Here is a 72089-nt window from a genome sequence, read left to right on the forward strand (position 1 = left end):
AGCCAGTGCAAGAAGCAGAGATCATTCTGAACGCACCCAGTCCCACAGTTTTTCTCCTTTCCACATGTCCATCAATGTCAGATCTTTGTGCTAACAAAGCAGTACACAAGTTTAGTCTTGTTTAAGCATGGCCACATAAATGACATGCCTAATAATTGCCAAATTCTGCCAAATAAGCCAGCTCACAAAATATACAGCTTATATCAGCTTTATACTGGATTTGAACTGACTGAATAAAGCAGATGGTGCCAGTCTGGTGGGAGACAGGAGTGGCACAGGCAAGGCTGATCTGCCATAAAGTCTCCAGGTTCACCTGCCAATGTTTTCTAAATGCACTTGAACCAGAAGAGGGAGGCAGATTGGGACTCTGTACCACAGGACCATAGTGTTTTTCATCTAGGGCTAGGATCTGCAAGGGCAGATTTACGTTATCATGCAACCACAACTTTAGCTAAAATCTCTGCTGCCTTCATTCTAAAGTGATGTATTGATAAGAAAAACAGCTGTTAGAGAGGAGAAGATTACAGAACAATCCATCAGGGAGGATTCAGCACACAAGACGACAGAGGCTTGAATTGAAATACATAGTGTCTTATAGCTGGAGCAATAGAGTCTATTTTTCTTGCTTTCTCTTCTTTTCCTCTACTGTACCAAACACTGTATTTCTTCTCTGCCTTTGGCACCTTCCATAAATGTAAACCATCCTCTCTCTGTTCCTGCAATGGTACTTTAAAAGAGATAAAATGAAGAAATATGAAATTAAATTTCCACAGAAAGCTATTAAAATGTCTTTGTACCACTTAAGCATCTCTGCCTTAACATCCTGTTTGAGTAGTACATAAACTATGTAACGTATTGGCAGGAACATGGGAGAGAGTGGTGTCATTTTATTCTCAAGGCATTATTTGTCCTTTCTATTTATGTTCAATTTATTACCATCCTTCCAGCAACCCACTTTTTTAAAGAGGACACCACCCTTCTGAGTCGTTCAAGATGGGTGACCTTGGCACTGCTGCAAAGCAGTTAGATGACAAGTGGCTGTTCATTCACCCTAAAACCAAGTTCATGAGGGTTAACACACTCCCCTCAGCTAAAATTCCTGGTGACATTGCCCAGAGCTAACAAAACCTCCATTTCTTCTTGCTGGTAGGACTGGCCTTCTGACTGAGCCAGGCTACAAAATTAAAGCTTAGGAATGGGAAGAGGGGATGGAAAAAGATAATGGAATGGGATGGCAAAACCTATAATCATCCTTTAAGCATGGGCCAATGGCCAAAATCCCCAGAGATCAAAGCCATTGGGGCTGAGCTTCTCTGACTCCTTTTGACTTCACTGAAAGCTGAAATGCACTTAGCATCTGGCAAAACTAGGTCCCAAGCTTTTTTCCCCCATGATCTGGGATGTCTCTAAACCAAATGAGCACCTTTAATCTTTTATTCTGTTGTTGATTTCTGGGACGTCTGCCACAGATATATCTGTACCATCCTTTTTTCTTTAGTGTCAGAAAATGCATTTTTATTTAGTGGCAGGGAAGAAACAAGATAAAAAAAAAAAAGTATTTAAAATGTTTTCTAAAGTTTCAATGTCAGATAGCAGTTAATGGATAAAGTATTATCTCCCCCCCAAACAGTAAGCTCAGCAGAATTGCTGTAGACAACTGCCTGCAGATCAGGAGACATGATATTGCTTAATTAGCATGGGTTATGCGTTACCTTAAAGTAGATAAATTTGCCTGGCTAAAACGTTAAAAATCAGCTTTGTCTCCAGTCATGAGAGCACATAATTCCCAAGCCCTTCAGAAATGCTCACTAGTACCCATCCATCCAACCATGTATCTCTTTGTCAGGCCATCTGGACCAAAGGAAACCCTGGAGCTGCCCAGTCCTAGCTTCCTCCCAAGCATTTTTAAAAATTACTTCAGAATTTGAAGACAGAGATTTGATTTCTTCTTCCTTGTTTTTACAGAGCAATGTTCTGGAAGGCTGGTGCTGTTGCTCTGACAGCAAGCAGAAAGCTTCATTTCTGTTGCTTGTATTTCATCTGAGGGTGTCACTTGTCCTGATCATGGTACTACTAAGTTATCCCTGTCAGCAAGCACTTGTCTTTGAGGTTACAGTTTTTTGAAGTTACAGCTTTTTCTGAAAAGCAATTCTTTGTCTTTGAAAATGACAGGGTAGCATCACATGATGGTTATGAGAGAGGGTAAGAAGCTGTAGCCATGTGAGTCAGCAATTTCCCTTTCCTTCTACTGACCAAACAAGAACCCTTTGAAAAGATAATCCAAAGGAAAATAAACTTCGGAAACCAAAATAGTCAACAAAAAGGATTTTCGTTCAAAATGTTAGAAACCACTCGCTGACTTATTACCCGCTCAGCTCTTAGCAGCAGACACTGGATGACAGGAGACCTGGATCCTAACAGTGCCAAGCAGAAGGAAACCCCGCAGCCTTTCTGCCCAGAGGCGAGGATGCCGGCCCCCTGCCTGAGCCTGCTCATTTTCTGCACATCACAGAGACCTTTCTGTCTAAAGCCTGAATGCCCTTTCACAAGCAGTAAAGCATCAAGTGCAATTACACCACTTCTTTTTTTTTTTTTTTTTTTTTTGCACAGGGCTGCACTAAGACAACATAAAGGGAGATGAATGAGGCCTGAACCCAAGAGATATTTCAGTATCCGTGTGACATCAGAGCAGTATTTGCTTATAACCCCGAAGGAAGGATTCAGTCTCCTAAGGCACAACGTGATGTACTCTCTTTGAAATTCACTAGCTAGATACAAGCACTGGTGAATTATGAAGTATTCAACAAGCCAAAAACTTATACCATGGTGTTGTGTATTACCGGTCCTGAGGCCATGATATATTAATGTACGCAAACTGACAACAATAGCTCAGGGAAAGCTTGAGTGCATACAGCCTGAGATAAAGAAACAAATTGCAGAGCTCAGATTAATAACCACAGTGGGTGGCAGCCAGCCACTATAGTCCATATGAAATCTTCAGAATAACTTCTGTCAGACTGGAATTAGTATTAACTCCAGCCCAGGTACAGGGTAACACAAAGGATCTCTTCACCCAGTGGTTTCACTCCATCAACATTTCTTTCAAGGATATCAATACTACAAGCAGACCAGTAGAGTTAATCTTTTATGCTGAGGCTGATCCCAAAAGAACAAGCTACCTTTTTTAACTTGCCTCTCCTGTTTTCTTATTCCTTTATCTTGGACTGTGATCTTGCAAGATTTCACAAGCTAACTGAGGTTAGCTTGGGTCATTGGTTAGATGTGAGATCCAAGCCACTACAGTCAGGCTCCTTCCCTTGAGTTGCTATTAAAGGTAGGTCTGCAACAAAGTCATTCAGCTGAGGTCTGAACTTCGAAGAGCTTGGGAGTGTTGTGATTGAGGGCTTTGGTGTGGACTCATTACTAGGTCAGAGCTGAACTGTTATTAGGGCATGAGGTTAAGGACATAGTGATACTGAAAGGTCTCAGCTACTCGGACTCATTAAAATTCTCACGACACTGCTAGAAGGGCATTTTTTCCATTAATACGCAAAATCCAATCATACGCAATGCTACGGAAGTCATTAAAGTTCTCTATTACTTCCCAAAAGTGAGTGATGAACATTATAATCCTATTCTCTAATTTATGTATATTATTACCTTAAAAGTTCCTTCAAGATCATTCTTGGTGAGTATTTCTAGACAAGTATAAAATATTGCTATTTTCAAAAAGCCCAAGTTTCTGACTGGTCCTCACCAAAAAGAAAAAAGTGATTTGTTGTTCAAAAACACCATTGGAATTGTTTTTAAATCTTATAGTTTTAAAGTGACCCTGCTGGCTTTAATTCTAGCAAAATAATAATGCAATGAAGTATAGAAATAATATCCGGGTTGTTCAAGGGCTTGAATGAAACAATTAATGAGATTGATTGCAACTTATTTTATAGCATCAGAAGAAGTTTAGCTATTTTCTATTTCAGATGAAGTAGAAATATTTATATTCTGTACTAAAAATAAAGCAAGGTTGCAAATACAAAGAGAATGCCTAAGGGCTAATTATTCAGAAGCACGTATCGAGTCTAACCAATATATTTAGCACTTTTAAATAAAGTCTATAATTGAAACTCATTTACTTTTTAGAGATTATTTGCCTAAAATTAGAATCAATGTTAAAAATCAGTCATCAAGAAACTGATTCTGCATTAGAAAATGGAAACTATTTGTCTGAAATAAAGTTTTCCCATTCTTATAGACTTATTGAAACAGGCTCAGTCTGATAGTATAAGAGAGAAAACCAAAGGTTGAAACAGTGTGATAGATCCCTTGTGGTTTCTGGAAAAAAAAAAAAAACAGAAGCTGAGATTCTGCTGTCCATGACTTATCTGCCTTTTGGATGTCAGAAAGTTCAAAGGGTGAGAAAAGTTTCTCTTAAACACTAGAGAATGCCACTGTCTTGGAAGTTTGGATTTAGTAGTCTGGTTCAAATAAATAGGAAAGATATTTCAGATTCTTCTAGGCTGTGAAAGAGCTGCTTTCCCCAAAGGTTTTTATCTTGTCCGTGTTATCTCATTGAAGAAAACATGAAATAACCATAACTGGCTGTAAGTTATGGACTGGTCTGTCCTTTAATTGAGTATCCTACATGTGCCAAAAATTAGTTCATGACACAAGATACATTCAAACAAGCAATCTGACTGAAGGGCCTTCCTCAGACATGCAATTTTAAATACATGAAGGGCCCACCAGAGAAAATAGGTATATTTTCCTTCCTGACAATGTATTGCATTTTGGGAAGTAAGGCCAAAAGGCAGAAGATACCAAGGGAAGGGCCACCGTGGCTTTCCAGCCATGTTCCTGTTCATTTGCCCTCCATGCCAGGTGTAACAGGATAGCACATGAAGTATGTAAAACTGACAGGCTTAGGAATCACAGAGTGCAGTTGAAGACATCTCTGTGCTTGAAACAAAACAGAAACTCTAGCATCTCCTCAGGTTTGACGTCTTCATTGCAACTGAATCCAAGTAACGGAGCTTACAGCTGAAGCCAAGATAAAGCTGAGGAAAGGCCCTTGCATAGCTAGTGAAAGTGGATAAAAAAGACTATCGAGCCTGATGACAGACTCCACCAAGTCTTGAATTTTCTTATTTACAAATTACCTGAAGGGGAGGCCACTACACTCCTGAAGTGGATGGGATTTTTATTGACTTCAAAATAATGCAGATTCTCATCCATTTGGCATGTGTCTGTGCTGTCACTGACCTAAAACTGACATGTTTTATTTGAATCTACTGAAGCTCCAGAGTTTAACATCTGCCAAATCCTGTAGCACAAACAAAACACTGGAGTGGATTTTTAAAAATTATAAGAGATAAGTACTGTATTTTTAGAAACAGTTATTTCTGTCTGCCACCTTATAAATACATTGCTAGTTCCCAGAATAGGGAATTCCTTATCTCATTACCATAACATTGCTCTTTTAACCCTACTTAATATGCAGAGAGAGGAAGCAATTGGTTAATATTACTTTCTTGACACAATACTGCATCAGAGCAGGTGCAATTGCAGAAGAGTTATGAATACAAAGTAGAACAGCAGTAAGTCAGTAGGGACATGTCATTTAAGGCTGTCTTTTTTAATTCAACTGCATTACTGAGAACAGGAGAGGAAAATACATGTTACTAGTCTGGTTAATATTTATATCCTACTATACGGTCCATTGGCATGAAGGGATCTCTGTATTCAAAATACCAGATGTTATGGGAGCAGCGCTAGAAGGTAAACAAATTGACTCAGAGATCATATCATATACATACTCAGACACACGAAGCTTGGAAAAGTAGAAAATTTAATATGTTTCTATCCTAGATGAAACACTTATTATCATCTTTCTTTTGTACATCTCTGAGCCTGTTTGGAGATGGGGTCCAATTACCACGTGATAGGAAGGAAGGCTGATGTGCTATTTTCTGCTATGCTGTAGCCAGAAGAGCTGATTTAGTGAAGTCAGTGCCATGTTCTTATGTAGACAAGGCCTTTTCTCTCCTATAAAGAAATCTTTACATTTCACAGGCTGCCACTGAAATCTTCAAAATCAGTTGTGACTAATATAATGCTTGCAGCAGAAAACCTAAACCAGCAACTATGAGTGCTTGTCTGTTTCTCTGGTGCATTAACTTGCATAACCACAGATGATGGATTAAATATTAGCATTGTTAACTGCTTCGCTGACAGAAAAGGAGGACTGGCAAAACTGCAGTGGTACGTCCTGTGGAGGTACCTCATTTTATGAATAACAGTGCTATGTTTCCTTCCCACTCTTCAGGCTGGAGCTCTGAATGACAAGGTTTTGCTAACTTGACCTCTCTTCTGTGTTAAGAGTACTGCAGGAGCTGCTGGTTTTTTCTGCTTATCTTGACGGGTAATTTAGGAAGTCCCATTTTCTCTTGTTTTGTGCCTCAGGATTGTTCAATCCCAGGAAATGTTACACATTTTGTGTCAGGAATAGTGCAAGAGAGGAGTAGGGGAAAACAAAAACATTAGAAACTACTCTATAGCATCCTACCAGTGCCTTCAGGAAAAGAGAGGTAACCCAGATGACTCTGTCTGCCCATCCACCCATTCTACACAAAAGTGATTATTTTTAATGTTTTGCACTTGGAAAATTTCTATTAATAGTATTTTTCTTTAGAGAAAAGACCACTTGATCAAAATCTGATAGATAACATAGCAAAAACACTGTGAATTATCTTGCCCATGGTCACTGAAACATCTAGGGAGAGATTCCAAGTCTCGCAGAGCTCCAGCAACAACCAAGAGCCCAAGGTTGCTAGTATACTTCATTCCTCTTTTCTACCCCAATCATTTCCAGAGATTTTACTCTTTATACTTCCTTGTACGCAATATCCTCTAGTCATTTCCAAAGTCAAAAAAAGTAAATCCATCCATTCCAGATGCAAAGACTCAGCACTTTATCCTATAATCTGACACGTTATTTCAGAGGCCTAATGAATCGGTACTGTAAGTTCATACTGTCATTTTACAGGACATTTTCTTTAGAGAATATTTGAAAGCAAAAAAGGGAAGGAGGGGTTATTCTTCAATTAGCTTCAAAAAGTATGTCAAATCCAAAAGAGCACTCTGAACCAAAAGTCATTGATAAAATAAAATCTCACTAAAAAAAAAAAAAGAACAAAGATAAAAAAGACATCAGCACAATAAATTGTGATAAATGGCTTACTGAAACTATGGCATCATTTTTTATGATGTCTAAAGGCTCTGTTTTTAAAATTTACCTTAAAAACAAGTTTAAGGAGAATGAATAGTCATGGCTTTTAAGGGGCATGTGAACCTTTCCTCTCTAAATTGCTGCATTATTGGTTTTAATTCAGCTCAGGTTGGTAAAGACTAAAAGTCATTACCAGTGGAATACCCTCGGTAGATAGCTGTGAACCTTTTTTAATGAACCTGAAATTCAGTCAAGGTTCAGCACCTTCCCAGACAAACTAATAATGAGCTTGCTTAAGTTCTAGTGAAGGATATATTGCTTTCACTCAATCCTATGTGAAATTTGACAATTTTGCTTTGATTATGAGGTCCTCTGGAGATAAAAATAGTCAAAACAGAACAACAGAAGTTAGAGAGAAAAATAAATCTTCTTATACCTAATGTTGGTGTCATTCATATGCACTCAACAAAAAAAAAAAAGAGACCATAGTTTTATATTTTCCAGAGACCAGATAACTTGAATTGGTAGTCAACTTTCTGTTGTCAACAGGTGACAAGACCACAATGTATGTACTCAGAACTAGCACAGACTGACAATCTGAAGGAAGAAAATCAACGTCACAGTAAGCAGGGAGGTCCAAAAACTTGCTCAGGCCCTTAAGAAGTGACCATCCATCTTTAACTACCAATCTCCAGTCCAAACTAAATCTTTCATCCACATTTAAAATCTTTAGATGGGAGGCTAACAACAAAAGCAGTGACAGGCTCATAACTGCAATGATACTACTGGATATAGGATAACAACTGTGTTGACTAATCCATCCTAATACCTTTAGGTAAATCATTTTTTTGGCTAAGTACACACAAATATCCTGAGTTGAAGCTAGCAACTAATAATAAAACTATTTTTTTATTCTACTTTCATCACCTTTGGCTTTTATCACCTTTGGCTACCCAAAAACTGTGCGGTGCAAACCCTAGCAAATCAAGGTCATTCAATGTACCAGTTTCATGAAAAATTTTAGAAATTTGACTACCATTACATGTCACAAGGCTGGAGGCTGATCTATGGTCATTAGAAAAGGGTGATAAAAGAATTTCTTGGGACACACTACACACATCTGATTCATCTTACGTTAGATCAGTCGCTCTCAGTGTATACTCCGCAGACCTGGAGGACCTCTGTCCACTTCTATGGAGTCAGTGAAAGACAACCAAGAAAAGGAAAATTGTTGTCACTAGAACTGAATTCTCTGTATAAGAGCTGACACCTGCTTCAGAAAATGCTTAAAGGTCTGCAGGTGAAAAGAGACTGACAACAAATGTATTAGAGTAATATTAATATACGTTTTGGAGTCTCATAAATCTTGACACCAGTGTCTCATCTCCACAGACTTCTGCTGCTGAAATGCTGCCCAGCTGGTGACTCTTTTCAAACCTGCTAGTCAGTTGAAATCAACTGGCTTTCAATAATATCCTTGCAGAGAAGATGGAAAGGGTATTCACTTTTCTTCATTACACAGAAGAAAAATGAAAGCATTCTTTACATTTCCAGTTTTCCTAGATTCCTAGATCTTGGCAGCTGTGAGTTTCCAAATCTGTTTAGAAATTTAAAAACAACAGAAAAAATTGCATCCAAAAATTTCTGTTTTTATTTGGAACACATTGATTTCAGCAACATGTTGCTGAATCCACAGCGTGGTTCTGAAGGAACCGTGCTTGGGGTCCTGCTGAACTCCTGTATGGACCAATGGCTCCTGCCATCCTGGTACAAGGACAATATTTCCATCAGGTCTGTTCAGAATTAGAGACATGGATGGCTTCCGCATCTCCTCACTGCCATTAACATCCTACTCAACTTCACTACCACTCTCAGTTTTGAAAGTGACAAGAATATCATTTTTCCTCAGCAGATGCAGCGATCTTATAGTCTGTGGGAAATTTTATGTTTGTAAGTGTGTGTGTGTATAATATATACTGTATTATACATGTGTTTTAATATAATAAATATGAGATATATGTCTGGGTGTATGTATATATCTTTTTCAAATTAAATACAAAAAACAAACAAAAACCCAAACAAGTAAAAGGAAAAACCCTAACAGGGGAAGAGGAGGGAAACTGTTTCTTTTCTTGACATCAACTCTGTAATATTACTGCTTCGACTGCTAAACATTTTGATCATTTCCCAGGGGCATAGCACCTTCCATTTCTTTAAGCAGCTCCATTTCTGTCTCACGTCCTAAGTCAGAAGTTCAGTGTAGGTCATTCTTCTAGTCATCACCCTTCTATGACTTCCCATCACCTTCTGCATCAAGTTCACAGTCCTCATCCCCGGGGCACAAGCTACAACCTGCTAACATCCAAATTCTCATTCCCACTTTCTCTGTGTAGTTTACCTTCCTTCCACAAAAAACAGTTCTCCTTTACCATTTTGCCTGGTAATTTTCTTTTTTTATGCCAATAACTTTCTTCTTTCTGTACCATCCTCAAGGCATTTTTCATTGAACCTTCCAGCAATGTATCTGTAGTGGCATTTTACCTGGCCTCATTGCAGGACACTACCACAAGTGCTGGGCACACTTCACCACAGCTGGCTAGAAGTACTCCATAGAAACACAGACTACACACTCTATGGCATGTGATAGGGTCTTAAATAGACATGCTTGTAGTTTTAGTAATGCAGGATTCCTGTGCCAGAAATAGGAGGTACAGTGACTCTTAACACTGGTCCTCAGGATTTATAACAAAAAAAATTGTACCCTGTGGTCTCAGCTCATTCCCTCTCTTTGCAGCATCATGCAGATAATGGACTCCTCTCTGGCAGAGCAATGAAGTAGGCAGCCACATGCCCCATCAACAAGCTCAAGTGAAGGAAAATATGCACAACAGACACAGCAGGTTATTTACAAGAATCCCACAATGCTTTGAGCATATCCTGGTTATCAGGGATAGATTGTGCAACAGCAGCTGTGCTGCACCATCCCTCCAGTTCGGGTTGTAAACAACTGGGGACATTCAACAAAGTAGGACCCCTGTGTGAGTCTGCATATATATGTGGCATGGCTGTGGGCAAGCCTGTAAAAAAACTGCTGGGTTTTAAGCATCACCCTCAGTTCTTTTAGGAAACTGCTGCCAAATGGGATGCGTGCTGCTCTACGACTTCCCGGGTTGATTATTTGCTGCAAGGAATAGATGGACAGGCATGTTAACCATTTGTTGCCGTATGCATTATGTAGGTAGTTATACCGATGCGTCATCCTTTCATTACAAAGTGCTACAATAACTGCACTTTCCGTTCTAAACATTCAACACAACTATTTCCATGCAGGCCCCAAGTAATGCTCCATCTAATCCTATATCCACTCTCCTGCAAAAGTCATTCCTTCCCTGTTTTGCTCAGACAGGTGTTTGACACATTAAGTGATTATGATGGACTCTTCATTACTGACAATTTGTGGGGTTTAGCTGTTCATGGTTGAAGTCTGCATCTTAGATGTTAGGGCCAGCAGATGGGCTGCAGATGGTAGATCTGCTGCCCTGAATTTAATAGTTGCTGTAGAAGAAACTGTCATGCTAGCTTGCAGCATGGTGGGAGTTTTGACTGTGATATCTAAAGCATCAGGAAGCAACCTAACAAAAAAAGCTGCTGTGACGCAGAAACTTAAAGAAGCTGTGTTTCAGTAAAATTTTAGATTGTTTTAAAGTGGGAGACTCTCTCAGAATATCTTGTCACTGTTGCTTAAATAAAACTGCATATGATCTATTATATATAATGTATACTACCTATCAAAGACAGTATGCTTATAAAGACTAGATCTCACACTTCAGGTATTGATGCTTGCTCTTCCCATAAACCAACAGACAACATGGAGAGACAGCCAGCTGAAAGACCAAAGCAAACTTCTGGGAGGTGAGTAAAGAAAGATAGGAAGGATGAAAAACATTGTCAATTTCTGTTTGGAAATTGCATTTCTCCAAAGTGAATGTTACCCCAAAAAACTCCTGTAAGTCAGAACCATGATAAATTGGGAGAGAAATGAAAAATGAAAAAAAAGCACTGTTTCAGCTGTGTTGTGAAAGAGCTGCATCAGGAATCCTGATCCACTTTCAGAAATAAAGGAAAGCTTTTTCTCAAGAGGGCACTCCTGGTGCCTGCTCTAAACTATTTGTTACGAACAGTCAGAATTTCCCCCTTCTGTTTCCAGAGTGGTGAACTCACCTTCTCATCCACACAAATGCTTGAGGGATCTCAGCTTCAGCATGGAAAGAGGTTATATATTCTTCCCTTTAGGGGTGATCATTCCCTAGTGGCAAAGCCCTGGCTTTGCCACAATTCACTTTATGCCATGTCAAGCTTTATCACACCAGGATTCCTTCTAAAGCAGGAGGAGGGAGGTAAGCCCACAAGAGGTCCAAATAAAATTCACACTGCCAGTGAAATCAAGACCTCCCACATGCCTGCTGAACCCCCTTCTGCACAAAGGCAACCCTTCTTTCCCATCCCTTGGAGCATGTTTCACGTTGTATTTTCCATTTCCAACCTCTCTCCAATCAGCAATTCCCATCCACCTGTTAATTCTCTTTAACATGGATTTCCACGTATCATAAAAACCTCCTGGAAACAATAAAAATTCCTAGACATGCTGAAAACAATTAGGCCACCCCTACCAGATGCATGAGTGCATGGTGAAAAGAATGTGCTTCTGGGTACAGACCCACAACCAGTTCAGGCTTCTAGCTGTGCACATTTGAGGTACGCAGGTGGTGTGCAGATGTAACTCCTCTGCAGTGGAATTGCTGGAAGGGTGTAACATTGCCACATAAAAAGTGTTTCTCCCGCACAGGAGCTTTCCCCTGGTTCAGGAGGGCAGTTGTGCTCTACCACCTTAATTATGTCACTGAATCTTCCCACCCCTGCTCTCCCGTTGTGTCACGCAGTCCTCGGAAACAGAATCTTAGACAAAGTAATATTTACATCACCTATACCTCTTCCTCTACAGATGTCAAGCCATGAAATCCACTTTAGAAACAAAGAAGGAAAAAGACACAAAAAATTTGTTTTATGAGTCTCATGAATAAATTCTGCCCCTTCTACCATATTGAATAAACTCTGGGCAACCCTCACATAAAGGAGAAACACAGCACTATGAAAAAGCTATCTAGCACCATATTTCCAAGATCAGAACACTATTCCCAATGGCAGCACACTGAACAATTAAGAGCTATAGCTGTCAGCCTCACATTTCACTTGCAAATGTTCTGATAGGAGTGCACGAGGCCTTTGGTAAAAGCACGGTTGTTTGCATTTACCTCTCCTAGGAAAATTCCATTCAGAGACAGCATCTGGTATCTAACCAGGTCTTGTCTTTCATCCAGTTTTCCTTTTGGACCAGGCAAGGGGCAGGGAGATTTAACTAGCTGCCTGTGGTCACAGAGGCGCCCGTAGCTCCGTCGGGCTAGAAGCCAGAACCCCTGCTCACCTCCGACTTCCACAGGGCTCTGCAAACCTTGACATGCCAGACCCTCTGTGCTAAAACACTTACTCATCTGGCTCACAGGCTGGATACAACTTTTTCTTCTCTCTCTCTTCGTTCTGAATCTGTGGCAGACTTGAGTCTCTGTTTCAACCAGGTTATTTTAATAAAGAGAACAATGGTCTTTCCAAGGCCATATATTGAAAGCTTGGGAAAACCCACATCAAAGCCAATTAGGGGCCAGATGTTGCTGATACAGATTGCCAGCAAAACCAACCAGAGGTGAGAGTGCTGAACGGTTTCCTAGAACCATGCGCTTGAATGTTAAATCTATAGCTTCATGCTCTCTGTGACCTGGCAAAACAAAAGCGTGAGGGTGAGATCTCTAGTACCATTAATATATTTTGTCCAAGGCATACTTCTTGTGTGTCCAACAGTTAGGTCCATACATGTGCAACACGTACCTACATGTATTTTATGTAAGTACATCTAAACTAGATTCCAGAATACAACTATGTGAATGGAAAAAGAAAGCAAAGCTCTCATATCATGAAATGCAGCAATTTTACCCTCCAATATGGCCTCTGTTTATTAAATCATTAGGCAGTAACCTTATAGGGGAACGCATTACATAAATGCACATACAGTCTTCAAGTTTAAAAGGATCATTATGTTTTAATGGGAGCTAAAGGGACCATAGCTAGGAAATTTTGAGTCTTATAAAGGAGTAGCAAGGACCTGTTGCTATGAAATTCATATTTCTTTTATTTTCAGTCTTCCCTAACTATACCACAGGATTTTTGTGTAAACACATGGATTTACAGAAGACCTTCAGTAAACTTTAAAATCTCTATGTACCATTATAACATGGTAAGCTCAAAAACAAAGTGTCAAACAGAATGAAACAAAACTTGGTTTTCTATGACACCTTTCGTACTCCAAGTATCCTAGAGCACTTTAAAACAAATGACTTGGAAAGTGCTAGTGCAGTCATGCAGCAGTTGTTAGTTCAAACTCAGGCCTGGATGTCAGAACTTATTTTGGTAAAAGGAGGAAAGTACTAGCCAAAACCAGAAATTTCCTCCTCGTTCGTTCCACAGTGTCCATTAGCTCTTTAAATCTCACCTGGTGTAAGCAGAAGAGTTCAGCCTGGTATCTCATGTTGCCAGTTATTCACCGCTAGTTTAAAAACTCCTTTAAACCATGTGCACAGAGATGCTCACAGACACTTCTACACACACCAATGTTTAAAAAGCAAATTGGTGCAAACATTTCCACACCTTAATTTCCACTACAAGACCAGACAATTCGCTGTCCTTGTCAACAGCATAATGCTCACTTAGGGAACAAGATTACAAGAATCTGTCCCCAGGAGACTTTAAACCCTCTGCATGTCCAGCTAGTGGCAATCCCATTTCACATCAAAAATCACCAAACTTTGGGTCGGTCTCTTGGGCTTCTTCCTGCCCGCTGTATTAGCCTAGATTAAGAAATACTAATTCCTTGGGCACTTTTGCATGCAGGAACTATTTTCAACTCCCAGTAACTTCCACAGGAGTTACACCTGTGTACATAAAACAAGTTCTGGACTCTGGCTGTTTTGCTAAATAGTTTCCTCTAGCTGTGCAAAATCTAGTGCTTTTATTTGTAGGTCAGTGTTCTCAGTCTGTCTAAATATCCATTTCCAAACAACTGTTACAGAAAAGAGAGCAGGAGCAGCAAACACTAAACCTAGATATATTTCAGAAAGTGGCAAGTTTTCCCAGGAATAATTTCCAGAAGCTGAAGGGCAAGACAAAAGCACGGTAGAGTTTCCTCTTCACCTGCCTCCACAACATACAATTGCATCTACATCAGGGTTCATATGGCTTCTCTGTTTTTTCCCATTCATTCAGAATTAATATCCTTTATTATACTAACTAACACTCTGCTAAAAAAGAAAGATGAATTTAAAAATCCATCTCCTGGGGGCCATCTCTTGGGGCCAAAATACCAGGACAACTGTCAAACCATACAGTGGACTGTAATAGAAATCCTGACATCAGACCAGCAGCAGGCAGATGGTGAAAAATAAAAATGGTGGAGGACACACTGCAGAAAAAGGAATGAGGGAAATGAGAATCTTTTTTAATCAGTGTAAAATCACTGACTTTGAACCAAAAGTTCCAAGGTAACATCAAGGTAAATGGGAGGGAATAACCAGGGAGACAGTCAGATGACATGAGGAATATCAGAGGACTGGAGAAGTAGGCTGAGTTTATCTTTCCTCTTATCACAGTGGTAAAGGCCACTGGGCTGTCTAGGGAGTTGTAGAAGGTAAGAAAGATTTTTCAGCAAGGCCACCAACACCAGCAGAGGAGCAAGCACAGCACTTGACCACACCACATACTAGGAAGATGTTACTCATTTGTCTACAAGTCATGTTCTGCTGCAATTCAGACAAGAAATAGGAGCAATCAGGTAAGCAGTTAAACGATGGCCACTAGTATGCAGGCAGAAGAACCAAGCACTAAGGAGCTGGAAGAATGGAGGATGTACTGTCTGCCTCTCTCTTCACCCATCCACCTGCCTTTTCCTTCTGCTGTGGGGCTGCTGTAGCCAGCACTATGTTGACTCTTGTGCGACCCTCTGCAAAGCAGCACCTTGAAGAATTCAGAATGATCAATGAAAAAACCCGACCCTTTCTTCCAGTCTTTATTTTTAGCCATGCTTGTGCCCTTCACCCAACCACTGTGTGAATAACAACAGCTGAAGAGTCACACTAAATGGCAGGTTGCTATCTATCTGAAATGTGGCAGAACTGTTCATCACCTTGCCAAAAGGAAAAGAAAAAATTTTTGAATAATTCATTGAAGTGTTTGACCAACTGATCAGTGTCCCTGCTCTCTCTTGTCCCCTGCCCACATCTGAGTAAGGAAAGAGAGTCCTCTGTGCGATTTCTTCTCACACCCTGCCAGCAGCAAGCCCTGCTTGCAAGCCGAATTGACTTGACTGTAGTAATATTGTTCTGCTGAGACAAGAATGATGATCAGCACAACAGCACTGTTAAAAATGTTATAGGCTTCATAAAAACAATCACATCAGCTATAAAACGGTAGGTGATCACGACTGCTGCACCGCTCTCATCATAACTTAGCTTGACTTGTCTGGATGGAGAAACAAATTATAGACAATCCCCTTTCCTTTCCCCCATTACTGTGCAAAGTGATACAATGTCCCTATTCCTTGCTAGACCTCTGTCGCTATAAAGATAGAACAATGATTTTTAAAAGATAGAAGATGGGATTTGGGGCTGAAAACTGTCTGCATAGTGTTACAAGGTCTGTTAAAAAGCAGAACTAAGTAATACCCAGCAAATTGTTAAGGTTCATAAGAACCAGCAATGGCACTCCATATAGCTCAGCTGTAAGTGGGGAATGGATTGAGCAGCTCCATTTAAGACTCAACATCTGCATTTCTTGTCTAGGTAAGATTCCCTCTTTAAAATCACTGATAGTTCAGGATCAGGTCCTGAACATATGTTGTCTAAAAGGCTTACGCTGATATATAAACATCATTTTAATTCTCTCTCATGCCATGCACTTGTTTGCACTGCATAAGGCAAATACAGTACTGAGAAGATCAGTCATTCAAGGAAGACTCTGCTTGACTTAGGTCAGAAATTGGAGTGATAGTGTCACTCAGACAACTGAGACAGCTTTCAGTTCAGAGCGATGCAGGACTCTTCAGCAAGGTCTGTTCAGGAGAGAGGATTTGTCTGCCACTGTGAGGGCTGTGTGAATAACTGATTTCCCAGAGGGCTATCCAACTGCAAAAGAGAGACAACCAAGCAACGTGCTTTAGTCTTTATCAAATTAGATTTCTTTTGTTTGCATTTCTGTTTTCCTTGCTGAAATTAAAAGCCCAGAAAAAAAGATCAGTATATTAAATGAAACAGTCAAAGAGGTCCAAAACTAAATGTGCTGGTTTGGATGAACTGTGTAAAAGGCAAAGGAAGTGCACAGCGATATTTACAAAGCAAGAACAAGAAAATGCCTTTCCCTTCATCCACAGTGAAGGAGGATTTGGCTTAGTTTTTTCTTCTGCCTGAACAGACTTGAGTGAAAGCTCCTGCTGATGCAAACGTGGGTTAGCCACCAGGCTACAGCACAGGGTGGGAAAGGGGAAGCAAGGAAGGGAAGTGAGCCTTGATCCTCTCTTCTTACAAAGTTCTACTTCGTGTAAATAATTTAATAATGATTGGAGTAGTAACAGCTACTCGGTGTCCCCAATCCCACTCACCCTCAGCTTGGCCTCCCTCTTAATTAAAGCAACTTTACAATGAATGTGCTTTTCCCCCTAAACTATCGAGAACATTCGCGCAGTTTTTCCATTTCCTACACTTGGTCTTGTGATTTTTGAGTTACCTCAAACCCTAAATATTAAAGCTTTATTAATCTAACAACAACATGTGAAGCATACCGAATTCACAAGAAGCCAGTTAAAGAGTTGACATATTATGAGAAAAAGACAAAATTATCCAGAAATGGAAAATTTATATGTAAATATCATCTGTGGCAGAGGGAGAAACACAACCTAAGTACAAGATACCATTCAAAATAGCTGTGTGTCTTACAGAAAGACTAGGGTCTTTTTTCTCCTTGAATTCTCAATGTGTAAACTCAAGCGCTATTACTATAGTAAGAGATAATCATAAAAGCCTCAGATGGAGGGAAACAACAATTAATAAGTTTTAGAGCTTTCTATATTCCACATGCAATAATTCAGGTATGCTATGATTCCCATTTCCTGAATATAGGGACTTCGAAACCAAAGCCTTATCTTGTTGGGAAACAGTGAGTCATGACTTTTGAATGACAGCAAGCTGCAGTGTCTAGCTCTGATGGTTCACAAGACGGTAAATCTCAGACCTGTCACTGATCCAGATGCAAATGTTTTCACTTCTGGGCCTTTAGGAGGGAAAACTGGACATGCTGACATCACTATGAATGATGCTATAGAAGAAACCACGTAAAACTGAAATTCCACACTTGGACGAGCACGAGAAATATTTTTTTGTGGTCTGGTGTTTTAACCATGATTTATTGCAATGATGCCTATTTGAGAGAGACACATCTCTGATGGAGATGTATTAGTAAAGAGGTTTATAAGCTTAATTGGATGGCATAGGTATCACAAAGACACGTATGACTGGCTATTATGCCATATGCTGTTGTAACAGTGATTTTTCAAAAGCATATTATCTTTGTGCTGAGAAACATTAAAATAAAAAATATTTTGTAAAGTAACCACGAGAGTTTAGGAAACTGGGCTCAGCACTGTTTATCATTCATTACTGCATACAGCCTTACAGTTTACAGCCTTAGAGTCTGGTGTAAAATGTTACAATGTGATTTGAAACATTACCCCACTTGCAAAACTGAGGTGGCTGAGCCCTCTCAAGAGGAGATGTTTTAACATGATTTGCTGTATTCTTTTACAGAATGAGTCCTTTGTAATAGTGATTTCACAGTTTGCTGCCCCTGCATTGATCCTGCCTAAACTCATCCCGATTGTCTCAATGTAAAAATCTGCTACACCGTGCCACAGCCTTTTTGTCAGTGGTACACAATATACAGATAGGCTTTGCAAAAGACACAATAGCACAGGGCAAACTGGGGGGTAGGGGAGTAGACTGAAGCAATTAAAAGTGTTCAGAGCTACAAGGTCTGCCCTCAGCAAGCTCAGCACACCCCAGACCTCTGGAGTACAGACTACTGCTACATGACTGTGAACTTCAAAAACAAAAGAAAAGTAACTAAAAAGCACAACCTATCTTGCAGTGTGCCCTTACCACAAAGAAGGCGAATGGTATCCTGGGCTGCATTAGGCAAAGCAATGCCAGCAGGTCAAGGGTGGTGATCCTTCCCCTCTGCTCAGCACTGGTGAGGCCACACCTCGAGTCCTGTGTTCAGTTCTGGGCTCCTCAGTACAAGAGAGGCATGGACATACTGGAGAGAGTCCAACAAAGGGCCACTAAGATGATGAAGGGACTGGAGCATATCTCCTATGAGGAAAGGCTGGGGGTGACCGAGCACTGGCACAGGTTGCCCAGAGAAGTTGCAGAGTCTTCATCTTTGGAGATATTCAAAAGCCTTCTGGACGTGGTCCTGGGCAACTGGCTGTAGGTGGCCCTGCTTGAGCAGGGGGAGTTGGACCAGATGACCTCCAGAGGCCCTTCCAACATCAACCATTCTGTGATTCTGTTATTCTGTGAATTGGAAGAATGTTTCTCAAGGCCAAGTGCCCCCTCTCTTTCAGATATTTTGAAAAGTTCCATTTTTATTCTGCATTAGACTAAAATTATGTTGCAAAAACTTGGGTGTTTTGTGTTGGGTTTTTCTTTTTTTTCCCTCAAAATCTAGAAGCACATGTTTCCAGCTAACTCTCTTATTAATGCCTCCAAACTGGGAAGAGCAGAGATTTGAACCTTTGCCTCTCATCACATTTTCTTTTAAATCAAACACACCTTTGTGAAACATCATGGCTGAACAAAAAAGGGTTCAGGCCTAGGACATCCGTAGTGACTGTGGAAGCTTTTCTTTCTAAGCCCAGCTTAGCAATAAAACAGTAGCAGATGAGGTGAGTTAGTGCCAAATACAAATTACAGTCCTGTCAGAGTGAAATTCATCTGACTATTTTTTTAAAAAACTTTCATCACTGAAAATATCAAGGACTGGGGTGCTCTCCTACCCATACATCCTGAGCACTCGCTCCACCACCCCACAAAACAACATGACACACACATCCCCACCCCTCTGCTGCAAATGTGCTCGTGCTGGGTCTGGAAATGGGCTATGTACAACTGTACCTGGCACTGCTAGAGCTCACTCGAGACCTCTGCAAACTGCAGACAAGTACTTAAAGCCAGGTGACAGATCTCCCGCATCCTGCTGTTACACAGAAAGACAATTGAAGTCTCTGGGGTTAACAAAGTAAGCACTTTTTTTAGTTGACCTAAAATCTGTGCAGTTTTTATCTAAAAATTCAGCTCTGATTAAGAATTTCCTTCTCCCCCTTTCCCCCCATCTGGCTCTTTATTGCTGACTCTCCTTCCAGCTGAGAACAGTAACTGGCACATCACCACCCACAGAGACTCTCTAATGATCCAGGGGAAAGTTAATCACACCGTACCATCACATAAATCACAGCAGTTGGTCTGTGACTTACTCAGCCCTAGTGAGGGCCAGATCTTGAGTTCCCAAATCAGCCTTTTTTTTTTTTTTTCTTTTTTGGCAATAGGACTATTTTCATTCTTTCGTTTCACCTATTGAATCAGTCTGAGGCATCATAATGGCCCATAAAACTACCATCTGGGGCATAAAATCTCAGGTTTCTGCACAGGAACTAGCTCTGCTGCCTCTTCTAGCCTCCCCTGCTATGATGTGCTCTGCTTAGCCCAGGGCGTTTCAGAGGGAGATTGCATATGTAGACAGGCTACTCTATCACAGCAACATAGCACCTTAGAGGGTTAAAGCTTTTGCTTTTTCCCTGCCAATATTTTAGCTTAATGTAAATTAATTTATTTCTGGGAAAAATTCCTATTCAATGCACGCACAAGGACATGCAAACACACACAAAAAATTCCTACTCATATCCGCTCTGCTTATGTATCTATGTCTGAAATGTTGTGGTGTGGTGATGTACAACAAATACAAAAGGAAATCAGACGCTCGAACAGCACCAGCTAAGCAGAAGGGCTATTTTTCCTTTTCCCAGGAGGCTATTGTTGACACCAAGCTGTGCTGAATCAGGAGAGTAAGGGCACCCAGAAGCCTATAGATGCTGCACCTCAAAAGCGCCCATCCTTCTGAGCACCCACAACATCCCTTAACTATACTGAGAACTGAGGATTGAGTTCCACTCACGATAAGGGAATGAACTCATTAACCCAACAGAAAGAAAACGTACAGTATGGAATGACAGAAAAGAAAAACTCTCCCATAGAAATCTTTTTGTGGCATCAGACACTACATGACGTTTATGGTATTTACCCAATAATAAAAGAAAAAATAACTTCACATAGCTTGCTGTGGCTCAACTCCTCCCTTTCCTCCTAGTTTTCATTTTAGCCAAATGGTTGAAAACCTTAGGGGATAAATTTAACCAATTCTGACTTACCATCTCTACTTATAGCAGTTACCCCATCTGAAAAATAAAATCCTTCTTAAAATTGGTTATCAGTTATGTAATCAATATTTAAAGTATTCCTAGAATCTTTATTTATCAAAATGTCATAAACATGAGTTCAATAACCATGTTAAAATATTTAAAAGATGTACTAAAACAAATATTTGACAATTTTAGCCCCTGACCAGAGGACACAGCAAACAGCATATCAACTTGTGTGAGGTTATAACATTGGCTTCTACAAGATCAGTGTCTTCCAGATTTCAATAGATTTTAGGTCTAATATTTGCAGATTTGGCAGGCTAAGTTACAATGGGTCCTTCAGAGAAAGCTACTTTTTCTTTTCATGTAAAATGAAATCCCAGTACGACTTCCCACTAGGACAGCCATCTGAAGGAAAGAAATAATACAGAAAATAAGTTTTTGCACTAAATATACCCATTGAGGCATCACTTAGTTTTGCTTGTGATCTTGATTTATATATAGCTTTCTTGGTTGGATGGCTGAGGTACGAAAGGGTAAAGTGATGTCTCTCAAGATCACCAAGTAGAACCTGAAAACTCTGTCTTTCCTTAGCTCCAACACGGACTGTATGACTCTGAGCTGGGACACGTCTCATCAGAGTTCAGTTCTAAATATGTGTGAGAATATCAATTCCAAACCCAAAAGTCTGAGACCAATAAATACAAAGCATTAAAATTTCCCCTCATAAGAAATTACTGCAATAATAAAGTAATCTGATATTAGGACTTTAAAACAAAAAAATTAGTTATGAATTACCAACTATAATTGAACAAGATCTAGTTAATATCTCTCTCTCTTTCATTTTTTCCTTTAAGAGAAAGAAGAAAATTCTAATTTAGTGCCTGGTGCAGCATTTCATGGATCACTGCTGAATTTTAAGACATGAAATGGGTCAGTACTGCCCTTAAGAGGAAGCCGACATCAGTAAGGCACTATTGTAACTGAGATGGTCAAAGGACACAGAGGCAAAGCACGCAGAGTTAGGCAGCATATCTGGTGAGAACAGTCGATATGCTCAGAAAAAAAATACAAATGCATTTTTGGGCTCAGAGTGCCATAAGCAAGTGTTAGCATAGTGTGTAAGAAATAAGCAAGTGCAGGTGAAGCTGGCAGGAAAGAAGATTCCCCTGTAAGAACATGAAAAGCATACAGAGCCTCCCGCTACAGACGAGCACCGAATCTGGTCCTGGCACAATAGCCTCTGAACAGGCTTGGCACACAGCCGCCGCGTGCGTGTTTCACACCGGGGGGTCTGGCGCAGGTACGATGTCAGGTACAGCTCACCAACGGGATCTCAAGGGACGAGCACAGTCAGGAGCCGCCGGTGTTCACCCTGCTGAGATGCCGTGACATTTCGGTGTCTGCTCTCAATTGTCCGTGCTTAGCCAGGGGAACCACTGGTCTGGGTCTGCTGAGGTAACTCCTTCCAAAACTTGGCGAAGAGTAAAAGCATCTCTGTATCTTTTTGGTGCTTGATGGAGAACAGGCCACTTGTCCTTGTGCGGGTGAGGCAGCCGGGGTTGCCAAAACACAGCCCACAGGAGGGATGTTTTGTGCAGATTTACTGCTTTCAGGGAGTAGAGCAGCCCAGGTTTCCACCTCCTCATAGGCTTAAAGATGAACCAAAGCTATGATTTCTGTATCATGCTTTTATGCATTTTGGAACGCATGGGGCACAAGAAAGTGAACTACAGAGCACAATTCTAGCCTAAATTAAAAAAACAGGTAGTTTTATTGCAGGTCAACACCTAACACACATCCTGGATGCTAGAGCTGGAGATTTAACATTCACACCAAAATCCTATTTTCACAATCCTGGATGTAACGTTGGCCTTAAAACGCCCTCTCCCTCTGTGAGCCAATAGAGTATAGATATCCCAAGTCTGGATGTGGGTTTTTTTTTTTGTTTTGGCATTTTTTTTCCAATACAGATGCAGCCTGAATGACTTGCAACTTCATTAGCTCCAGGCATACAGACACAAATGTTCTCAATGGTTTCTTCTGGAGACAATGTTTGGGAAACTTAAAGTGATTTCCTATCCCTAATCACCCCTGCTCTGTCAGGATTGAGGGAGGTAAGTCACCTCATAACAGCAAGGTGATATTGGAGCTGAAGACTATTTCCCCTTCATTGTTATTCAGCCTGCTGGCTGTTTTACTGCTACCCAGCATGAACTGGTCCCCTTACACTGGGCTCTTAAAAATTAAACAAGATATCAATAATACAAACACTATGTGAATGTACGATTTCTAGTATTTTACCTGACTTCTAGTGGGACTGCAATCTGTTCATCATTAACACTGATGACAGTAGCGAGATGCTCTGCTTCAACATACCTATGAAAGGACATATTCCTTCCTTACTTTCCCCCAGCGCATGAGATAAAGATATGTTACAACGTTCTGCTATGCTGTGAAGCTGTGGATTGTCAGTCATTAGAGGTCCTTAAGAACAGGCTGAAGAAACATTTGTTAGGAATGATATGGAGACAGAAAGATTCAGCCTTGCAGAAAGGTTTTGGATTTGCTTTTGCTGGCCATGGCCTATGAAGTCAGTGTCACATAAACTGTAATGTCTTTCTTCTTTAACAGTTGTAATATTAATCAGGACAAAATCTAATTCACAAGCTGGAGCTGAATGGAGGAATTAGCTAATAATGTATGATTAAACAATAGTAAGCAAGGTCACTGCTTGACTAAATATTCAGTAATCAGTGATTAGATTTTGTTGGTTGATCTCTTTAAAGGACCTGATTGGAGATGACCTCTTTCTTTTAGATTAAATGTCTGCTCAGGCTGAGTTATTATTGATCAAGAAGCTGACCTTACTGCCAACACTGGCATTCCCACATTACTAGTCTCTTTGCATACGGTGTGCACATAGTCACTGGAAAACTTTAAAGAGATTCAATCAAGTTGACGATTGCTTGGTTAATTAACAAGGTGCCTTTTTTTGGTATTCCAGACAGGTTGCTCTCTGCATTCTTAGAGAAATCACTCTTAGCATTCAATTAAAAAAAGCAGGCAGAGAAAAAAAGACTCCATAAAGCTTTCCTTCTATGGGGTAAATCTTGCCCTCTTTTCCCAGACAAGGGGAATGAAGGGGTTTTTCCCATCCCGTAAGCGGAGGAAGGGTGTAATGAAGAAGAGGGCACTTTTGCCTCGTTGCATCCTGCAAGGTGGGCTTAAGACATAGAGTGGGAGAAGGTGCATTGCAAAGTGTCAAGCACAAGAATGACATCGGGGAGGCTTTTAGCTATCTCAGAGCTCCAACTGCTTGTCTCCAGATAGTTCATATGACCAAGTGATAATGGGCAAGAATTTGTCTTTAGGACTTAAGGTCATATATTCATCTTATATCTACTAATTTTCCAGCAGTTATACTCCTCTTAGGCTGCATGTTACCATAAAAGCAGTTAATATTAGTCTTCATCCTCATCCTACAAAATTTTGCTGTAACTCTTTCTCTAGAAGGTAAAACAGCAATTTTTTGCTGTTTGTGGAGAAAATGTCCAGCCATGCACCAGGCACATAGTCCTCAGATTGTATCATCTTCAGAAGAATGTGGTCTTGTCTTCATGTCAAATGTCATGTTCTCACGAATGAATTCTTTTCTTGGTCTGTCTTTGAGTGGTAGGAAACTCTGTTTTCAAAAGCCAACAGGGTTAAGTTAGTCAGGGTTTAAGGTACACTTGGAAAAAAAACCCAAACCACAGGGCTATACACAATCTCAGCCAATTCTACAAATGCATGCAGCTGCAGTAAGAAACAACTTAAACCACCACAGAAGTCTGTTTAGTCTGAGAAATTTCACAAATCGTGTACAAACTCTGCCACTGAGTTTGCTCTCATTTATTGGGGTACTTAAGGAGTAATGCCAATTGTAACAACTCAGCTGTGACAATATAAAATTTGCACAATGGGATTTAGTTCCTTTATCTGTCTGGGATTTTTATACTGACTTCATTCACAATATATGAGTATCTCTCTTGGCAATCTGCTCTCTGGCCTTTTCTAGATTCAAACTTACAGCATTTGCAGCAAATGTCTGGTGCACAACATGGATCCAGGCAGATAAAAACACTTCAAATGTCATAGTAAGTAACCAGTTAGATTAGTCTCCTCTTTGGGTTACCAGAACATTTGAGCCTGAGTGGTGCCGTCTGAAGCAAATTTGTGAAGATGCAGCATGGCTGAAATGTCTCAGCTAGTCTTTCTAGTCTACCTGAAAGCATAGAGTAAACATACCATCACTCAGAAGCAGTCTTTTCTGCTTTCCTTCACAGAGTTGTCCTCTTTTTTCCACCGCTTTCTTCAAATCATGTTCCAAACTTCCTATCTGTGATAATCATATAATAATATTCAAGGCCAGACTTGGATAAATGCAGAGCTCCGAGCACGATTTAGAGGTCAGTACTTACAAAAAAAAAAAAAAAAAAAAAAAAAAAGAAACACCACACACAACAAAAAACCCTCCTCTTGTCTAAATGGTACATATGGTGTTTGGGTATGGTTATTCTTTTTAAGCAACCTTAAATACAAGAAAAAAGAAAGTATTTAGGAAAGTTGCAATCTTGAGAAGCAGAGTACTTCAGCTCACATTCAGTTTCACACTCAGGCTCGGAATTAGCTGGCTGACTGCTGCTGTTTTGTGTATTTCAAGATTTAGTCTTTAAAAGAATTACAAAGAGAGGAGCTTACGTGCATCAAGCAGTCATAAAAATGTGTTTCACTTTGAGATCAAAAGAACAACAGCAACAAGTTTGGAATTAATTTTTCAGAACTGAAATGACTGATACTCATGGCATGTATAAGATAAAAATCAGATGGATATTTGCTGATGTCAATATAAAACATTCAGGGTGAGTAACGTGGGGATCAAAATGAAGAAAGAAAAGACAGATTAGGCCCTTTTTAAAAAATAGTATTTCTCAGGTTACTGTAGCTACTGGCTTTGTTGACAGCTAATTCTAACAGCAGCATTTAGGGAGAGTAGCACAGCTCTCCAGGTCATGGCAACCTCTGCTTCAACAGTACGCATGTATGGGTATAACGTACTACTTGCAGAAGGTTGAAAATGATAATAGTTTGTCTTTAATGGGGCCAGTTTCTCTGAGATTAGCATCTCAACGCAAAGACACTCCCAGATATCTCCCTTTTAGGTATAGATTTATTAAGAGACCAATAGGGACTGTGGCCCACCTGTTAGCTTTGCCTACTGCAGTGCATGCTCCCACTGGAAATGTGTGAAGACATCTCCAGAGCACCTCCTCTGCGCTTCTTCTATGCGGAGGTCTTGGCTGTACCCACCCCACCTCTCGTCACGAGCCAGCATTGCTTCCCGGGGATTCTGCGAGACATACTAGAGATGAGCATGGCATGGCACAGCATGTTTTTCTCCAGGCAATGCCAGACGTGGTGATGATGTCATTAACTGTTGCTTCTCAATTATTTAGTTGCAATAATTTCTAAACCAAAGCATGTGCCTCATTACAAATGAGGATGGAAACTGTGAAAGGAAGTTGCACTTTTCCTGGCCAAAGCAGCATGGTTTGCAAGTGCATACATTACATGCTGCATGATCTTTGGAAGGAAATTATCATGAAAAATAATACAGATATAGTAATATAGTCCAGGGAAGGCATTTATCTGAATTCTATCACCACACAATGGGACGTGTGTTTACATCTGTAGAAATATTTACTCTTGTTAAACAAAGAAAGACAGAGTTTGCAAGTGCAATAAACAAAGCTGTTAATTCAATAGACTGCTCTGAAAATCAAGACCCTAATTCTTTAGCACTCTTTATCTAGCACTCATCTAGTTACCTAGATGACACACTTATATATTAGCCCTAATTCCAAGTGACGGTACCAATAAATATTGTTCAGCACTAGACTCTTCCTGTGCCTTAAAACAAATAAAAGTTTTCTTTAACCAAAATTTAGGATCCCTCTATGTCTTGCTGTTGCATTTGCTCTCATAAAATAAGGAATGTTTAATTTTTTTTTTTAAATTGAAACAAATTTCCAAATAATCATCAATTTCAAATTTCTAAATAAATTTTCAAATTCATAAATTTACAAATAAAATTTGAATTTCTCTCATGGAAAGTGTTCTCAGATATTCACAAAGGACTTAAATGTGCATTTTGGACAATCACTCTACAGAAGCACTAGAAGGAATAAAAGCTGGTTCCTCTTAATTTACAAGTTTGTTGTGTATTAAAAGACCCGTTGTAGGTCAATTCTTAAAATTAGAGAAATGTAGGGTTTGGGGGTTTTGTTCATAAGTCCTTCTTAAATTGTTAGGAAGAGGAGAATAACATTTTTTGGGGGGTAACAAGAGGTGTTTAATTTAATTCCAATGTTTATATTACTTTGTTTAAAAAAATAAGCAAATTCCTAACTGACGCACTGTTTAAAAAAACAAAATTCATAGAAAAAAGTTAAAATTAGATATTTACATCATCCCTTTTTCTGGAAGATAAATCAGTAACCCCTTCACTGAAATCTTTGATAAATGCAGATTTGTTCTTCAGTGGGAAAAAACGTTTTGGCTGAAAAATACCACCTGCATCTGCAGTTCTACCTCTACTATATCTGTCCTCACTCCTGAGCACACAACAGAAGTGTAAGAACCTATGCACCGTGCATAAAGTGGCTTTGTCAGGTCTGTTCAGACAAAGAGGGACCAAGGGGAAGAAGTTACAGAGAATTCCCATTGCAGGGCTCGTGCGTGCATTTGCACTGAGAACTGGCTGCTGCCTCCTCCTCCTCCTGAAGACACTGGCCGTGGCGACATAGTGCATGAACCCTACAGCTCACAAGGATCCCCTGAGACCCAGCACCTCGGCTACATCTCTCTTACCACTTTCCCCTCCATTTAGCACCACAGGAAACCAAGGAGGCCAGGGAATGGTTTTTACTTACAGCCTAAATACAGACAGCAGGTACTCAGAGCTAGGTGCACCTTAGAATAAGGTTGCCTGAAGTCTGCCCCACTCCCACCCACAAGTCACTCTGTGGAGACAAAAGTACATGCCAAACAACAGGAGAGCCTTATTAAAAGACTATGTTCAAATAGGAAGTAAAACCAAAACTTTCTGCCCTGCAAAAAAATTGGGAGGTAAAACTGTTAGGCAACTTTCTGTTGAACTTCTGTTTATTACCTAAGACACAGCTCTGGCTGGTAATTGCTGCTAGATACACATTTTTTAAACAATAAAAAGCTGCTTAAAAATAAGAAAGCTGGCCTGGAGAGAAGTATTGATTTGATTATTTTATTCCTTTGAGAGCAACCTGGGTTTAATCTACCAGTGCTCTGGTATAGATATTTTTAATGCATTTATTTTTAGATATGTCAACACAGAACATACTGTTTTTAAAGTTATACCTCTATGGGAACTACAAGATGTCTAACAGAAAAGAAAACAACTATATAACATTCCCTTGAATAATTTTCAACCCTGTGAGGTAGAAATCTTCCTCCAAATTCAATGTCATAAGCAGACTGCAGAGGACACTTAACAGTGAATTATCTCTAAGCCTAGAAGCAAAGGTCTACCCAAAGTAAGGGGTTAAATGTGAGAAGTCTGAAGAGACAGATGCTTATCTGAAAAACTCACTGAATAAATATGAGGCAAGCTGTGGCTTTCTGCTGACCTCCTAAGTGGTGGGGATTGGGAAAGAAAACAACAGGAAGAAATTCAAACAAAATTAACTCCTATAAAATAGTAAAATTATTCAGAAGGTGTGAAGGAATGCTAATGCTTTCGAATGCATCCACCTTTCACGCTACCCTTGAACAACTAAGGAAAGGTCATGCACCATACAGGCAAGCATCTGGAGTCTGCTTCTCTGAACAGCCCCTGTCTACTTGTCCCATACTAGCTGGAATCAATTCTCATGATCTTCTTGTTTGCAGTAAAGTGCTAATACCAAAAGCACCAAGTGACCTAAAAGGCAGGGCAGTCCCATCTCTAGTATGCCCCCAGGAATGAGACAGAGTCCTGGAGAGGAGACCCTCCAAAGCTACACGCGACCCTAGAAAAAAAGGGAGGGAAGCAACCCGAACGGTAAATTAGAAAAGCTCTGTAGATCAGAGCACTGGGAAATTCATCTGCCTTTCTGTGCTAACCAAGAGGAAAAATACCACAGAGGCTCAGCCCTCCTGAGCTCTGGGGAATCAGCCCAATTTCAGCAAATTGTTCTAATCCCAGATTTGGGATCCTTCTTGAGAGTCACCGGTTGCATCTCACATTTCTAAGCCTGGACACCCTCAGGCATTGCGTAAAGGATGTTTTCTGTCCCACATAGATTGAATGGCAGCTCAGGGCAGCAAGCACTTAACGTGGAAGGATCAGGAGAAGGTATTAGCCTGCTGAGCAACTGTACAATACTTTAACAGCCTTTGTGGCAAAGGCACCTGGTCAGGCGAAAGTATCCCACAGACTGGATTTGAATCACAGGGCCAGCTGAAGTACACTGTGTGGTCAGGCATACACGTGTCTATAGGGACAGATAATATGAAGGAGTAGGGGGAAAAAAAGCTAATTTATAGCCACCTTCTCTGAATGTTGTACAAAGGGCTCCACAACATCTTCCCATGAAGGGATGGGTAGAGAAATTTCTTTTCAAGAATTTCACAAAGATGCCTGTAAGTGCTATAGTTAACTCACAGCCATCCCGATATTAATTCCACACGTGGGATGAAGACGACTAGGCTTACCTTCACCTCCCCTTTTATGTTTTTTTTGTTTTGGTTTTTTTTTTTTTTAAATAGGCTCTTACTGAAACATGCATTCACTGTGGGAGGAGAAGCAGGGAAACTACAGCTGAATGGCAGATTGATTTATTTTCTTTGGGGGTTAGAAGTTCATCATGGCCCATCATTAAAGGTGTTTTCCGGTCATGCTAACCTTCAGTTTCTGATATCATCCAAGACCCTGTCAGCATCTTAAGGGATGCTCTTAGCTAGATGTCTGATTGCTCTCTCCTTTCATTTTCCGTCAGCTTTTCTTTTAGTTCTGCAAGAAAGTGATGCCTCTATTGGCCTATGATAGAAGGAAAGCTTTTAGCTCTTTTCCTTATGAATTCCATTCTCAATTCCCATTTAAATAAGCTAAACTAAGTCAGCAAAGTGGTCAAGTGTTGCTTAAGAAGCTGTATTTTATGAGCAAGGAATACAGCTAAGACAGACCTAGGCAAGAATAGATACGGATCTATAAAAACTAGGTTCCACTAACAGGATGCATTACAAGAAATAAGCACGTTTCTAGCAGAAACTGAAGCAAATAGTGGGAGGGAGAAGCGCCGGGGATAACATCAAGATGTCCAAAGAGGCTGCACATCCTGACTTAGGCTGGAAGCGAAAAAATAGCCAGCGCCCTTCCGTGTTAATGAACGTTTTGCAAGAGGACAAAGCCACGCCGTCAGGGCACTGCAAGCAGAAGGCTCCGACTGACAGCCCAGCTGAGCAAGCACCGGGCTGGGCACCCGGAGCTGCCTGCTGCAACCCGCAACCCCCGTCCCCGGCCGGCGGGGTCTGCCCCCAGAGCCGCCCGCCCCGCCGGTGCCGCGGGGGTACGGCCACCTCCTGGCTGCACGCCCGCACTGCGCCCCGGCACCGGCCCGGCACCAAGGAGAAACGCAGCAACACACAGACATTTAAAAAAAAAAAAAAAAAAAAAATCTCGTGACCCTGAATATTTTGCGGTTATGTCAGAAACTAGTTAGTCTGTAGCTTCGAATCTTAATTTTGGCTACATTCCGCTCTGGCCAGGCTGATAACAGCAGTCCCTTTCCAAAGAGTGAGCCTTTTAATAAAATTAGGAGGCAGCTCATTGTGTTCTGGCTTTTTGTAAAACTTCCCTGGTGTGTGTGTATATATATTTAAGTCCTTGACAAATTTGGACTCCACTGGGGCAGTAAGAAAGCTAAAGTCAAATTAATCAGAGTAGATTCCCTGGATAAGACAGTCATTGCTGCTGAGCAAACCTGTAGGGAGAAAAGTTGTCCTTGAAAAATATTTGATGAAGCTGCTGCACTACGAAAGGGGCTAAATCTATGAATAAAACAGCCACAGAGAGCTCCAGGGGCCCCATAGGCTCAGTTTGTTAAACAGAGAGAGGCAGGGGAGAAAAGGGAGAAAGAAAGAAGAGAATTTCATTATATACAGCAACCCAAAACACCTACAAACCCAGAGAAATCTAGAGGTCTGTCCCATCAAGTCCAAGAATCAGAAACAATGCTTTGCCCCAAGGTATCCCTTGAGCTAGTCAAAGCATCTGGATCCCTTGGGTAGGTGGCAAGGAAACAGAAGGCAAGTTTCTTTGTAATTATTCTGAAACACTGGTTTATCTGGGGGTGCTGCCTCTATTCCACAGCCAGAAATAGCAGCAGAGGTGCTTTCCAGGTCAGAATCCAGCCTGGGGACACCCACTCCTCCCACTCTGACCGTGACTTTTGCTCAAAGGCAGTTTAGTGTGGGAGGACTCTTGTGCCATCCATAATTCACATCAGATTCAGCTCACCTGCACTGAAGGCAGCACAAGGGGCCATGATGCAGTTAGACCAGGACATCAAGAATCCCCCATCTTTCAATCTCCCTCTGTGAAGCACACAAACAAATAATTTTTGGGGTTTTTTTGCTTTACTTTTAACATTTCCAGAAAGCTCAAGTCCTTCACTTCTTCATACAACATGCACCTGCAAATTTGACAGGCTGGAATGATTTGTCTGGGCAACTTGAAATCCAGTAAGTGAAAAACAATGCACTTGGCCACACCAAAGGTCCAGCTGGTCCAGTAACCTGTCCCCAGCTGACCAGCAGCAAAGTCAAGGGAAGAGGACAAGAACAGTGCAAGTTTGTAGTGACAGCCCTTCAGACTGCTCCCTCACCCCCCAGTGATTTGTAGCTCGGGGACCTCATGAACCAAAGGCAGCATATCTGTGTATAGGGAGACCTATTTTTTTGTTTTCTTACTCCCATGAGCTTGCTCATTTACTTTAGGGACCCATATGAATTTTCAGTTTATGCAACACCCTGTGGCAAGGAGCTCCACTACTTTATTCTCTATTTTTCTCTGTGCCACTTACAATTTTATAGATGTGTATCTTCTCCCTTATCAGCCATCACTTTTCCAGACTGAAGTCTTCCCCTTTTACACGTTCCTCATTTTCAATCATCCAGCCAAGTAACTGAAACAATCCCACACAATTCGAGGAACTAAACACACACCTCTGCTAACAAATATTTAGTTGAAGGCAGGGCTGGGGGGGGGGGGGGGGGGGGGGAAGCTTTCCTGGTGTTTCTTAAGTGAAATATGGTTTAAGTAAAGCAGTGCTGAATAACTATAGATTACAGGCATTTGTTTCTTCTTTGAGCAAATTAGTCACAAGAACTAAACACCTTATTACAAAGAGTTCCCCTGGTCCTAGAAGTAAAATATAAAGTACTAGGAAAAAAGAAAGCACTTTATGACCGGGTGAAGGTTTGAGGTAACCTGTCATTTAAGCAGTCAGTTTGTTCTCAGCCTGTTATTACAACATTTTGCACTTTAACAGTAACAATAATAGGCTTTATCATGGGCATTTGTCAGCCCTGCTCTCACGTAAGACAAATTATGTCCTCAGGGGAATATTATTTTTATACCATCGCTATGGGCATTAATAATTCCATTTTCTTCAGGATCAGCCCTTAAAGTTAGCTCTACCATCTACACAGTTCTTCAGCGCATAGTTCCCTGCAGAAATGTTGGTCCTCACCTTTATGAGTGCCATGACAAAGATGGCAGTGATTAATAATCACTGCTTGGGTGGCCCGTACAGCACTAAGCGTAGATGAGGGTGAGCACCACCAACTCCTGCTGAAGCCAGTCAGACACTGTCACAGATATCCTTGAGGACAGTGGGAGAAGCACCCTTCAGAGATGATTAGGATGTTCAAAAAGAGCTGTACTACCACTAGCGTCACTGGGTGCTATAGGGTACGGGCCTCTTTCTGACTCAAGCCATATATTAACACTCTGCCTGCTCCCTAATAAGAATTATATGTCCAGTGCTTAGGAAAAACAAACCTAATGGCATATTTGGTAGGCTACATTCATCTCTAAATTAAATTTTTCCTATGACTCAGTGGGGGGGGGGGGGGGGGGAAGTGTAACCTCACGCTTACCTTGGAAAGCGCTGGGACAAGTTGAGATCACAGAAAGCCTCTCTGTCACTGTATCCTTTGCTCTCTCACCGCTATGCACTTCCAAAGGACAGTCTAGGGATGTGTAGAACTTACTTCTCAGTAACTGAAGTGATTAATTTAGTCATGAGAACAACACACATATTTTTATCTTATTAAGTCAAGCCCACTTAACTGAATTTTCTCCATTTATTCTAAATCTTCTGGTAGGTATTACTTTCATCTCATTCTGTGCTAATAAAGTACCTTCATCATTGAAGCAAGTAGAATATGTAAAACTATACAAGTTTGGTTGTGGGTTTTTTTTTGGAGGAGAAGGCACTATGTAACCAAAAAACTGCATGCTAATATTGTCAGATTGAAGCAGGGACGGGTTCACCTGATATTTGGACAGGAATATTACCACATATAGTTTACTACCAAGTATCTAACCCAAATATATATACTGATTCTGGATAGTGTGAACAATTAAGTATACGGATCTGTTCACCCTGAGCCAGTACAATAATGTGTTGCACTGTGAGAGGTGTCATCCTGCAGAATCAGCAGAAAAACAAAGCCCTGATTACTAGTGATCTTAAAATTTTATTACAACTCTTTTTGTAGGGATAGTGTTCTCTCAAAGTCCATTCAAGCCAAATTTTCTCCTATGCAATTTAACTCTTTTCCCTTCGACTGCCAGTTTTGTCTGGTAAGAAACAGCACCTTCCCAATGCCTTTCTCTATGAGCTGCGTAGCAGTGCTGGATGGTATGCCGCCCCTCAGCTATCCCACAGGCTGTGGGGCTTCAAAGGGGATTTTTAACTGTTATTTCAGTGAAGTTATTCCCACATATGGTTTATAAAGCACCGTGAGATCCTAAGGGATGAAAGGTGCTATATAAATGCAAATTGTTGCTGTTGTTATGCATGAACCACAGCCAGGTTTTAAACTAGACTGACTATGAAAAATGTCATTCCTCCTGACCTTTCCTGATGAGAACCACTGCGATTAGAAAATCTCTAAACTGTTCAGACAAAAAGACAAGCTCCAGTTCAAATTCTCTGGAAGGTAATAGCTATACTCAAAGTGAGCAGATGAGTTAAGGGAATTAAAAAAAAACCAAAACAAAAAACCACTACTCCCTGACTTAAGGCAACACTGATAAGACACCAGCCTCCAGACCAAGGAATATGGGCTCTTATTTTGACCCTGTACCAGACTCTAGGACAACTGGGAGGAAATCTGTTCACTGTTCTGTGCTTCTGTTCCTAACTATCCTCCTCCCTCACCCACCATCTGTTTTGTCTATCCATATGGTATATGTCTATCTACATTGCAAATTGTCTCTAGCTCACTGCTTGTATAGTGCTTACCCAAACCTCATCCTCACAGTTTCCAAGTGAACAAAGCTGCTAAGCAGCTGCAACCCCATCAGGTGCCCAGGCAAACGTATATAAATTGGATGGTGCTAATGGGAGAAGAAAAGTGGAAAGTGGGGCCATGGCCCTTCAGTCTACCAGCTTCTTCCTCCCAAGTAAATATTCAGATGCTTTACAGTGCTATTTTGAGAAACCTAAGCTAGCTCAGAGTTAATTAGCTGGGGCAGAGCATTGCGTTAATATAGCTGTATTGCCTCAGGTGTAAGCTAGATTGTACAGAACCAGCCTGGGAATCATGGCATGACTGCACTGGGCTTTGAAGAGTTATCTTCAGTACTCACTAAGAAAAAAAATTATACCGAACAAAGAAACTCAGGAAGAAGCTCAATATCTGCCTTCACTTATGATCTTGGAAGGGTCTTCTCTTCAGTCAGTCCTAAAAGTTTACAGCCTTTAACATGTCCTCTCCACTGGATGCTTATTGTTCTCCTGCTCTATTATCCAGGCAAATATGGAGTAGCCTGTGGATCTGATTGCCATTGGAGGAAGTTGAATACAGTCATCAAGAGACACCAGAGTAATTGCGCCATACCTGTTTGCCGACTATTGCCTGGTCTCTCACCATGATCAATCTTCTCACAGAAATCACAGCTTTAGCCAGGTGTGATAGCTGTAAAAACCAGGGCAAAATGATGGCAGTCTTTTGGACTGGAACATAGATGTCTTTTATGCAGTTTTACTATTGAAAGTACTTTTTTCCTGTATTAGTGCACAAGGTACTACCAGGTTTTTTTAGTAGACATTTTCTTTTGAAATAAGGTGATGACTGAGCAGTTAATGCCAGGAGTTAAGAAGATGGACTTCTGCCCATTTTTTAAAATATGGGAAGGTGCAAACCTTCTAAACAGAAACCCCATAAGGGCCAGCTTCAGCCCAATCTAATTTCATGGGGAGTTACACACGCCGTTGTAGAAGTCAGCAAGACTACAGCAAAGCAGATGTCGGTTCATTTTGGTTCAGAATAAGAACAGAGTTCCTATTCAGCCTAACAGCCTATTCCCACTGCATTGATTCAACCTTTGCTGGACAACCCTTCCACAAGAAATTATGAAGTATGAAATCAATCTTGGAAAGACTGTAGAAACTAGTCACTCCATACTAGGCATAAATCCCTTTCATTCACAGATCTGGCTGGACGGTCACACTCAAAGAGTTGTGGTCAACAGCTTGATGTCCAGGTGGAGACCTGTGATGAGTGGCGTTCCTCAGGGGTTGGTATTGGGACTGGCGCTGTTTAACATCTTTTCTGGCAACATGGACAGTGGGATTGAGTGCATCCTCAGCAAGTTTGCCGACGACACCAATCTGTGTGGTGCAGTCAACATGCTGGAGGGAAGGGATGCCATCCAGAGGGACCTTGACAGGCTTGAGAGGTGGGCCTGTGCGAACCTCATGAAGTTCAACAAGGCCAAGTGCAAGGTCCTGCACATGGGTCGGGGCAATCCCAAGCACAAATACAGGCTGGGTGATGAGTGGATTGAGAGCAGCCCTGCAGAGGAGTTGGGGGTGTTGGTTGACAAGAAGCTCAACGTGACCCAGCAATGTGCGTTTGCAGCCCAGAAAGCCAATCCTGGGCTGCATCAAAAGAAGCATAACCAGCAGGTCGACGGAGGTGATTCTCCTGCTCTATTTCACTCTCTTGAGACCCCACCTGGAGTACTGCATTCAGCTCTGGGGCCCCCACCATAAGAAAGACATGGACCTGTTGGAGTGAGTCCAGAGGAGGGCCACGAAGACAATCAGAGGGCTGGAGCACCTCTCCTATGAAGATAGGCTGACAGAGTTGGGGTTGTTCAGCCTGGAGAAGAGAAGGCTCCAGGGAGACCTTATAGCAGCCTTCCAGTACCTAAAGGGGGCCTACAAGAAAGCTGGAGAGGGACTTTTTACAAGGGCATGTAATGATAGGACAAGGGGTAATGGCTTTAAACTGAAAGAGGGTAGATTTAGATTAGATGTAAGGAAGTTCTTCACTGTGAAGGTGGTGAGGCACTGGAACAGGTTGCTCAGAGAGGCTGTGGATGCCCCATCCCTGGAAGTGTTCAAGGCCAGGTTGGATGGGGCTTTGAGCAAGCTGGTCTAGTGGAAGTTGTCCTACCCATGGCAGGGGGGTTGGAACTAGATGATCTTTAAGGTCCCTTCCAACCCAAACCATTCTATGGTTCTATGGATCTGCTTTTTTGTATTGGCACAAAGTGTCTCTCAGCGTCCCAGACTTGCACAAAAATTGCAAGTCAGACACTGAGACGACCAAACGTATTGTGATCTTGTGATGCACCCAGTTTAAAATTAGGCCAAGATTTTTTTAATTTTCTTTTTCCCCAGAAAAACAGTCACTTACCTCTTTGGGCAGTCCATAAGTGCTACCTCACATACAGTGGTGATTAGTCTCTGACTAACTGTAAGAACTATTTGCAAGCCTACTTCTAGCATGAAACATTGTCTGGTAAAATGATTTTCACTGGAAACTCAGAGGCATCAGGAAAAATACTGTGAAAATATGCACATCATTTTAATCAGAAAGCACATCTTTTTGGAAAGTAACACAGAAAAGATACTACTTCTGGACTGCAACCCTACAGATAGCCACCTACTCAGTCAGTCTTCCAGTGAGGTCACGCTTTTACTAAAGAAAAAAAAAGGAAAGAAGCATCTGGGGCCCAACTGCTATCTGGAAAATCAGATCCACCTGACTTAAAAAGAAAGTAACTACAGAAGGTAGTTCTGGTAGAGTCCAAACTAGGATTAAAAGATTAAATTTGCTTTAATATTCAACTGGATAATAGTTAGAACATTCTCGTTTACAGAAGTGACAAACAACACAATTTCACACTGTTTTTACAAGCCTTTATCTAATTTCAAAGCAAGTCCAGTGACATTTGAGATTAACACTATTTTCAAATTAACATGCATGTAAAAAAAAAAAAAAAAAAATCAACTCTACTCCAAAATGAAACATTGCAAGATATCTCAAAAATAAATTTGCAGCTTGTTTAGCTTCTGAATAACTCTCAGGTGATCAAGAAATTTTCCCACCCGTTACAGGTTTATGTATATTACCCACAGATACAGGCAAAAGACTAGAATAAACTATTAAGACACTCTGAGAAGAAAAAAAAATAGCCTCATCACCAAATCAGTTTCTTGCCTTTGTCCATCATGAAAAAAAAGAAAAGAAAAAAAAAAATCAGGTTTCTACCTGAAGACATGTCCTACACTTACTGGAAAGCATCTAAGCTACTCTCCTAACAGCACCTGAGAAAGTATACACAACTCAGTCTCGTGATTTTTTTTTCCAAACATTGTCCCCTGAACGGTGTGCAGTCAAATGTCACTATATACCACGGTGATGCACTTCAACAGAATCAATGACGATATGAAACTAACTCTGTTAAGTTTCCTGCAATGTCTTACTACATCAACAGGTACATACCAGCATCTCACCAGAAAACAACAAGTTGCTTTACTCTTTTTTAAGAGGTTGAACACACACAGTTCTGTTGAGAATGTAGTTCATGTAGCCATGAAGTGCACACAGCTGAGCCAGAAACAATTTTTTCTCTAGGAATTTTCAAAACTAAGCATTTCCCTGATATATCATGTTTCTTTTTTCCTGTTTTGCTCTTTTCAATGTTATTTCATGTCATTAAAAGAAAAAAAGAAAGGTATAAATCGGAAAAGATGAGCAAAACAGAGAATTGTGAGGACACTTGGATTTCAAATGGTCAGCCCATCTGTAGGCCCTTAGTTTTCAAAGTGAAGAATTAGTGTCTTGCCTTCCTGCATGTGACATAAAAGGTGTATTAATCACAGCTTATTGCTGGCCTGATTCTGAAGACATAAGCACAGTTTATATTGCCTTAAGTGGCATATGCAGAAGTTATTGTCAGAAGTAAACCACTGAATACCTTCTGTTTCCCTATCTGTTTCCATAAGAGCATTATTTTTCTTTAGGTTGATATTAGAAAAAAATGTATTTGTCTAGTCTAGGTCAAAATTGCTTCTTTTATTCTTCCACAGAATGTGTTCTTCATTTTCTTTACTGGCATGATATGGAAGACACTCTTGTTCAATACATACATTTATAGCCAATGCTTCCATGTGCTGACTGTAGCATGCACCAAAGCTAGAGCTTAGCAAAAACTTTCCTGATGGACAGGTTATTAATTTAAAACACAGTTTCAATCTGAGAGTCTCCAGTTCTGAATTCTAACCTAAAGAAAGGAGGGTATTTTTACACTTCTTTGTTGTTTCAACTTTTATTAAGTTAAATATTTCTACTGTTTTTAATTGATTTGGTGGCTCAAGATCATACATAACTCCATTGTATTGTTAGAAAGAATCCTAAAAGCCAAAAGAAGGATTTACCTCTCCAGTGTCAAGAGCCAACTGCATACATGTGACTAGCTACTGAAACTCAGCTGGTGCATGGGTACTGGTTAAGTCAAAGAATAACTCGTACGTCTGTGCCCTCAAGCTCCTGCCTTCTTTATTCATTCTCCTGTATCTTCCTCATCTTTCACACATAATTGCATAATTATTTTCACATCTACAAAAGAAGGCCCTCCCTTTTTTATATACAGAAGCTTAACATGTGTGCCTTAAGCTAATGCCTGTCCTTTTAGCAAAGACAGATCCAGAAATAATAATGTATGATAATGGTTACTGTAGCATGTATATGACCCAAACAAAATCAGGGGCACACTGTGCTACATCCTCTGCAAACTGCAGAAGATGGCCTCAGGCCTGAACTATATTAAGAGATGACCAACCAGCATGGCTGTAGACTTCTGAGCACAGAGAAATAAAAATGAGTTGCTGAAAGGTAAGGACTAAGTCAGGTGCAGAATCAAGGATAAAACCAGGTCTATAGAACCCTAATCCTTAAGGATGACCTATTTTCCACAGTGAAGAGGCTCATGACAAATAGGGTTTGTACTTCTGTTATGTATAGGGTACAGCTTGTGTTGTTAGCCATACAATGATATGCTGCTTCACAACTCAGAAGGTGGGACAGGTTGGAAATATGTCATTTCTTCCTTTATGAGGAGCATTCTGACATCCTATGAAAATATTCTTCAATCCATGCTATAAAGGTCACAGGAGCAAATGCTGCAAAAACATGTAATTATTCAACATCTGAAATGACTGAGAAATTTATTGGTATTTTTCTTCAACTGAGTATCTTTCTCTTTTTTACTCATGGTTAATGAACAGTTATTGTGAGTTGATGAATCTGATTGCATGAGCACTATTTAATTTCTTGAACTGTTCTAGCTGACAAACAGCTGTTTGTAATGTGGGATTTAGAGACAAGCTTATTCTGTGACAGAATGTAGATTACTTACATTTTTCTGTCCTTTCCCTAAATAACCTTCTCACTGCCACCCCCTTCACCATCCCACAATCTCTTCTAACAAAATGCCTTTACGCAGAATGAAGATCTTGCGGCCCAGAACACTGGGTCTTTTTGCTCCAGTGCTGAGCAGATTTGTCATCTCTCTGTAAAGTTGTTAGCAACAGCATCCATTCACGTGTTAAGAGAAAAATAATTTCTTTTTCCTCCCTAAATATCATAGTTTACAAGTTACTCCATACATCAGGTTGTGCAAATGTTGTGTTATTGCCCTTAAAAGATTTATGTGTTTGTGGCAAGAAGTGTAAAAATTAAGTATTTCTTCATTTTATTACTCTTGCTGTGTAATCCTAACTGAAAGGTGCTGGCTATTATCATGGTCTGTAACGCTATATATGACTGATACACCCCAGCTTGGTAAAGATTGATTGCAGATATTCAACTGCATGACCTGAGGACTTGCCTTACATGTTTTATTTAGGCTATGGAACACATGGAGCCACAGCTGGGTTTGCTGAAGCACCACAATACATTATGTTGTTTGACCTATAAAAAAATCCCTGCACAGAGGAAGTGGGGAAGAGCAAAAAGGACAAGTAAATGCTTGCTGAAAATTATAATATCCAGGGGGTAAGAGGCACAGGAAAGAAAGGAGCTGCAAAGAAGAGTCAAGCTTCAAAGTCTAGTATATGAAACAGATAAGGATGTTGATGTCAGTCAACAGCTGCCGGCCCAAACGAAGGAGGTAGCAGTGTTTGTATTTCCAAAACCTTCTCCCTCCTCCAAGATTTGTTTTATTTTTGAGCCAGAAATAAAAAGTTCTTTTATAACGCACAGTTTGGATTTCACAGCTGAAACAGTTCTGCCTCCTAACTTAGACCACCATTGGCCACATCTCCCCCTAATTCGTACTTGTCCATTTTGCCTTTAAGCACGATGAGCCAGCCTATGCTGTGCTAGTAATAAGCTTTGGGATGGCAGCATGGTTAATACAATGTCTTATTTTACTGATTTTGAGAAATCTGGCTTCCCATTCTTTTTTGAGATGATTCCTTAGCAGGCAGAAGAAATATTAGAGGGAGAGTCAAGATCTGCAAGTATTCCCTGTAGTCAACTGATATCTGCTGCAGGATTACCCAAAATAGTTCAAGTGCCACATTACAGCCCTACTGTCAGAGATCACTTTCCTTCCCACTAAATTTTTGATCCAATTCTATGTAGCCATATCACAGCGCAAAGATCTTACTATCTAGAAAGTATTCCGGAAATGAATTTTAATTAAAAAGAGATTATTTTTGTTCTGTCATGTGGGCGCATTTCTCATGGCTTGTCACAAAAAAAAAGAAAAAAAAAAAGAAAAGAGAAGAGAAAGAGACTGTGGAATTACAAATTGCAATTCAATTACTTCAATTGCATTTGTGTTCGTAAGCACCAGGGAGAAGCAGGTGGCTTTGTTTTAAATCAATTTTTTTTTTTTTTTGGCACTCAGTTAACAAACAAAAGATATTTTTCAAAAATTCAGGGTCTAGTCTTCATTTTATGTAGTATAAAAATTATTCACAAATTAAAATGGTAAAAAGTGTTCTCATGTGAAGAGGAGTGCAAGTGCATGTGGTCTAATACACAGAAACCATTTCTGCTGCTGCTTTGGAACCCAACAAGTGTGTCCACAAATCCATCAAAACCAGGGTTTATGGACGAAGTTGTGTGTCTGGGCTTGATCTTTCACAGCAAACTAGGACAGAACTGCAGGATGCACTGAAGAATGAATCTGCACTGCAGAGCAGGAGCAGCCATGGAGAGCTCTCTTCCAGAATATCTAAAGAGAAAGTTCTCTATAGACATGCACCTGTGCCATAGTCTAGCTTCCCCAAAGTCAACAGTAAAACTCCGTGAGAGTTGTTGTTTAGCCAATACATATTTTCCAGAAACTAAAAAACTTGTGAATCACTTCAAATCCTTTCTTCTATTTGTATTTTGTAACTATGATCTTAACTTATTTTTATGTCATCTATTTGTTATATACCCTAAAGTCTAGGACACAGTTCTTCTCCTACAGGGATAAAAGTGCACCTGACAGGACTGGGATCTGACATTGTAAACCATGACTATAACACCATGTAAGACCCAGTGCTGTCACTTGCTGAGCATCCTTATCTCCTTACACAGCTGGAACTGGTCCAAGGGTTTATACAGAGAATCCCAGTGTAAGGCATAGAAGCTCTGTTATGCATCATATCCAAGTGTTGGAGGCATTCCTGCTGATGGGAAGAGTGAGGATGAGAGAGAAAAGTGCGAAACGAAGGCAGCTGCACAGTCCCATTGCTTTCTTGTGGCTTTCCACATGGGAATGAGGTACTGGAGAGCTGGAGACAATCTGCAGTGCTGCATTAGGAATGCAGGAATTGCAACCTTCAGAGCAGGAAAGTGGGATTTCAGGTCTACACAGAGCAAGAAATGAGAGTGAAGGTCCCCCTACTAATTGCCTCCCCAGGAAGGCTGCTCCTGATCACCACTAAAAGAGCTGGTCAGTATAAATTCATAAAAACCTTTGTAACTATTTAGAAGTAAGTATTCCCAGGTCACCATTAGGGGGAAGGAAAAAAAAAAAAAAGAAAAAATAGAAAAACAAACAAAACCCAGGCCACCTGGTTTGGTTTTAAGCAACAGTTTCTTTCACTACATTTAAACAGAAAAGGTACCGTTTTTGACAAGTGTCTTACTTGACATTTTATACCACTCATGTCAGTCACACTGTATTTCCTAATGCAAAGTGACATGGGCAGCACTAAGCCAGAGTCACTTGTCACGCTGTTGTGTCTGCAAGAATTTATATGAACTAGAATTTGCTTAAATTCAGAGATGGAGGTAAGGGTGCCTTACAATGTACTCTTCCTTTTCTTTCTGGAAAGCAGATGCTATAGTGGAGCACATCTTTCTGTTCACCTGAGGTTTTACTCCCTGCCATAGGAAATTAGTTATTCCCATAAATAGCAAAGGGGATACTGACTTTCCCCTCCATTTAATAGTTTTGTTTTTAATGAGCATTACAATCATTAATAACCCGCTCTATTAAGATTAAACTAAAACATGCCAGATGTTAAAACAAAACGTTAAAAAGCCAACAGCTGAAATGGGACTGGAGCAGTACCATATAAACTAGCCTTCCAGTACCTAAAAGGTAGTTAGAGAAGATGGAGCTACTGTCTCCAGAAGGAAGCACAGTGACAGAGCAAGAAGCAACATGCAGAACCTGGGAAATTCCATAAAAGTTCTTTACTGTGAGAACAGTTAAACATTGGAAGAGGTTGCCCAGAGAAGTGGTGGGATCTCCCTTGCTGGAAATATTCAAGACTTGGCTTGACAGAGCCCTGGTTAACCTAGTCCAATGCTCTGCTTTCAACTGGAGCTTGTACCAGATGATCTCCAGAGGGCCTTTCCAACCTAAGCTTTTCCATCATTCCAGGATTCTAAATAGTTGTGAAAAAAATTATGTTTAAAAAAAAATAGAAATCAATGTATGCTACTATCTTCATCTGTTTCTTTTTCAAGTATAGCATAGCAATGTATACTAGCATGTTTCAGACACCTTTAAAAATAAAGCTGACACTTAGAAGTCACACTTCTGCTGTGAGCTAAGGCAAAAACTATCACTCACTAATGGTCTATATGGCACCTTGCACAATGCTGTCCAAATGTGCACAGCTATGGGCACAGTAACTAAATGTTTCGTAAATCCTCCAAATCACTTAATGCACGTGGCAAGGACACAACCATTTTTGCACAAATATCTTGCACACAAGCCCTTATCCTTATCTACAAACAAAACCCAGTAATGAACCATATCCCAAAGGACTACTTAAAAGCATAGCAGCAAGAGATCAAAGCTTCTGTTTAATTAATCAAACCTTTCCTGATGCTTTCTGATCTGCTTACCGACACTTAACTAAAAGCCCTAATGTTTGGTGTTTAGTTGTAGAGTCACATCATGAGAAGCTTAAAAATATTTCCCTGTAATACAAATAAATAAATAAAAACCAGGGACATCAGTTGAGATTGTGGATATAAAAGTGCTTAAGATTTTCTGGAAAGGCAACTTTATATATAGAATGGGACCAGTCCACCGACAGTGCCATCAGCAAACTTGGGTCTGTTTTGGATACCAGAGCAACTGGTTTTTTTTAGTAACTAATTTATTTCCCAAAAATGCTTATTCAGTTGACCTGACATTATTCATGGACATGCACAGGAACTGGCAAATACATCCAGTTAAGCTAAAAAACATATTTACATAGAAAATACATCTATCCATTTCCATCCCCTTCCTCTTGCCCTTGTACTTTCTGGGAGATCCTGTAACTCAGTTTTCAGAACAGTTATTTCCTCAGAGATTAAATGAAATTCTCATTTCCCAGCTGCCTAAATCATAACAGGTATCCTATTCAAGACACCCATACCTACCAGTGGAGTGGCCTAATTACGAGACCATGAGAATAGTCTGTCCCAGGATATCCATCCTCTCCCATTGTAGGTGTTACACTTAATATTACGTAATATCATATGCAAATAGGACAGCAATACTCCTATCTCCATTGAAAGAATATGCTACCCATCATCCCTACTCTCCCTGATACAGTGAGTACTCAATTATTTATGCCCCAAAGAAATTTAAGAATCAATCCCAAGTGTCATACATAACCAGTTCTTTCTCTGTTTTGTGAATCTTTGATTTATTTTTGGATATATTTCAAAAGTAAGACCATCTAAATGCAAAGCAGAACAGAGCAGAAGATTCAGAAGAGTAGTCATAAGATAATTTTATTCCTAAACAGAGCAGTTCAAGATCTGCATATTTTCGTATTGACCAAATGTATGTCAAATGATCCGCTGTGGTTTTAACTTTGTTTCTGGTGGAAACCTGGTATTTGCTAGCTCCTAACCTGTAAGAAAGACCACCAGCAGACCATGCATAAATACATAATTGTGTTTGTTCTGGGCCAAAGTCCCACCTGGCTGTTCAGAAGCTCAAGGACCTTTCTTAAGGAAACACCAAATCAGACAACAATGTTTATTTGGTTTCAGGTTTTAGGAAAACAAAACTCTTCAGAGTTTTTTTGCTAAAACAGAAGGCAAAGTTCAGCAAAGTCAAGGGAATTCCTTGCCAGAATGGCGTGCGTGTCTGCCCCAAACTCACAAGAAAGACAGAATAATCTCAGGTATAAAGGAAGAGTTTTCTTGGAGGAATCAGTAGTTTCTATAAGGCAGAAATCAGCCAGCTTCTGTTTCAACAAGTTTGTTTCAAGCAATTTCTTTTGAGATGTTTTGTTTTAAATATATTGAAGAAGTTATGACCATAAGATCCAAGCCTGCTAATGAAATCTAGCAGGTTTTCCCTAGGTCCTCCAGGACATTTTACCCCATCTGTCTTCCCAAACAGTTGTTTTCCTAACTCTCAGGAAAAAAGAATATGCACCTTGTGCACATTATAGCTTTTCAGGTAGGAAGTATGTATCTTTTATTTCCTTACTGTTCTTTTAGGTTCCTCTCCCTCACTCTTACCCATCTGTACTCAATAGATCCTCATTACTCAATGATTTTCTCTCTTTTTTTGTCAAATATTTTTGTTAGAACATGTTAATGTTCTAAGGACAGTTCTCAGAAAGCCTGAAACAATAGCAAGATTTCTGTAAGCAAACATTACTGCACCAGTTAAGGTTGGGGGTGGGTTCTGTGGGGGTTTTTTGCATTTTTGTTTTTTTTTTCCCCAGCCATAACTCTCAGGAAATAACTAAGAATCCCATTCATGATGCTGGATTAGTCCTTGGCTATTTCCCTGGCCATATCTCTTTTTTTGGACAATTGCAGTAGCAAATTAACAGGTTGAATTAATTAACATGTTTAATTTACTAAACATATTGTTACAAATGTGTATAAATAGAGCAATTCAAGTGTTCAAGGAGGATTTAAAGGAAAGGAAATTGCAATTAGTTCCTGAAATTACAAGAGGAAAAACTGAGCTATTTGAGTATCAGGGTCACATTATCCTTTCTATAAGATGAACAGCCACATAACATTCATAATTTAAAGAACAGCTGAGATTTAAGAACATCACAGTAAATGTCTTCAATAGTCTCGCACGGAAGATCTTATTAACACTTTTGGCATTGGGATACATGGGTAGAACTGCAAACACGTATATTTAGAGGCACATAAATTTAGGATAAGAAAGAAGGCTCAAAGTCAAGCTAGACATCAAAATTAGAATAAGGTCAAGCAGAGATTTCCTAGAATGATGGCAAAAAGGGCTTAGCCTGTTCTTCTGTCCAGAGATCAGCTGTACTGACATGGAAACCCAAAGATAGTCCTGAGCCTGCAAACAAGCCTGTAATTTCTATTTTGATATGGACAGATCCCAAACTGTACAAGATTAGATCCAGTCCAGACATTAGTCATATTTTATAGACATTTCCAAAATGATTGCCTTGAAATGATAGATCAGGAAACCCATGATAGTTGTAAACCAGACTCCTGTGGCTGCATCACAAATTCCTCATCACAAAAATACCATGGCTTGCTCTAAACATGCATGATACAAACACCCGACGTGTCCTTTCACAGAGATTACTGTATACAGTCGGTAAGCATCATGACCTTTAAATTTTACTCAGATATGGCAAACCAGACAAACCTTTAAAGCCCCTACTGGAATTATGGTCATATGTCACTCAACAAAAGCATTCGCATTACTCAGTCCTAGGCACCACATTTCATCAATGGATATCACATGCTTTCTACAAGCCAATGGGGACAGACAAGCTCCTACAAAGGGACAAATCCGCAACATCGAAAATGAACTCACAATTTGAATTGCCCTTTGGTACAATCCTGTGGTCACCCTTTTTCCCAGACGCAGAGGGTGCAGAGGAAGAGCAGGGAGGTACCTATCCTGGCTGTCATCCTCCAGCAGTGGCACTGACTTCTCATCCCAGCCCCGAGTTGTGCCTTACCAGTCTAGCAGATCTAGACTTGCTTCAATTTATCATAGGGTCATTTAGGACACTGCTGCATGCCCTTAGCTTCTTAGCACTGACAGGAAGATGTACAGAACTTTTTACAGCCCCAAAAGATATAAGAATGTCATTAAAATGAACATAGCATTAGACACTTTACTAGAATAGCAGAGGGAAAAAATGAGCTCTTACTGTTTAATCAGCCCACTTAACAGTTTGGATTTGTTTTATTATTCTAATTTTACTACTCTAATTTTATGAACATTTACCCTAACCCTCAGCTTGTTCAGATTCCTCCTCAAGTCCCAATTCATAACTGTTTGCTTAATACTTGAGGGATTAGGCCAGTGCGACTTAAACAATTTACTGCAGCTCTTTAAAAGGTTACGTTTCAGTTTTACTAGTGCCTTACATGCTTGATACATCAGGAAGCACTTACTTCTAAAGCTTGCCCCAGGTCCTGACACATTACCGCAGCGGGCGAGTGAATTTATCCAAAAGAGGTCTTACTGAACTCAAATCACATGCTGCAGTGTTTGCAGGATCAAGGTTGAATGTCTGCTACAATTTCAGTGTACTGACAGGTTGTCAAAGATCCTCTGTCATAGAGGACAAGAGTGGAACAGTTGGTCTGAAAGATGTGAGAATGAAATTGTAAATTGAGGCTATGCAAACTGAAAAGAAATGTTTAAGTTCAGGCTTCGTTCTTTAACATTCCCCTGACCTGGTGGAGAGTTTGAGCTGGAATAAAAGGGTGATGGAGCAGAGTGTACAAGGCTGTGACACACAGAGCACTCCACTTGGGCCCAACTGTCTGTGTTAAAGTCTGCAAAGCCATTAATACCCATGAAATGGAAGTGTAAAATAATACCGATATGATATCGTGTCTTTGTGCATACTATGCTTTGATATAGGTAGCAACGCGAGATACAAATTAGCTGAGAACCAGAATTTCTGCATGATCACATACAATTCACTTATCAGAGCTCAGCTAACTGAAGGTAATGGAATTCAATCAGATTAATTCTTACTCTGCATTCTCCTAACCTGTCAGTCAAATAGACAGACAGAAATGCAAACCTGTTAAACTTAAACTGAAATTTAAAAAAGTCAATGATGACACCAGAATATTTTGAACAAAACCTCAGACTTGCATTTGTTCTGTTTTCTCATTTTCCTGCATTTAAAATTTATGTTTTGCTTCACGTATGGGAAATGTAATAAAAGCAGTTAACAACATGATGTTAAGCTTCATTTGTTAACTGTTTGAGAAAAATCAGAATCTGTCCAGCCCATTAGTGAAATGAAAATTGTACAGGCAGAATTCCAGCACTTTTGAATAATTGAATCTAGATTTGTTCATTACAGTAACCTTCAGGGAACTATAATGCAGATCCATAACACCAGCAGCTTTAATAGGAACAAAAATGTGAACTTGACAGATATTCTCAGAATTTTTCAACGCTAAATTGCATTTTGCTTACAGACATTAAGTATACGCTCTTTATATCTCCTTACACAGAAAGTCATTAGCTTTATCTCATGTTACATGTAAGCTGGAGAAAGTGACAAATATAAATACATATATAAGTGGTTTTGTACACATGAGGGCAATAGCTGGGGTGGAAGACTCCTCTGTACCATCTCCAGGTACAGGGTTCTGAAGAAGCAATGACTGTGACAACAAAGTGACTCAGTTACTCACCTATACCTACCAAGTATCGGTCACACTTTGCTACTGTAGGACAGATTTCTCCTCTGCCTGAGCCTATCTTCACTTCCTGCTCAATCCTATGGCCTGTCTCCTATACTAATGATATTTACGTCAGGAAAAAAAAGGGATCTCTGTTTTCTAGGCCTGTATGCTTGCAACAGACTTTCAAAATCTTGTTGTCAAGTTCTAACTCTCAAGTTACTTAAGCTGTTTCTAAAAATTTGGCACTAAATTGGATGGAAAAAAAGTTTCCAGGTACAAATATTTGGATCTCTTGCTGTATTACACCTTAGCCGAATGACTGCATATCTTAATCCCTCTCTATCTTGACTCCTTCCATACTTTCCTTCCAGAATGAAATCAGACCTCTTTGAAAGGCATAGTAACATTTCCTGTGATGTGGAGGAGGGTGGCGGGGGAAGAGCACAACTGATATCACATCTCCTGTATCCTCTCTTGCTTTTCTAGTCCATCATTAGGATAGAAAGAGAGATTTGAGAAATGGCTGTGGCTATGCGTTCTGTGGACAGCTAAAGCAGACCTGTGAAAATGACAAAATACCATCCTACGTTTGTAAGCAAGTGCCACTACATTTGTGGGTAAATTTGGTCTTTTGGTAAATTTGGCAGACCATGCAATATTCCCCAACCAGAAAGCTGCCTGAGTTTCTGCACTTTGAAACTATTACATAATAGAAATGACAGAGCTATCAAAATGCAAACAGTTTTTACTGGTTATGGCTTTGCATTATTTATAGCTTCATGTCCCTTTTGGGAAATGCCATCCCAAAATTAAACTTAATTTTGGTCTCCAAAATTAGGCGAGTCCTATGACTCAGTGGAGGAGAGAATGTTACACATGCACACTTCTAAATGGGGCGGGCAGTTTAGTCTATTAGAATTCATTAGAGACTGAGTCATGATTGTGAAACTGAATTTACTTAGGACAATAACCTTCAAATGAAAATAGGTATGACAGCGAGCCAGTTCTCATTTCAACAAGAAGTCAGGCAGCCTCCAAGCTTTCTTAACTGCAGTAATCCCTTCAAGTTCCTGCCTGGCAGGATTTAGGCTGCCTCCCCTACTTTCACATATAAGAACTTTACCACATATGATACCTGCAAAAAAATGTCACATGAAATTGGTATTTGGCTGCCTGGAGTGTTTAGTCTGTATAACATCATTATCAAGATACTAAGAATTCATTCCCAATCTAGTTAAGGAGTAAAATTAGAAAGGGACCACATACAAAAATAACATGAATAAGTGGAAACAGCTGAAGTAATTCCCTCTGCACACAGCAAATAAAGTCTAATAATAATTTATTAAAACAAAATGTTAAATGTCAGTTGATGATCTAAGGCTAAAGTTAAATATTGGGAGTACTATTTCAAGAATAAGAAGCCTTGAGTACATCGCTCTTGATCAAAGATTATTGACTGTTGCTGAAATAAAAAAATAGCACTTAAAGAATCAAATCATTGTCTGTCAACAGCTTCTCAGTTTGGCAGGGGATAGCTGCACCCCATTATGCGAGGGCATGGTTTGAGTACTTACTTCTCACAGGCTGAGCACAATAGAGTCGGACTCTTTCTCAGTTCTGACTTTAGAAAGTACTGGGGGGAAAGGATAACTTTAATGCTACAGGATTTCCATCAATTTGGGTTCTGTTATGGGGTCACAGAAGTAATGATGCTGGAGACAGGTTAGCTCAGTTTCAAACTTTGATAGCGATTGCAGAATGGCAAGCACTTGCTTTTCGTTCTTTCCTGGTTGAGTGGTTGAGCAGTGTGCAGTATCCATGTACACTCAGGTGGCTCCGAATGTAATTTTGTCCCTAATGTACATAATTAACAATTAATACTGATGCTTCACAATTCATTTAAGCATACAGCAGTCCTCTGTTTTTCACAGTGGCAGTTGTGTTCCAACTCAATTGGGACCCTCCCTAAATCTATCCTTTAATAGCTTGCTTAATTTTATTTTTGTATTCCACAGTCCTTGATAACAGCAAACTAATTTCTATAACTCTGTTTGATGAAAATGTGCTGATGGAACTCATATTTCACTTCATTGACTGTAATGAGCTATTTCATCAAGCTGTCCATGTGACACTATTATAGAGAAAATGATAAATTTACTAATTTATTCACTAGAAATCCCATTGGAAATTTAAAAAGGAAAAGAAAAGAGCCATGAAGTGAGTTACGTTAGACTTCCACCAAATGATATGTCAGGGTCTACATGAAACAAAACCACTGACTACTGCTACGCTTAATGGAGTGTAAACATTAAGTATGTGTTGATTAATCACTAGGTTGGCTGAAACTCAGCAGAACAAAAACATGCACCACGATGCAGGTTTTCCCTGGTAAATATTTTCAAGCTTTACCTACTCATCACATGTGGCGCTGCTACCATTAGAAATCAGTTCCATTCATACACTTCCTCCCTGTCTGTGAGACCTCTTACCCATGTTAGGCATACGGATTTGGATAAATTCAGCAGCTGACAACCAAGCTCTTGTGGCAAAGAAATGATTCCTCCAAAGATCATTTTTCTGAAGATTATTTGTATTTACTTTTTTTAAAAACGAGGTATGTGCAACTACACTGTTGTGTAGGATGAAACAGTATTTTGGGAGAACAGTAGGGAGTGTGTAATTAGACTATTCATCTCATGTTAATATTAGGCCTGAAAATAGAGACAGCATCACATGGCCTGCCTGGCTTATTTTAATTAGATGTCCTCCACCTGCTATTACAGTTATGATCCATGTATTTGATTGCTCTGCCACAGACCATCCTGAAACCCAGGCATCAGGCTGGAGAGCATACCAAGGGGAAAAAACACAAAACCAACTGGGGACAATTACTGACATTCTTCCTTGCTTCCCATTTTGTACCTATGGAGGGGCTTTCTTCATCTGTACTCAAACCTGTAGCACACTCCACCTGCAATACCAACTTCCTGTAGTTGTTTATTGTGAAAAGGGATTTTGTAGGAGGTTAAATAATTTTAAAAACCACACAATTTTAATTAACTTCAAAGAAGTCTAAAAGCAATAACAAAGTTGAAAACAAAATAATATTTCATATCATGGAAGATTAAGTTATTGGACCTTTCTGGTCCACATAGCTTAGAGGAAGCCATTTTACATAGGGAAGCATGGTGGGTTTTTTTTTTGTTTGGTTTGGTTTTTTAAATCTACTTAACTAAGATTGCCACTTTCAAAAACTGCTTTCTTTGCTAGTCTAGTCTGCTTGAAGGAGAAGATGTCTGGAAGACTAAAATCCAAAACAGATGATTGCATAAAGAGCCCAGACAACTATTTGCACAGCATATCTTGTATTCACTTAAGGATGCGCCATTCACACATAAATGGAAAACTACCACAGGGAGACAGCAAGAGGGCTTGTCTTTTTCCTGAGAACCTGAACATTTTAAAACACCCCACTCCCTGCTCAAAGCTAGTGACAGCCTGCTGAAGGCAGTGACTGAGGAGCAGTCATCTTGCTGCTGCACAAGGGATGTATTCTTAGAGAATGTTACAAGGAAAAACGGCTCAATTCATATGGTTTAAATCAAACCACAAACAAAGCAATCCAATGATTTAATAATGATGTAATTAACTGGCAATCAGTAAACTATACATTCAGGATCAGTATCAGGGATACAACACATAAACCACAATATTAGAAGTTTCCAAAATGTTAATAAATACCTATAAATTTCTAAGCACACTATAACTAATCCCAAGAGTTTCAGCACCATCCCCACATTCACAGTTACATGTACACACCACCCTCTCACAGGGCTCAGGGGTAACAAGCCCTCACCACTCTCTTCCAGGAGTGCAGATTCCCCTACTCGCACCCACATCTTGCTGGAAATGCAGGTGCTCTTGCTTTATGTGTACCCATGCTGCCCTCTACGATCCCCATGTGGCTGAGAAAGCACCCCACAAGTTCACATACACAGGTCCTTACTTTTTGCACCCTGTCCTGTGAGTGTGGTGGCTGGACCACTCTGATGGGGAGGATGCTCTGCTAGGTCTAGACAGAGGTCATTGTGACTTGTGGCAGTATCAAAATAGGTTTTGACTGCTGCTCTGTTCCTACTTCTCTATCCCCTCCTGTCACAAATTTATATGCTACTTTTATACTTCTTTTCAAGTTGACTCATCCATTTATTTCAAAAGTTTCTTGGTTAGAGGGAGGGCCATGTGGTTACCCCAATGAGGTTATATCAACAGGTCCAAGTGGGGAAGAAGGCAGTGAAGAAGCTCTTCCCGAGAGGAAGGATTTATCAGCTTGGACATATTTCTACCCTCATGCATCTAAACAGCATCTAGTCAGAAAGAGTTCACACTCCATCAGTGCAAAGTATGGGGCAAGCACACCATGGTACCTGACCAAGAAGACGGTGGCTTACATTGCTACCAAACTGCCTGCTGGATTGCACTCTCCCTGCTTGGACCGGGCCTCTGGGGAAGTGCCATTTAAGCTCCCACTTGTATTGGGTTTGCGTGGCAAGGTTTTGGGGGGGGGAGGGGGGGGGGGGGGCTACAGGGGTGGCTTCTGTGAGAAGCTGCTAGAAGCTTCCCCTATGTCCAATAAAGTTAATGCCAGTGGGTTCCAAGACGGACCCGCCGCTGGCCAAGGCCGAGCCCATCAGCAACAGTGGTAGCGCCTCTGGGATAACATATTTAAGAAAGGGAAAAGAAGTTACAGGGGAGTTGCAGTTGCAGCCAGAGAGAGCGGAGTGATAAGATGTGAGAGGAACAACTCTGCAGACACCAAGGGCAGTGAAGAAGGAGGGGGAGGAGGTGCTCCAGGCGCCGGAGCAGAGATCCCCCTGCAGCCCGTGGTGAAGACCATGGTGAGGCAGGCTGTCCCCCTGCAGCCCACGGAGGTCCACGGTGGAGCAGGTATCCACCTGCAGCCCGTGGAGGACCCCATGCCGGAGCAGGTGGATGCCCGAAGGATGCTGTGACCCCATGGGAAGCCCGCGCTGGAGCAGGCTCCTGGCAGGACCTGTGGACCTGTGGCCCCGTGGAGAGAGGAGCCCACGCTGGAGCAGGTTTGCTGGCAGGACTTGTGACCCCGCGGGGGACCCAGGCTGGAGCAGTCTGTTCCTGAAGGACCGCACCCCGTGGATGGGACCCATGCTGGAGCAGTTCATGAAGAACTGTAGCCCGTGGGAAGGACTCACACTGGAGAAGTTCGTGGAGGACTGTCTCCCATGGGAGGGACCCCACGCTGGAGCAGGGGAAGAGTGTGAGGAGTCCTCCTCCTGAGGAGGAAGGAGCGGCAGAAACAACGTGTGATGAACTGACCCAAACCCCCATTCCCTGTCCCCCTGTGCCGCTCGGGGGGGAGGAGGTAGAGAAAATCAGGAGTAAAGTTAAGCCCGGGAAGAAGGGAGGGGTGGGGGGAAGGTGTTTTAAGATTTGGTTTTATTTCCCATTATCCTGCTCTGATTTGACTAGTAATAAATTAAACTAATTTTTCCCCAAGTCGAGTCTGTTTTGCCCGTGACGGTAATTGGTGAGTGATCTCCCTGTCCTTATCTCGACCCACGAGCCTTTCATTTTATTTTTTCTCCCCTGTCCAGCTGAGGAGGGGGAGTGATAGAGCGGCTTTGGTGGGCACCTGGCATCCAGCCAGGGTTAACCCCCTACACCACTCTAGCTCCAGCTTTAATTAGTCCTTGAATTGCCATAACATTTAGACATATGAATGATCAGCACCTTGTTGTCCTAAGGTAGCTAGTTGTTAGGAATATAACCTCCACAGATCCTCTAGAAGTACAAACTTTGCTTTAAAAGTAGGTAAACATTGAGGAATGGAAGCTGCTCTCTTTTTATGAGATCAAGTATGCCACTCTCTAATTTATATAAGTCCTGAGCACATCAAGTGCTAGCAATCTTCCTAAGAGATTTCTGTGTAATAGGCCAATTAGTAGTCCCTAGATCCCTATCCCGGAATATGAAAACAGTGAGAAGATCCAAGAAAGACAGATCTTGATGCTATTAGTAAAACAGACGACATACTGATGATCGTGCATGAAGATGAGTAACCACTATGCTGATGATACTTGTACAAAATCTGTCTGAGGAGAAAAGTTCCATTTCAGCAGGCTTTTCCTAAAGCATAATTAGATGAATTAAACTGTTCCTGGTAAATCTGCAGTCTCCAGAATGCCACTGTATGGTTAATTTACACATCTTTGTCCCAGTCCCATTTTAGTCTTTTTTCTATCACATGGACTGATGTAGCAACCACCTATAAACATGAATATAGTTCTGGCGTAATTGGCAAAAAAAAAAATGCAGTTACCTCTGTCATGTAAAGGAATACCTTCAGCTCAGGCCAGATTGTCTGATAGCAGTTTGTCTGCAGAGCATGGAGGCAACTAGGAGAAGCAACTGGCCTCTGAAATTCACTTCTGTTCTCCATGCTGTGGCAGGGGAGCAGAAGACACAAACTAATGGAGACATTAAGGACACTTTGGTCCTCTTCACCAAAGATCTGAGTCTGAAGGCTGTTACTATACAATACTACTGTAGGGTTGTTTTTTTTTCCCCTAGTGGAGCCACAGTCCTAATAACAGTAAACAGAGTGGGAACACAGCAGAAAGATCATAAGCCTCCCAGCTCGATACAATCAATATTAAATATTTGATCAAGTCTATTAAAATGGATATCGGTGCAAGTCTTCAAGGAAAACAAGAGCAAAAGTCATTTAACAGAAAAGACTTGTAAAATGGTTTTCAGAACCTGACTCTGTAATCAGAGTAACCAAGCACTGGAGACAGCAGACTAGCCAAGCCTTTCCTCTTTCCCAGTCTCCTTACACATGTTCCAACTCATATTCAACCTTACGGCAAGATGGGTATCACCCATCTATACCAATATGAAATCACCTATTTGTCACACTCTCAGACTATGCTCTGCTCACAGTCTCTCAAGCATCAACCATGGGCATTGCCACAATGCCTCTAATTTATGTCCTGTTTCTTACAGCAGTGAGGAGAGTGATCCCAGAATCGCTTTGTGGAGCAATGGACTACTAATACAAGTAAAAACTAATCAAAGACAAGCTCACATTAAAAAATAAACTACCCGGCTAGTCAATCAGCCACCTAAAACATATATTTACCATAATTAAAAGAGCATAAGACACTTGAAATTGAAGGACTATATAAAGTAGAGGCATACAGAAGTGCAGAATTATTAACAAATCTCATGATGAAAACTACATGCAGATTTTGAATGGCCAAGCTGTTGCCAGTGGAACTGAAACAGCGATTCCTTGACTGAAGTGCCCTAATACCATACTGAATAAATACAGAGCGTACTTAGGAAAGAAGTGACCAGCTAGAACAGAACTCTGTTTCAGAATCACCAGAGTACAGTTCAACCCCAGGGAAATTACCAGCATTCAATTCTATACTGAAATATCTTGCTTCACATCAATTAGAACACAATTTACACAGCACAGAAATTATTTCAAGTTACCAGTCATCATAAAATGCATTCTTTCTATGAGGTGATGAATTCTACAAACACGAAGATCTGCCTATTTCTTGAAGCATGTGATTCAGCTGGAATTTCAAATTTAAGCTCCAGTTTCTAACATGATGCCAAAAAAATTCTGGCCAGCAACCTTGAGAATAAAACATGCTTATGCACTGATTCACTTGCACTCTTGCTTTAAGTTGGCACAAACCATTCATTGGGTAGTTCAGACAAAGTTTGCAAGCCTAACCAAACACGCTATTTCATCAGCTCAGAAGAAACTCCTGTTGACATGGCAGTCCATGTGGCAGCATAACTCATTTCAGCCCTGTTTGCGTAGACAAGATCAAAACACTCGTTACGGTGCTTGGAAACCAACTACAACTTACTTGTTTGTTATCTGTATGGAAAATATGAACAAATCAAGTTTTAAGAATGTTCCTAAAAACGCCAGGTTTTCTTTCAGAACATAGAGGGAAATACTTAAGCACTGTTTTGGACATCTAATCTGAGTCATCTTAAGCACTTCAACAACTTCTTGGGCTCAGAAAGAATAAAAGTTAACAGCATTTAATAAACGCACAATTTCTTTGGCAATTTCTATCTTGCCAATATAACTTTAACAACATGCAAGTTTCTAACTGGATTCAGGTGACACTTTACTGGTACAGAAGGCAATTTCTTGCACTCTATGCTTATTTGGTGATGGACACTTAACAACCTGGCTAATCTGAAGTGTATTAATGAGGCACTAAAATGTTTTAAGGAATAAAGTAGGTATTAAAATTTCTTTGATACATTGTATTCATTTAAAGGCAATTCATTTAAAAGTTGCAGGTCTTCTTGATGGGCATATAAAAAGGTTTGTTATATAGAGATTTTTCTCATTATTCACTTTCAGAGTTCATTTACCTTTGATTCATTTATTAATTCAAGCAGGCTTCGCTGTTCTCAGAAAAGGAAAAAACCACACCATTTCATATACTTTGGCACATTTATGGTGGATTAGAAAAGAAAAAGACAGGGTATAGAAGAATAATCCATAACCCAAAAAGAACAATATACTTCACCTATATTGCTCATTTCTCAGTCTCCTCTAATTTTTCTATCCTGTAACAATAATATAGCTAAGGGCTGAATCCAGAAGGCTTCATTCAGGGGCAAGGTGAACTCTCATAACTGGCCCTAACTATTCCAGTGACAATTATGTTTCAGTAGACAGCAAAGAGTTTTCAATGAATCTGTTCATTAATTGAAATTCAGGGAGATTTTTTGCAGTGCAAACCAGCAAGAGTTTTGCTTTATTTCCTGTACAAACAAGCAGAAGGTATGAAACTGAATAAACTGCTCTTAAAGAAGAAAGGAAAGAACTAAGCAAGGCTCTGAGTACTTATCAGCTAGAGAAAAGAAGAAGCAGTAGGGAACAGCAAGCACCAAAATTGTCCAAGTTACAACTGGTTGCTTACCTACACCTAGAGAAGTACTACAAAAAGTTAGGGAGGTTTTCTGGACTGGATCCTTAAAGTCTAGATGCTTAGACTCACAGGTAGCATCATACAATTTCTTTTTTTTAGACCTAAGGAGCTCCACTTCAAGGCACCTGCAGAGTTTTGTTTACCCCACCATTATAAGCACTCTGTTCTAAAACCTGCTTGTAACAATAGTTAGAAGCCTTCTTGAAGTCTAATCCTACTTTTCCTTGTGGTCAGATTTCACTCATTTGCCTTTACAGCAAGGTTAGCACTTACCATTCTTTTTCCTTTTTGTTTTGTTTTTCTCCTCTGTGGTGCATCTGGACTCAGAAGCTTTGTCTCCACCTCTTGTTTGTTTTACTAAACTAAAACACCAGGTTCTCTGAGATACAGAAGTCATTATCTTGGCAACAGCTGACCACAAACAATATAACTGCATCAAGGTGGTATTACAGCTGAGGCAATTAGCCGTGCTGAGAAACACCACTCATTAGCCCAGAAGTTCAGTTAACACACCCATGCTGCCTGAGACAGGTGCCGATCATTGGCAAAGTAGGCAGTTACTGAGAGCTGCAAAACAGGCATCATCCTCTACCTACTTTGTTTATGTCAGGCATCTGGAAAACCAAGCTGACTACTTCTTCTGAGGGAAAGGTTGGGATATGTAGACTATTGGTTGGGTCAGGAAGTTAAATTAGCATGACTGTTCCTCTGCCTTTCCCTCCTCCAGTTGACATTTCTGTAGCAAAAGCAACTTAGCCTTATGTTCAGCCTTCAAGTGACAAAATAAATGCAGTCTACGATGATGAGAAGCCTTGAGCTAGCACTGACACTGCCTTTGGGATCAGGACCACTCTGCACCACTGTTGCAATGGACCATTTTGTTCTGGCAGTTTCTGGGACCTGCCAACATGTCCCTTGTTTCCTTTTGTATGACATACTTTCCATAGAGCATGCCAAAAATCTGATTTGGCTAACTGATCCAGCAGAAAAACCATCGCATCTCTGTGAAACTGTATAAAGGACAGAACAGCAGCAGACATTAAACCTAGATAAGCCAAGACACTTTTTAAAATTTGAGGTACTGATGTATTGGCCTGTCTAGTGTTTCAAGGTAGAGTTGCATGACTGAATTCTGTCCAGAAATGAAACTCCTAAGGTCTTACTTGCTTTACTTTTACTGGTTGTAATTTTCTGTTTGTAGCTTACTACATGTTGGGACAAAAGGCAAAAGAGGACACAAGCAGTGGTTAGTTTTTCATCATTGTTACTTTTTTTGGTAGGGATTGTCAGAGGTTTTTTTTCCCCAATTATAACTGTTGCTTTGAGAAGATAGTCAAATAAGGATCCCCATAACCATGGCATAAATCTTTTTTGTTAGGCTATGTTTTACCATTAGCATTCGGCCTTCCTATGCAATTACAGTTCATCAAGCACAAAAAGTATTTGTCAGTCTACTAATTTTCCACTGGAATCCTCCATTATTGCTCACTTGAGTGTGCAGCCCAAGCTGCTTTGGGATCCAGCTGGTAGTGACCACTGTCATTAAAGAGGAATTCCAACCGCTGCTCAGCCCTCCCCTTCGTCAGTGCCTCCTAACTTTCTCATGCAAAATCTATCAAGCCAAAAATGTCTACGACTGTTCTCAGCCCAGTGCTGAATTCTTTTGGAAAGCATGAGTAAAATCAATTCAGTCACTTGAGTTAAGCCAGCATGAAAAATAAATTGCGCTTTCGCCATATGTCCTGATGGAAATTTTCAAGCATGGAAATCTTAAAAATGGCTAATTCTCCACACGTCAGTCCAGGTTGTTTTATAAATCCTTGCAGAGGAAGGAAAAATTATTCATGGTTAATGAAAAATGATTCAGTAATTGTAAACTTATGAGCATTTAAAGTCACACATTTGTTTAAATTTTCCCTGAAATAAGGGATGAGTTAATGCTGCTCGAGTTTAGAGCTAATCAATTACCAGTAATGCTCCTTGGTGAAGTCTGTTTTAGCATACGATTAAAGTGTGGTTGTATCACATTTTTTAAGTACTTTTTCTTTTAAGAAGTACAATAAATAACACTGGCACAACATTAATAAATCAACATCTATGATTCTAAGATATCCCCAGAAATATGTTCTTCCTCCAGTATCAACTCTACCTTTTTCAACACATTCACTACTTACGCTGACTTTCCTGCACTGTGTGAATCTTGATGTACTATTTTTTCTGTTATTTAAACTGTTATCTTGCATACAATATACAGAAAGGATACAGTGGTCAAAACAACAAAATGGTGTTACTGATCATGTATCAGGGATAGGGATAGCCCCAGTCTTAATGGGGAGCGAGGAAGAAATGCTGTGTAGTCAACAGGACTGTATTACCTACAAGTCAGGGTACACCAAGCTTGAGGGTCACTGATTATGGAGGAAAGGGGAGGAAGATTTGAGCCTTTGGACCCCTCCCCAGTAAATTGTCATTTGCTCATACAATACAGGAACCAGAAATTCCTTGGGACTCCATAGAATCAAATGGAAGGAGACAAATCCTGCTTTATCATCTTTGAAGATAACTGAGGGCAAGGGAAAGTGAGATATGTAAGTGGATCATTAAATGTGTGACAGTGCCTGTCCTCTTGGATGTATTTTATTTGAAGGCTGGGGAGGTAAAGTCAGGAGCTATGGCAGGTATAGGGTTAAAACAGCCAAGAAGTATAAAAGAGAAAGTGAGGTAAAAATATTTAGATGAAACAAATGAAAAGAGCTATGGTGCAGAGCATATGAGAAGATTAAAAGACCTACAATCCTTTACGGAAATACCACTACCTAAAATGCAAATCAGTGGAAAGTACTGAGCTAAAGACCATTTTTCTCTCCCAGTTTCCTAACTGATCTCTCTGCTGAAAGCCTGATCCATCTAGAATTAAAAGGAGCAAAAATTGAGCATAAAAAAGGAGCATAAAAATGAAATAAAGATCTCAGAATTCGGCCTGTAGTATTTTCACCTGTCCTATTTTTCACATCATCACTAGCAAGCTACAGCTTTATGTTAGAAAGGTAAAGCATCTGTGTAGCAGTAGTCAATAGCATTCTCATTAAGACTAACTAATGTTCTTACAATTGTTTGAAACACTTTATTTGCTGTAGCAGCAAGGTCAAAGACTTACAGAAGTAAATTAATTGTAGCAGTGTTTGTCCTAGTCGAAAACACCTGCAGCTACTCCTGAGACCTGATGGTCAATGTCACTAACCTAATCTGGGAAGCAATGATATGAAAGGCAATGATCTTGCCAGAGAAATAATCTTGTTGCTTTTAAAGATGAAGACTTAAAAAAAAAAATAAACCCCCATCAAAAAACACCACCCTACAATAATATTTTAGCATAACAACATTTAAATAACTATTAGGTCACTGTAGAATCAGCATCATGGGATCAGTACCTCCAACGGTGCATTATCACCTACATTTATTACTTTATATTTCCTTTGTTTATTGCAGTTGCACGTATTCAACTGCGCTAAATATCCAGGTGTTTCACAGCTCCATGTTGACATTATATGCAATGCTCAGTGACCTTTCCATACAGGTCTGTTCACAGGTCTATTGAATCTGACCCCAGCATAGGCTCTCTCCACCGAACAGTGTCCAAATGCTTTTGCAACAATTCACGTAATAGTTGATCTTGGTCGTGATTTGAGTCTGTATGCTACAGAGCTAATATCTTGTTGTTAGTCAATCATGAAATGTTCCTCAATGAGAAAATGCTTGCTGCCTCAGGCTATGTTTCAGACAATTTAAAGTCAGATCCAGTATTAGGGTTTTATGATATTATATTTCTACTGTTTTCCTGAAAGTTCTTAACAGTAATAAAAATAAGAGAGATTCAATTTTTTAACCATTTTGATATTTTTGCGTAATTTTGAAGTCATCATGTCAAGTAACTACTTCCTGTGAAAAGCAATACGAAAAAAAATTTTCATCTTGTTAATAGTGTGAACAGATGCCAATAATGGTGAATCCTCTACCTCTAGCAGAACAGACATTACTGGATAGAAGATCTACCTGCTACGTGAGAAACTAGGGGTAGGACACCTCACATATACCTTCCCTGTGTGACTTGGTTTAGGAGGGATTCTCTGATTTGCACAGGATTTTGCACCAATGCGCAGCAGCTGCCTCTTTTCAATTTAAGTGTTTTTGTTATGGCCCTATTCTTCTCTCAGTAATTGCTTAGTGGCTAGTACGCTCAAATAGGGTGGAAGAGAGCAGGACCCAATTTTCCTTTACCTCAGGGGACTAAAACTTACTTTGCCAGGAAACTTAATCACTTGACTATAAATTAAGGGGGAAGGAGATGCTCTGCACTCTTCTTGGTATGGCTGTGCCATTGCGCAGCCAAGAGAACAAAGATTCCTTGAGAGGCAGTTTCAGCAAGACTCTGTTGCTAAGGGTTAAAGCTTCTCACTTAGTTTGCCCAGTCAATTAGCCAGATTGCCAGTTCTCATACCGAGAACAGAGTCACTTTTTTAACTCACTTCATACTTCCCCACTGTGACTTTTACAAGCTGGCAACCAGCAGGCTTCCAGAAAGGGCAAAAGCTGGCTGCGCTCTGCTGCAATGGTGCATCACCCAGCAGTGTACGGATCCCAACACTGGAGTAAGGACATACTCATCATGTGGCCATGTAGCACCCATGCCTGACAACTTGGTGTATCAAACCTCTTGGAATGTGACAGGATCGTTTTAGCCAAAATGCAATTTGTGAATCTAAATCGGGATTTTAATTTGTGGAGCTATAAATATTGGGTGACTATCTAGATCCTCAGTCAACACAAGAATAGGATATTCTTAATATCCTGACTGAGGTGTCTTTTCACAAGTGTAAAGATGAAAATAGAAGACACACATAGGGCCCTGAAGACCCTCAATTAAACATACAACGTTTCCATCTGTTATCCTTTCAGTTAATTCAACCCTTAACTCCAACTGCAACTCAGTGCCAAATCTATGAAGCAGTGCTGCCATCTTACAAATACATGTGTACATCTTGAGAACAGAGCATATACTGTGCACACAGATACTTTATGTTTAGTAAATAACTTGTGTTTAACATTAAACCTCCTTGTGCTTCTGATGCAGTTGCCTAGTTGCAAATGCAATGTCAGGTATTTTTATCTTGTGCAAGACTATGCTTCCATGAGCAATTATAATCTAATTAAAGTCATTAATGTTTATGCCCTAGGGAAACACTCAGTTATTTGTAGGCATCTGAGTTTTTCCTGTCTTCTGATTCTTGTTGTAATTTATGCTTTATTGAGCACTTCTAAATATCCACAAGTTATTTCACTGCCACCCCAAAGCAGTGCCACCCTGTAGCCTATGACACTGTTTTCAAAGTTTCCATTTAAACCGAATAAAAATGAGTAATATATCTATTAAAGTTTCAGAACTGGAGCTACAGCTTTTGAAGCCAGACTTTATAAAGTTTTCCCTTACACCAAAGGATGTTCAAGATTTTCATATCATAAATCATGCTTTAATCAGAGTTCAGAACTCTCTATGCCTTTTAAATGCAAGTAGATATCTAGGAGTGTTTGAAAGAATACACCGGTGATTTCAAAACTTAGAGCACTACTATAATGCTCTATAAAAATTATTTTGGAGCTAGGAAGAGCACACAGCAAAGAATCAGTGAGGTAAAGATTTTAAGACAGTGTTGGAAAATTTCCAATTTACCAATTATATAGCAAATCTTTTCATCACTAAATGAACAATATTTCGTAAAGCACTAAGGTTTTATTTTCAAAGTTCTGCTAGGACTTGATCCATAGACATTAAAGCAAGTATAAAGGACCCCACTGATTTAAGTAAGCTCTGGAGCAAACTTCTATGTCTCTCTTAGAGCCAGTACACTCAGGCCATGAAGCAAAAGAAGGAAGGGTGCCATCATTACCAAAGGGTGTCTCTAATAGCTTCCCAGGTTCCCAGGTTAGGACCTTTCCTGCTTGGAACTGAGAACGTTTGGGTGCAAGGTGAAACAGCCGGTGAAAAAGCACATGATTTCATTTCAAGCAATATCTAACGCAATTACTGCAGAGGGTGTGGGAAGTGATCTGTGCGTATCATTGCTGTCAGCTCGAGGAAGGATCATTGCTGATGGCCTGTGACAAGCGAAACATTTTCCCAGCTGTGTCTATACTAGTCTATCACCAAAAATGTTCCCCATCACTGCAAAGAACAAGGTATTTCAACTGCAGCTATGAAAGAAGTATTTTCTCATCTAATGTAATTCCAGACTTCAAACATTTTTCACTTCCATGTTGGTGTGAAACCCAAACTTCTTGAAGGTTCTCACAAAGAGAAAGCATGCTTTCCGTGGCACTCCCAGATCAGGTTCAACGTGTTGTACAATCTGGTCTAAACAAGGGATGTAAAGCTAAGCCTTTTTCTAACATATCATGAGCACCAGGCTGTCTGGGGGTGGATTTTATTCTCTACCATTGGAGCTGTTACATATATATGCTATCTATAAACACTCAAAACATTTTACTGCAGCCAGGACTTGATCCCAGTAGAGTTTATGAACTTGATTGTTGTGGTTTGGGACTACACCTACTTGTCCATCTTTATCTTTCTTCAGCATGGGGTCAAGATAGCTGTCCCAAACTAAGCTAAATATACTTCAGTTTGACAACTAGTCATTTTATGACAAAAGTAATTTCAGTAAAATATTCCCAACCAGTGGCAGTAATGCTTCTTTTGGAACAGGTTCTAAATAGCAATCAGCATGGCCAGCCTGACCTTGTCTGAAATCTGCTCGGAACAGATTTAATTAACATGACTATAAAGCTAGAATACAGCCCGACATGGCCTGTATTCTCCACAGACCTTTTTTTTAGCTAAAGTGCTCTCTAGTAGGGGTCTGATGCCCATATAGTACAGTCCCATGATCAGGGCAGCACTTAATTGTGTCATTAACATGAAATGAGTGAGACTTAAGCACATATTGTTACATACAAGTTGTCCTAAGTATGGATTAAGAAATCATTGTTCCTTGGGAATTATTCTTAATATAAGTAGAATTAAGAAATGCAAGCAGACATTCTGTGGGGCTTTAGTCTCAATAGCGTCAATATAACTTTATTTGCAATGTTTTTAAAGCTGACTTAAGGATATATACAGAAATAGCTTCTTTCTACATGCTATTCCATTCACCATCCTAGGAAAAAAAGGAAAAGCTAAAATATTTTTTTCTATATTTTCAAACTAGGAACACATCAAGCAATTCTGAACAGCTGAGTTGCTTGTATTACTCAGCAGAAGTGCTCGTCAACATTTAAGCATGCAAACCCCGTATATTTTAGATTCCTTCAGCACACCTTGTTTAGTGTGCATGTCAGGACACCATAAGTTTAAACATTATGCTGAGAAGATTTAATTATCTGCTACTTCCATCACATATCTCCAGTCCACATTTTACTGTCCAAGCTATTAACTGAAAATTTGGAATACAACTACAGATGAAAATGGATTTATTTGATTAATGTGTGTATACAAGTGTGGGTTCTCTTGTGAACTATTCAAGTGTTGAGTTTAATTGAGCTACAGCTGGTGCTGACTGTGTTTTCAGAGAGTAGGGATTTGCTGACTGATTGACTGTCTCTCCCTTTTAACCTGGATGAAGATGCGTTCAGTAAGAAGTGAAATTTCCTGATGATACAGAACCACACGGAGAACAGTAAAAAAGAGAAGAGCAATAAACTGAATAGAAATAAGAGCACATAAAATCAAGTGGCTTATACAAAAGGAAGGAAACTAAGCATAGCAGTTAGAAAACACATTAGATCAGGGATTTTATTTGTAAATCTCCAACTCAACTGGGGGGGGGAGGGGAAGGAAAAAAAAAACAAATAAGAGCTACTATTGACAATGCAAATCTCCTTTGGAGAGGCAGAATAAATTAAATTGATGAACTTCTAAAACCCTTCGGCTGAGAACTTCTCTCCCTTGTTGCCAGAGTTAGATACAGCTGTTCAAATGGTATCACAGAGGGAAAGCAGAAAATCGTAAAAAGAAAGAAACTAAAAAATTGTCCTCCCTGTTTATACAGGTCAAACAACCTGTGTGACCTGACGTAAGTACTGCTTACCCTAAGAAAAAGGGGTGAAACCATATGCAAATTTCCAGGGTGCCAACAAAAGTATAAAAAAGCAATAAAGCTATGCAGTTAAAAGCAAAAACAAAAACAAACTAAAAAATCCCCAAAACCTCCACAGCCTTCATTATCTGGAAAAACATTGCAAAACTTAACCCTTTTCATCATTTTGGCTGAACAGAAGTTCTGGACAATCATCCAGAAAGAGGCCACCACAAGGGCTCTTTCCAGCTATTCTGGGTGTGCAAAACCAATGCTCCATGTTCATCCTGCCCCTATTCCTCTTCCAGCATTAAGAGAGCCCATCCTGCCCTTCTGTAGGTAGGAAAGTCACTTCTGTATTTCAAGTATTTTCTTCTGTTTGACCTTTTTTCTTTTTCACCAGTAATTTCATTGCTGTCTTTCCATAAACTGTGATCTGTTCTTTATATGCAGGTTTAATATACTCTTCTTTTTTCTTTTTTTTTTCCCCCCTCTTGCAGGGGAATAATACTGTAGTTTTTAATTCTATATAAGATGTAAGTCTTGTTGCTGTCCACAGTTATAAACTAAGATGTTATAGAAATATGGTTTGTTTTCATTCACTGGGAAAGAATGGGTTCTACGCAGAAATAATTGAGGAAATTTAATTATTTAGAAAATCTTAGTAGTTCTGAATAGTGTCCCTAATATGATTTTGTATGTAAAATCTAGGAAGCTGTAACACCAGAATTTCCTGTTCTTTCTCACTTTTTCATACTAAGATAGGAACAGTTACAAGACGACTCTGCTGAGTTTGCCAGTATCTCAAGGGCTTGAAAATCTCAACTGTCATCTGACTCAGTAGGTCATGGAAGGAGATGCTCTTCTAAATATACATGAGAGAGCTGTGAGTGAAGACATACAATGTGTGGGACTGTGATGCCATTATGTCGCTGGGAATTTTGTCTTCTAACATGGTTTTTAAAGCACAGACCCCTCTACCTGGCTAAACTTAAACTCCACTCCCCCAGTGTTGTGGCTTCTATTCTATAATCCCGGTTGCCAGATATATCCATCAACAGCTGGCTGACTGGGACAACCAGCTTCTTCTGGCACACGGGGTCACCAACCAGGAAAGAGCCATGTGCTCAATATATTATGAAATAAAATATGAGGCTGGAGCTCAAATGACAGAGTCTATTCCCAGTAAATGAGATCTGACAAGTCTAAAGAATATATTGAAAGTGTAAGACTTTATTCATATGCTAGTCAGAAAAACTCCTCAAAAATATCTATCCTTATCCATCTTGAAGGAATTCAATGCAAACAAACACTAAATAATGACAAGGAAAAAAAAAAAACCAAACAGAAAAATGCCAGAAAATACACACACTCCCAGTGGTAACCTCTGATCACTGAGTATCACGATGGCAGAGCGCCCTAAATTCCCCGAGTTCTTTGTTACAGTGTGCACAGTAAATACAACGCAGAATAAGAACGAGTAGGTGCTTCTACTGTTGACACTTCTTTAAACAGTGTCCATTGCATATGGATAGAAAAGAAACAATTGTGAGGAAAAGTTGCTGAGTTCTCTATACTCAGTAGAGTATAGAGGTGTTTACAGTTCAGTATCCTCTCCTTTTTTTCTTTTAAGAATGCTCTGTTCTCTACACCAGAAATAAATTAGATGCCCTTCCAGATTTTATGAAGAATATTTGAGAGATACAAAAATGGCATAATTTTGAAATAGTAGCAGTAAAATTAAAAAATACAGGGTGTAAACTTTTAATAAGCTTAGCATTAACAACCTGAATTTCTTTAAATTGTACCAAGAGTGACAGCTATCGCTTCATCCTCGCAAGTTTGCATGTACATTACCAAATATAGCCTTTGCTTCAGCCAGCAAGTCCTTTACTTCTCCTGTGCTAGAGTAATTAAAAGAAAGCTATAAAACTTCTAATTCCTCCAAAGATTTATTGAAATCCCACAATTTTTTTATTATCTTTCTCCAACGTACTGTTTATAAATCCTGCCTTTGAGATCTTTTATGCAAGCTATTTGTAAAGCATATTCAATTTGCAGAGTAATCTGGCTCCACCAAGTGACGATTGCTGTGATTGCTAGTCTACACCTGGACCTGAGAGAACGCAAATGGGTACTAAATACTAAACTAATTTGGTATCATTGGGATTTTGTTGGAGAGCTTTGATTATTTCATCGTAGTGTAGATGGTAAGTGAAAGCACTGAAGCATTGTAAGGAACTTATTTGCCCCACTTCTCCTGGATGATGGTGAAATTTTGTCTTACAAAAGTATCCATACTATTAGTAACACCAACAGTAATACCTATGAGAATAATTGTAGTAGGGTAGAAGGGAGGCAGGAGAGCAAATTATTTCCCTTAAATTCATCCCACAGCTTCTAGATGCTGTGCAGGCAGGTAACTAGAGGAAGTCTGCTGGAATATGAGGAACGTGTGTGAATGAACTTACTATGTGGTATTTAATATAAGGTCTGAAAGAACATGCTTCGGAAGACTCAAAGCAAAGTGGATGAAAATCCCAGGTGTAAGGAAGACTATTCTAATATGTTTTCTGCAATACAATAGTATGCACAGCATATTCTGAAAGGAAAGTTTTTTAAAGCACTCCAGAGTGAGGAGGCTGAAGGCCAGGGAGATACCATGCAAAGCCAGACAGTGAAACTGAGATTGCTTTGGATGCTGCCTGCATCAGCTTTGTGAACCCACTCAAAGATCCTGGGCTTAGCTTTTACAAGCTCACAGAGGCATGAAAAAGTAGATCTGCTGAAACTTGAAACTACCATGAGGCAGTTGACATGTTTTGAATATCATTGTCTGTCAGCTGTAAATTTTACCATAAACAGTAGGATTTCCTTTATCATCATTATTACTTGCAGTTTTGTTATTTTTGGTGAGGAAAACTATGGAAAGGCTGTCTTTTGTTAGCTCAGAGTTCTACTTCAATTAATTATTAGCAGAAAAACCAATAAAATGGGTCACCACCTATTGGAAAGTACCATAAACCCATGCACACAGATATGCATGGGTGCACACACACACAGGGCGCACAGACTATTAGAAATTAAGTTAATGTCTTTGGCATTATAGTTCTCTCTGCCATTGTCCCTAGCTATAGAGGAGCATATGGGCTACACAATAACACAATATTTGTTTTACTTGTGTGTTCTCAGTTACATGTTCTGTTCCTTTGAATAGACTGGATGAGGAGGAAGCCTGCTCAAGAGAATGGGAGATAACTCAGCATGCTCAAGGGTGAGAAAGTCAGAGGGACCACAAGAAGGAACAGACAGGAGATTCACAACAAAGCACAGCCTGGCTCCAGAAAGACTGGAAAGAACTCCCCAAACTGGACTACACAGAAATTGTGGGCACTCAGCAGCTGAAATCCAGGATCTGTCTGCAAAGTGATGGTAGGCAAGAAGAGAACATTGCATAAAACTTACTTCTGTTCTGTCGCCTCAAGTTTTCTTTATATAAAAAAGTAGAAATGCAACTTCTTATTTAAATTAAGTGTGGCTTCTTTTTAGTTTAGAATTTTTTTTGTCTTTTGGGGGAGCTCATTATAAGATGAAAGTCTGAGGCATTTCCACATCAAAGCTGTACTCCACTCTGCATCTTGTCACAGGAGGGAACAGACAACCCTGAAGACCAATAGAAGCTGCTAGTGTCCTAGATCCTGGTGTTATTCTGAGGGAGGGCAGGGCATTGTGAATAAAATAACAGGGAAAATCGCCTTTGGATCTGAACTGATTCCTTTTGAAGAACATATTGAGGTGCTTCTTAAAGCCAGTTTTTTGCTTAGATTCTCTGTCTTCTTGTGTTAATCTGTCACTGTACATAAAGTAAAAAAAAAAAAAAAAAAAAAAGGATGACTCTTACTCTCCTTGTTTTTTCCCCAGATTTAGACCAGAATTCTGTCCTTAGCATTCTGGGACTTTATTCCTTTGGAGTTACAGACTCTGTATGATTTATGGACTTAATTATCAATTAGTGGGAAAAGCAATCCTTGGAATCTTGGACAATTAGTGTTAGTGTTATTGTCTCTAACAAACACTAGCAACACCAAATTCCACTGGCCCCTAAGAAGACACCCACTCTAGAGTTAAAATCATATTTACCCCAAACCGTAAACTGACTGTCCAGCAAATAGTGGCTTAATCAGGGAGCAAGAAGGAAGGGAATAGGTAGGTAGAATACATTACAAATAAAAAGAAGAAAGTGTAGATCCTGCTAAAATCTATGCTGAAGGCTGCACTTTAGGAAAGAAATACTCAGTTGAAATGTTTGGGCAGTAAGGTGGTAATTTTGCATTCAAGTTGTACTTTGGTGCAAGATTTCAGGACAAAAAAAAGCCAAAGTGAGTTTTCATGAGGCAACAGAGAAGCTACAATAAGCCAGTACCAAGGCAGACACATCAAAACATCATCTTTAGCAAAAGGATTATGGCAAATGCAGACTTCCCCACCACTTCCTCACTAGTAAGTACTTTCTGGTTGACTACAGAAGACCACGGACTAAGACCTGAGCCTCTTTACCACCAAATAATGCACAGTCTGATAAATTAAATAAAAATAACAGAATTAAAATGGGTTGGCAAGTGGCTAAGATGTGGTTGTTCAGCCTACAGGCAATCAGATAAAATATGATGTGCACATTGAGCTTCTATTTTATGTGTAGCAGTACCTTTCTCCTATTTCTAGGATTTCTGTGTTTCTACATCTGTTTTACCAAAAAAAGGCCCAGGTCAGCTATCATTTCTTAGCTGGCCTAAGTTGACCCAGAGTGTGTGTGTGTGTGCCTTTTTATTTCCTTTTCTGATCAGGGCAGCAGCTAGCATACCTGATGGAGGTGAGACCGTATCTGTAGGAATGAAACTAGGAAAGCCAGAAATAAGTAGTTTTATCTAAATGTACATAATAGGAACCTAGACAGACTCTCCTGTGACAGTCTGCATCTACTCTTTCCAAAACAAAAATGGTAGCAGAGATGTGTAGGAAGGTGACTGAACGTTGAGTGGGCTCAGTGTCTGCAATTTCATTTTCTCGACATCATAGGCACAGAAAACTGCCATTTGAGCAACTCTGTTCAGAATTATGCTTATTTCTTAGCAAACAATTACTTCAATCTAATTTATCTCATGAAATTTCTATAAAATAGCTTTGTACTAAAGCATTTTGGAAGTTTTCTATTAGGTCTTCTCGCAACCTGTCTATATCAGAAATTGTTGGCTTAACTACAGTGAAAAACTTTCTGGGAACATATTGATTACATTAAACTTTGTGACATAATAGCTTAATCACTTTTTTCACTAATATTCAAGCATTTCACAATGATTTTATCATGACAAATGCTGCGCTCTATTTCTATTGATTTAAATATTGTTAAGATTGAAGGAAATTTGGTCACAGCATCTCATTTTTTAAATGTTCTTAAATTTTAGAACACTTGAATCACACAAAATAAACTAAAAGAACTGTGGAACATCCATTAAAACACAGTCTTTTTCAACATACTGCTTCTGTGCTTCCTCTTTCTTAATACAATCTCTGGTTCTTACCATACCTATTGTATCTGCATATAAATATAAAATACCAATATTGGTATCTTTTTATTCTGATTTCTCCAATAAAATTGAGGGGAAGTATTCTGAAAGGACAGAAAACCAGATGAAATTGTGGGAATGAAAAGCTGTAACACTGGACACTATAATACAGTTGCAAAGTAAGATAATAGAATGATAAAAGGTAGTGAGATACAGAGAAGCAGAAGTAGAGAAAAGTGTAAAGATAACAGAGCTCAGAGAATTCTGCCACTGTTCGCTTTTCTGTCAGTCAAAAATCTTGTCATGTTTGAAGTTCACATCAGCAGCAGTTCAGTTGCCTTTCCATATCTCTTTACCACTGCTATGTCACTTACAGCTTTCGCTGGTGACAGATTTGCTTCAACTGTTCAAATAAACATCAGAATGTTAGTGGCAGGCTACGCTATAGAAACAAAACAACCCCAACCCTTATAAGCCATTTTAACGTCAAACGTTATAATGCCATTTTGGCCATACAGTTATTACTTTTGTTGATCCTCGTGAGTGCTAGTCTTTCAAGTCCCTCACTTCTTACAAAGAAACAGCAGCCTTAGCATGAGCTGAGATAGATACATTATCAACAGAGGCACAGAATGATGGTTGGGGTATATTGTTTTGTTATAGCACTGACCACTCTTTTTTTGCCTCTGTTTTCTGTCTGGTATTACCCACAGCATTTCCCACAAAGTGTTTAAGTAATAAAATGACCCTGCTTATTTTAATATGGGCAGCGTACCTAGAGCAGAACCAAATGGACTACTATGGGGTAATGAT

The 72089-nt window shown here is 40.0% G+C and overlaps 1 long non-coding RNA gene across 1 annotated transcript; it reads right to left on the reverse strand.

Annotated features, from left to right (window-relative positions):
* Positions 1-21735: 21735 nt before the first annotated feature.
* On the reverse strand, positions 21736-57922 carry LOC127013336 (uncharacterized). Its single transcript, XR_007766068.1, has 4 exons — positions 57857-57922; positions 26097-26244; positions 25143-25233; positions 21736-24537 (listed from the first exon to the last, which is right to left on the reverse strand). It is a non-coding gene; the product is annotated as an uncharacterized LOC127013336 (long non-coding RNA).
* Positions 57923-72089: the final 14167 nt, after the last annotated feature.

The sequence above is a fragment of the Gymnogyps californianus genome, chromosome 2 (assembly GCF_018139145.2).
Source record: "Gymnogyps californianus isolate 813 chromosome 2, ASM1813914v2, whole genome shotgun sequence".
NCBI lineage: Eukaryota > Metazoa > Chordata > Aves > Accipitriformes > Cathartidae > Gymnogyps > Gymnogyps californianus.